The sequence below is a fragment of the Haliotis cracherodii genome, unplaced genomic scaffold (genome assembly GCF_022045235.1).
Source record: "Haliotis cracherodii isolate W230 unplaced genomic scaffold, xgHalCrac1.p SCAF_9, whole genome shotgun sequence".
Lineage (NCBI taxonomy): Eukaryota > Metazoa > Mollusca > Gastropoda > Lepetellida > Haliotidae > Haliotis > Haliotis cracherodii.
In genome coordinates, this window is record NW_027266343.1 from 20,658,801 (window position 1) to 20,725,386 (window position 66,586).

At 41.5% G+C, this 66,586-nt stretch overlaps 1 protein-coding gene across 3 annotated transcripts; it reads left to right on the forward strand.

The window, feature by feature from the left end:
• The first annotated feature begins 4,829 nt into the window (after positions 1-4,829).
• LOC139453381 (glycine N-acyltransferase-like) lies at positions 4,830-57,508 on the forward strand. 3 transcript variants are annotated; one of them, XM_071235061.1, is made up of 5 exons: positions 4,830-5,245; positions 32,460-32,688; positions 34,453-34,576; positions 34,786-35,335; positions 57,016-57,508. In XM_071235061.1, exons 1-5 carry the CDS (start codon positions 5,048-5,050, stop codon positions 57,136-57,138), a joined length of 1,224 nt encoding a protein of 407 aa, XP_071091162.1. In that variant the 5' UTR covers positions 4,830-5,047; the 3' UTR covers positions 57,139-57,508. The 3 variants fall into 3 exon arrangements, with proteins under 3 accessions (XP_071091162.1, XP_071091164.1, XP_071091163.1); XM_071235063.1 differs by lacking the exon at positions 57,016-57,508 and adding an exon at positions 41,000-41,543; XM_071235062.1 differs by lacking the exon at positions 57,016-57,508 and having other exon boundaries at positions 34,786-36,363.
• Positions 57,509-66,586: the final 9,078 nt, after the last annotated feature.

Here is a 66,586-nt window from a genome sequence, read left to right on the forward strand (position 1 = left end):
CCATGCTTGCAATGTTCAAACTTGCTGCAACCCATGGCTTGGATCATCCATCGATATTGGGGTCAAAAGTTGAGCGACGGGAATTTAACGCGTCACGTGAGTATCACGTGAACCGTCTGTGCACGCATCTCAGTTCGACAAAGAGAGGTATTTCACAACTTATATTAAACGACTTACAGTATAAACAATTAACTAATTGTAAATCACACTTTGGAACCTTTATTCATAATTGTGGCATTAAGTAAACCATGGCGAAAGGATGGCGATGAAGTAAGGGACATATACAGTTCGGCCCGAATGTCCCGAATAACGCGGGTTTCGTTTCCCACCTAATAAGTCTCACATCTAACATTAACACCGAATCCACAACCTCTAAAGTGTGTGGTCACTGAGCCGCGACGACTGACAGGAGCAGGCTAAGCAGAAGACACACAATTGAACCCCTGTACGTTTTACTGATTTTTTCCCTCACATAGTCCTCACATTGTAGGAGAGAAAATAATGTGTCTTTTCTTCGGTACAAGTATCAAAAGAATACAGCTCGATATTTTTATTTATTTAAAAATAATATGATTGTGCACCAGTTTATTTTCGAAAACATATTTCAGCCCCAAAACATTAAAAAAGCAGATCATATACCGATATGGTCTCTGAAAAAACAGATCGCAGGTCTGGAACCAAAATACCCTTCTATGGTTTATAATTACTACGTTTATAATTAAAAGGGTTTATTAACCGCAATTAACAACAAAGTAGGTCCACAACAACTTGCATTGCTCGATATCTGAGATGTTTGAACAATGTAAATCGAGACTATGACATTGCTAAACGGACGGATCCGGACGAACACCCATGCTCACTAACCACGCACGTGAGCAATCGCCTGAATATACTACTCCTTCCATACATTAGTTACGTCCCCTGGTAAGGTTTGCTGAAGATACCCCCGCCTAACTTATACAGGTCAGCTGTGTTGAGTTTGGTCACGTGGGGTTGGTATGCATACATTACCTCAGTTTTTTTTCGGGGAGCAGTCATTTTGGGAAAGCGCTACACCCACAAGCTAGAATATTCGCGAAGGATTTTGTGTATGTTTCAATATCAATTCATCATATGGAAGCTTTCAGAAAAAAATACAAATAACGATTCAACTGCTATGTCTATATTAAGTGTTTAGTTTGGGGTTTATGGGGAAGACAGGAATAGATGGGCAGATCAATATGGTGAAGAGTCCATACCAGGAACTCGAGTACTGTACTTGTTTCCATAGAAATAGTGTTACATCTACATTGCCCCAGTCTGTAGTAATACCCAGTTTGATTGGGTCCGTAGTAGACTAACATCTAGTCTCTGAAATGAACATATCGTGCACTATTATAGACTTGCATGAGTTGTATTGGACATATATGTTTCACGGTCTGAATAACAGACAATACCTCGGCGGTGATAAGGGCACACATAATACACATCGGATACTACATCTATGTGATATCGAACTCGAGTCTTCGGCGTGACGAGCGATTGCTTTATCCGCTGATCGACCTACCACTCTGTATACTCATTGAGAATGACGACCATTGTTCTATATTTTTCTGTGCCATCATATGGTCATCATTATTATCATAGTTATAAGGCAAAGTTATGTAGAGTTTTAAAACTGACCAAACGTTATCATAAACCCACCATTTATGTCTGTCGAGACGACATGTCGTGACATCCAGGACAGAATTCTACCTCTGTCTGAACGTGCGCCGCAACAGGGGCTTACGTAAACTTTGTAAGGCAGACCGGCCTCGTTCCCTGGATATGTCAAGTCTTGTCAACATTGTACTTGGGCGTTATTGTACAACACTTTCTCGTGTCACGTGCTCGGCTTCGTGGCGTTTCTCCATATCATGGTATTACATTAATAAAAACTATAGCATCGTCCATCACTACAGATACAACCCAACCTCGTCCATCACAACAGATACAACGCAACATCGTCCATCACTACAGATACAACACAACATCTTCTATCATTATACAGATGCAACACAACCTCGTCCATCACTACAGATACAACACAACATCTCCCATCATTATACAGATGCAACACAACCTCGTCCATCACTACAGATACAACACAACCTCGTCCATCACTACAGATACAACACAACCTCGTCCATCACTACAGATACAACACAACCTCGTCCATCACTACAGATACAACACAACATCGTCCATCACTACAGATACAACACAACATCTTCTATCATTATACAGATGCAACACAACCTCGTCCATCACTACAGATACAACACAACATCTCCCATCATTATACAGATGCAACACAACCTCGTCCATCACTACAGATACAACACAACCTCGTCCATCACTACAGATACAACACAACCTCGTCCATCACTACAGATACAACACAACCTCGTCCATCACTACAGATACAACACAACATCGTCCATCACTACAGATACAACACAACATCGTCCATCACTACAGATACAACACAATATCGTCCATCACTACAGATACAACACAACATCTTCTATCATTATACAGATGCAACACAACCTCGTCCATCACTACAGATACAACACAACATCGTCCATCACTACAGATACAACACAACATCGTCCATCACTACAGATACAACACAACATCTCCCATCATGATACAGATGCAACACAACCTCGTCCATCACTACAGATACAACACAACCTCGTCCATCACTACAGATACAACACAACATCGTCCATCACTACAGATACAACACAACATCGTCCATCACTGCAGATACAACACAATATCGTCCATCACTACAGATACAACACAAGATCGCCCATCACAACAAATACAACACAACCTCTTCCATCACTACAGATACAACGCTACCTCGTCCATCACTACAGATACAACACAATATCGCCCATCACAACAAATACAACACAACCTCTTCCATCACTACAGATACAACGCAACATCGCCCATCACTACAGACACAACACAATGTCGTCCATCACAACAGATACAACGCAACATCGTCCATCACTACACATACAACACAATATCGTCCATCACTACAGATACAACACAACATCGTCCATCACTACAGATACAACACAATATCGTCCATCACTACAGATCCAACACAACATCGTCCATCACTACAGATACAACACAATATCGTCCATCACTACAGATACAACACAACATCGTCCATCACTACAGATACAACACAACATCGTCCATCACAACAGATGCAACACAACCTCGTCCATCACTACAGATACAACACAATATCGTCCATCACTACAGATCCAACACAACATCGTCCATCACTACAGATACAACACAATATCGTCCATCACTACAGATACAACCCAACCTCGTCCATCACAACAGATGCAACACAACCTCGTCCATCACTACAGATACAACACAATGTCGTCCATCACAAACAGATAAAACAAAACATCTTCCATCACTACAGATACAACACAACATCGCCCATCACTACAGATACAACACAATATCGCCCATCACAACAGATACAACACAATATCGTCCATCATTTCAGATACAACACAACATCTTCCATCATCATACAGATGCAATACGGATACAACACATCAAAATGACATTGCAAATCCCCCACCCCCACCCTCATCCCCACCCCCACCCCCACCCCCACCCCCCGACTGACTTCTGTCACGACACCTCGCCAGGGACGAGTACTACAACTTCGACGTGTTAAAGTTCGTTCAAACAGTCACGTAAGTTGAAACTTGAAACGCGATGTTATGTCATTGTCAAGTTGTGTACAATTTGAGATATTTCCTGTCCCAAAGGTCCTGGTTTAGAAAAAGGCGCGGCTGTCCCTCGGGATCCGCTCGTAAGATATACTGGCTACACTCGATTCTGCTATTCTGCACATGTCTACAATGTCTTCATTAAACCGTAGTATTACTTCAGCATGTCTTTAATTACTTACAAATTTCACTTTGTCAGGATAATATGTATAATCGAAACAAGGTGTCACTGACAATTAAGCATGTGAACTACATGCATATGTACCTATGTATTACTATTACAACGTGATAGAATGATGTAAAGGGTGCAAGTGTACCCTTATAAGCTGCGATGAAGCTGCATATCTCCCTTTTTTTATCACAAAAACAAACAAACCGGATATATGAATATATAGCAGTGGTTTCTTAACAGGATATATATGTATATATATTGACACAACATACACATTTATCCTATTTTTTGTGTCTCTCCTGTTTTTACTTTATCCATTTCCTATAAATACCCTTCAATGACATCGTAGACCTTTCAATCACTGTCTTGTCGCCGATATATATATATATATAAAATACTGATACAAAGGACGTCATATACGGGGTATACGTGGACACAAAATACCATGTTGTCTGTTCTTATCAATAGCAAAGTAGAAATGCACTCACTCCACAATATTACCATAAACCATTCTTCTCGTCTGAAAATAAAAAATTAAACTGAGTTCGTCCACAACACATTCAATAACTGAATGTATATCTGAAGAGAAATTTATGTAAATCAGATTAAAAATATATAATTATGCATAATGTATTCATCTCATTTCATTGAGTATGATTGTACATGAGTAGTGTAAGATCCCTAGATAGATTATGTATAAATATATTGTACTCTGGGCCACGAGGCCTCCAATACTGCATTATTTTCTTGAATCTTGACAAGAGCAACGCGCACAGACTTCACCGTTCAGCTACAATGATACCTCCCCGTGTGATATGACCTCTAACCTTGTGACGTCACTCATGACATTCACATCGGGGTCACGACTTCGCCTGTCCACGTGATGGCTCCAAGTTCCTTGAATGATCTCGTAGTAAGGTGACAGTCGGCAGTGAATGGCATGTGTTGTAATAAACACAACGGACTGGAAGCTGCCGAGATCTCTCTGACTTAGTCAGCCGACAGCAGAATACAGATTCGTGCATATCATCAGTGTGCTGACGAAATGCCTTCTGCCCAATAGTGAATGGTATTTTGTTTGTACTACAAACGCCAAGCCGAGGAACCCCGACAACATAGATTTTTCGGTTTACACACAGAAAACTTTAACCCAGAGGAGTTACACTGGGGCAAATCCCTTACCATGATTTATCAGGTTTTACTAAAAGAAGAAGTGATTGCTCTAAAAGATGAACTAGAGAAAGGGCTGCCTGGAACAGCGAAGGTAAGTTTCAAATGTTATCGTTTCGAGCGAGTCGTAAGTGAATGAGGCTCTCAACCAAAGGGAGTCTACTGTTTATCAACACTATGTTACAGAGATGTCGATGTAAAATGTGATCTCTCCTCATTCTCCCCACTCCTCCCCAATTACAAAACAAAACAAAACACAACCCCCCCAAACACACCCTCCTCCCGATTATTTTTTTCAAAAACTATCAAACTTAATTGACTCAAACCAACAAGGTGCATGATCACTGTTACCAACCACTGTGGTAACTTGAAAACCAGTGTAAATAACCAGTGACTGGTCTCATGCATGTGTTGCAATGCTGCTATCACAATATGATAATAAAATTAAGCCGGTGTTTGGTCAATAGCAGGTATCATGTTTGATTGATTGTGCGACAGGCAGTTTCAGTTAATTACATCATGTACACATGGCACAGTTTCAACACTGAATAAATGACTACTGCCCAACGTCACGCCAACGATGTGGTAATCGACGTTTGAAAAACATATATTAATTAGGACCTGTATTCATTTGCCAATGATAGAACATTGCAAGAAATGACTTTATCTTCCATCCTACATCCATGTAATTAAAATTACGATAAAGCTGATTATAAATTTCAAAATTTTTGAATAATGTTCTTATACATCACAAACACAATACAAAGTAGGGCGGTAGGGTAGCCCAGTGGTTAAAGCGTTGGCTCGTCATGCCGAAGACCCGGGTTCGATTCCGCACATGGGTACAATGTGTACAACCCATTTCTGTTGTCCCCCGTCGTGATATTGCTGGAATATTGCTAGAAGCGGTGTAAAACCATACTCATTCACTCACTCTCAAGGCAAAGTCAGTCAGGATGAGCAGGTTTTTACTAAGTTTCTATGTTACTTTTGAGCTGGTGTTTTTGCATGCTACTTTATAATGTTACAGACCAGACTGAGGCAATGTGAAAAATAAAATGCCAAGATTTGCCAAATAATAAGCAAAGCCACATAGAGGAAAAAATCGAAAGGGGTTTACAAGATCCGGTCCATAGAAATGTATTGTGTACGTATTTATGACGGACCAAGAACGTACTCCAGGCCATGTATTACCTGTGTGGGAATCGAACCCGGTCGTTTTTTAATTTTACCACCATCCATCGCCTTTATACATATTGATAGATTTTCCGGTATGACTGAGAGCAGTTTCCATATAAGGAAAATATCAACCAGAGTGCATGTTCCGTCTACTCAGAAATTGCTTTAGATTAATGTCCTCTACCGTATTCTTAGAACTAGCAGGAGACACGTGATGATAATGTGATGTCGGAAGTACAGAGGAGGAAATAACGCATCCCGTACCGCGTAGATCGTGATGTTTGTATTTACTGTTTACCTACAGAGTGAAAACTGTTTAAACAAACATGCCCTCGTCATTGATAAACCAGGAAAACAAACATATGTTAGGTATAACGATGTTGACTCTATTTGTTATTAGTTTGTTCGAAAACACAAAACAAAATGATGAGTTTTCGGCTTTCACATTTGTCATCCTAGATCTGCATATGTCCGCCCGACTAGGTTGATGCATGTCATCGACCCCAATTGCCTGGATCGATGCTCATGGTACTAATCACTGGATTGTCTAGTTCAGACTCGATTATTTACAGACCGCCTTCGAAAAGCTGGAATATTGCTGAGTGCGGCGTTAAACAACAAACCAAAACCAAATCTAATCGGGACGTACATCTACATACATGGTAGTGAAGTGGTTCCTTTTACAATTTAAGTAAACTGTCAAAATATAGCGTTTTAACTGTTCACGGAAACAAACAATCGTATTATGAATATGCTACCTCAAAATACATAGATCTCATCATAAAACATTGCATATGTCGGAGAATGCCATCCCCCGCCGACTCATGTGGGCCTTGAAAACCGAACGTAGTATGTTGTAGGCAGAGACGATTTTGATATCTTGGACCCCTCACTTTTACAAAGGCTGGAACCGCCCTTGAATGACACTTTGTTATTTCTCTGAAAAGTTTGTGGTGTTGCTGACGGAATCGTCTTCAGGGCTGTCCCAGCCATGCTTCAACTCTACTGCCCACCTTTTAAAGGGGCGTCACCCTTCCCTTGTCTTGTACTCATATCTTCATGGATGGCGTCAGATGTTAAGCCGTCTTTCAGCAAGTATTTGGTCAATGCACTTTCCTCAAGTTTGTCGGGGTCACGTGTGGCCCTGTCGTCTAAGGCGCCGCGAGTTGCGGCCCTTGGGCACGCCAGAAACCTATGATTGTGGATTCGAATCCCGGTTCGCCCCCATTATGTTTCTAGGTTTGTCAGCACCATACCCGTGCTTGTGGGTTTCATCGAAGTGGTAAACGTCTGCGATCTGCATCACTTCGGGCTTTCCTCCCACATTAAGCTGAAACGCCGTGATATAACTGTAATACTGTTAAAAGTGGTGTTACACCCAACTCACTCACTCCTCAAGTTTGTCCATTTTCCCATGGTCAAAGACTCCTGCCTATTTTACTAACCTGTCAACTGTTTTGTGGAGATACCTCCCATGTAATGTCCACAACAAAATAGTTCAATATTACGCAATTCTTTCTGTGTGAGGCTCAGAGGTTATCGTTTAACCAACGTTCAACCCAACTACAATTCATACATAGCATGATACACTGTACAAAGTCCATCCCAGTGAAACGCGTTAAACGTCAATCGAAGAGTTTACAAGTTCACTCAAAATATTAGGGACATGTCTAACAATCACTGTTATAATTTCAGTGAAAGATCCGTCACGCCTTAAATGGCGGTTGGTGAAAAAACAACAGAAATAAGAACCAGATGTCGCCACCTGGATTTTTTTTTTTTATCTGTTAGTGTATTGATTGAATTGATGAACTTGACAATTATATTTTCAAGCATTGACCGGAGTTAAAATGAAGGCCCATTATATACCTAATGAGTCTATATATAGCACTGTGCCCCGACGCGGCGCCGAGCGTACCTGTACTTTATGTGAAGAAGTTATACAAACTTAAAGGGGCACTGATCTAACGCAATTCCCCGGGACTGGTTGTTGCCTTTGTTATTGTTTTTTCTCAGTGAGTACCCGGATGTATAGCAGAAATCTAGACTAGTTCGCGACCTCTGCTGCGCCATTCGTAAGCGCATTAGTCGCTTTTATGGGTAGTAATAAGGGCGTATGGTCACATTGATGAACAAAATGAAATACAGTTTTCGAGATAATAAGGAAATGTAGGTATCGTTGTGGGTAGCATCGGTAATGGTGACGAAGTTTTGATAAGTCACTTGCTTGGTAATTTTGCGATTTTCGTTTAGACTATTTTGACTTGCAACACAAAGTACATATTTCACCTGCGCATTGCTTTTTTTATAGTGTGTATTTTTTGTTACTGTCAAATGTGTAACAAATTTATTAAACGTCTAAATATTCAGTTATTTTACAAAGTGACTGAAAAACATTTCCCTCTGTATTATTATGATAACGAATTCCAAACATTTTGATGTTTAATGTCATCACCAAGAGACTGAAAATGTTACGTTGAGAAAAGTACATTTCTATGTTGTTTGGCTTCTAATCCTACATAATAATCTGTTGTGATGTTTGTAGGCCCTTTTGATCGTCTTAATCAATCTGGACAGATTTTTTAGTCAAAATGACTGAAATATTTACACATTTTATAAATTGCCTGAGAGAATTTTACAAATTGACGGTAATATATACACGCTTACAAAGGAAACGACCTGTGAAAACAACGTCTATCGCGCATTGAAGAATTTCCCAACCAAGACGTAGAGAAACAAGAACGAATCGGTTCAAATGAAGGAAAACAAAATGCAAATATCATAATTACAACCTACCAAATTTATGTGTATACATTTTAGGCAGCGTCCTTGTTCGAGGAATGTATCCGTGAATATCCACACAAAGGAACAATATCCCACTCGTCTGCAGATGTACAAAGAAACTTATTCGATGTCACGTGTCTCAGTAACAATCAAATATTTTAAAAGATATATGTCGTTTCGGGATATTATAACCCGTGTTCGTTTCTCAACTGATCACTTGGATTGTTTCAGGTGTTTTACATAGGTGTCAGGTCTCAATGGTCGGCTGAGAAAGCCCACGTGACAACTATTTTCATAACGTTCACGGTTCCTAAAAAATCCATTGAGTGGTAGATAACAATGATCAATCAATCAACGTATTATAAGTTAACCCTTTGAACAAAGTATGTTGTTTTTACATCGGCATCGGCACTTCACGCCATGGTATGAATGTATTCCCTTTGTTTTAGTAAACCTAGACATGTAAACACTCACTCTTGACATATCCACTGTGCAAGATAACAGTGATTAATCAATCAACGTATTTTCTGTTAATCCTTTGATGACTAGGAACGTTCCGTTGATTTACAAAAAAATAAATCAACTGATCATTCATCTCTTGCTGGGCTGCCACGTGCATATTACATAACACACATTTCACCTCACTTCAAACCTGGATTTAGATTGAATAATTACCCCAGACACAATAAATGCCAAATGGGAACCTTTGTCAGGTAATCTAAGTGGTGCTACCACTAATTGTTCCTGTAATAAATTCATTAACTGAGCATCAAGTGAATGACGACAAATACACAAGTGAAGGGTTATACGAGAAAACGTGGATGTCAACAAGGGAGTAGTAATCGTATTATCGACGCAAGCCGAAATCCGAAAATGCTTTCACTGCATGGATACTTTTTTTAGTATAAAACTATAACCATCTGGGGTATTTCCAAATGACGACATCCGATGAGCTCCGCTGCTTGTTTAGGCTGAAGAAATTAATTAACATGCGCCCTTTGTCGAAATCTGTATAGATCACAGTTAACCAATCAGTGTTTATGCAAAAATGCGTAAAACAAATATTGCCTCCAGCCTCCAAGTTTATTTAGCTGTCCTTGCAGACGGTAGCCCAGTCTCTGGTCACGCTCAGTTGCGTTGCGTATCATCCGGGTACTCACGGGCGGAAAAACAATAACAAAGGCAACAACCAGTCCGGGGAATTGCGTTAGATCAGTGCCCCTTTAAACACAACTTCATTGTCATAAATTGTTGGTATATATTGGATAGCTGTTTTATGTATTGAATATATCTACAAACGACCTTGAATTTCTTCATGCCGAGTAGTCATATTTGGCATTTATCAATATCCCGTGAAATATCGATCAGAAGTCGGAATATATATATATATATATATATATATATATATATATATATATATATATATATATATATATATATATATATGTGACAAACTGAACAAATGTACGCGAGTGTACCCCGCGTGGGGCCACTCATGCGCACTTCACACTCCAGTAATACTTTATGTGAGATAGAGGCTAAGGTGTGTCATCTTGATGCTTGGCTGTTTTTGTGTGGCCAATTTTTCAGAAATTGACCCTGCCTGTCCATGCGGTCGCCAGCTGATCAACGCGTGCATGTTTATTAGCTTACAAGCCATAAAGCGACCCCTCGGTATAACGAGTAACCCGTTGCGAACCAATCAGCAATCTTCACTATAGTGCGGACATCCATACGAATTGACCTGGCTTGTTTGGGAGTTCATATATGTTATTACAATAGTTACTTGTAATCCATCAGATAAATATCGTCATAGTGTCATACATCGTAAGTGATTTTATTATTTACTTCGTTTTAATTGAGTGAAGAATTAGTCGGAAAGCAATGAAGGAGTGAAATTAGTTGTGGAACTGATGAATAAGTAAAATTAGTTGAGGAACAATTGATCATGAGTAAAATGAGTTGAGAAACTCAATACATGAATGAAAAAGGCAACCGTTGAACCTATAAGTGTTTCTTGCCTAGATCTGAAAATGTGACCGAATTTTCGATTTGCGGAGTGTACAATGTTTCAGCTACACAGGGGAGATACAGGGATAGAAATTTGTTTCACTGATGGCGAAATGAAGGTAACCACGTCCCTTGTTTACACGCCGGCAAGAAACGGAACGGGTGCACTATATAAACGCGTGATAATATTGCTTTGGTGCATGTGCTTATATTTTTATAAGTTTCCGTTTAAGTAAGACATATCCACATATTAACGCGCCTGGATTTGACGAAAGTGGTGCCCTGCATCTCTCTACAGGATTTCCTTGTACATGCATCAGGATAACACGTCGTCATGTATAATATTTAAAGCGGCAAAAACCCACAACTGATTCACGCACAACATATAAATTAGTACAGTACACCTTGTTGACATTAACATGTGCATATTGAGTTAAACATGCCATGACCATACATACTTTATTCTATTGGCATAGGAGTATATTCATTCACAGTAAATATCAAGGCTGGAAAGGTTTTCAAAGATACATGCTACCCGTGAAGATCCGGGGTAGAAAAGGTCTCCAGCAACCCATGCTTGCCGTAGAAGACAACTATGCTTGTCGTAAGAGGCGACCGGGATCGGGTGGTCAGGATCGCTGACATGGTTGATGCATGTCATCGATCCCAATTGTGTGGATCGATGCTCATGATATCAATCACTGGATTGTCTGGTCCAGCCTCGTTTATTTACAGACCGCCGTCATATAGCTGGAATATTGCTGAGTGTGGTTAAACAACAACAACAAACCAACCAACCAACCAACCAAACATACACGCAGGCGCCTACTGTAGCCATTTCTTCAAAGCGCCAACTGAAGTCCATGGGAATCGGGTGGCTACAAGGGATGACCTGCACGGTGATTATGTGCCATCGCATCTCTATGAGGCGAATCGTCACTCGTTCTTTCAGTCACTGGTTTAATGTGCACTCTCGATTATCGACGGGTTGTCATGATATAGCTGCAGTATTGCTGACTGCTGCGTTAATCAACATTCATGCACTCGGACTGACCAGAAGTCATGGATATTTGTTCTCGCAATCAGCCACTGGTTTTATGCTATTACAGATAACTGTGATGTGACTGTAGTATGTACTATGTCTTGTTGCGCTCCCAGGTGTAACATTCAGTAGCCAGCAGGACGTCGACATCTGGAACATTTTGATGTGCAGGTTTATATACGGCTAATGTCAGATACCCAGACCAGGAAGTTGCAACCCGTCACATTCGTTATAGCGCGGATGGACAAAGGCGTCTTGCAGAATTCATGAGATATGCAGCATTCGTTTAATTGTTGATCGATCTGTTGACCTGGCGCCAGTGTGTAGCATTAGATATGAAAGGCTGCGTGCTGGAGTCCGATGTACACTACGTCAACAAGCGCTTCATTTGACTTGGATTACTGTGGCTGTAAGACCTGTCAAACTGATCTGATCTGAGACGACAAAAAGACCGCTTCTCCATATCTCCACTAATATTTCACTAGCGACCCAGTCTGTATTGAGCGACCTGCCGCACAGAGCGTATAAGGTCGTTGTTTCTTCTTTCTGTAACTGTGTCGTCCAGTCTCGATTATTGACTGGTCTCCGTGAAGTAGACGGTTTATTTCTGACTGGTGCCTTCAACATCACTGACTCAGTCACTCGCCTACGGGATGCCTGGATGGGGGCAAGATGGTGCTGCCCTTCCATTCATCAAAACGTTAATACTTCACGTTTCCCTTTGCTACACAACATTCTTATTAGTGAAAAAAGAGATTTAAAAACGGGATCGGGTGGACAGGCTCGCTGACTGTTGACGCATGTCATCGTATCCAAGTTGCGTAGATCGTTGCTCGTAATGTCAACCCGACTCGATTAATTATAGACCGGCGTTAAACCACAAAGGTTAGATGAAAAAAATAGAAATTAATCATATATGATTGGTTACAACAGATCGGTCTTGTTTTTGCGATCGACCTTTTACTAAAGCCTGGTCACTTCATACAGATGTATGTCGTTGATTCGCGCACCCGAGCAAATACGCCCCGTTTAAACGCAATACCGACTCGATCGACCGTCTTACGATAAGGACATCAGTAGCTTTCTACACATACGTATGAATAAGAATATGTAAGTATATTTTAAATAATCAGATTTTGTGTGAAACAGATTGTGCTCAACGCCATATGATAATACAAAACACGGAAATGGCACTCTCGCAGTGATAGGTAAATATATCTTTTGTATCTACATGACACTGGTACATATATTTATGTTCCGTGATGTTTACTGAACCCACATGCCACCGGTGAACACAGAGAGAGAAGTACCCTCACAAACACTATCTATACTATACTGTAACTTGGAAGTAATGAGACTTCAGGCTAGTTGAATATATATTTCACAATGCATAGTTAACATCAGTGCATGGGCCTTATCTACGTGTAACACATACATGAATAACCGTGTGACTATGAACACGAGGTTATAGGAAGTAAAATTGTCAGACATCCTATGCTCTAACATGAGGCCTGGATTAAATGTGTAACACAGATGGTAGTATGGGACCGATCACGTGACGTCGTTCTTCTGATACACTCGTAACTCCTGGTAAATATGTTGTTATTATTGATAAAAACTGATACGTAACTACATATGATACTTTTTATCCACTCCTAATTTGTGTCATGCACAACTGTTACTGGCGCGTCATCTTGTTGAGATTGTTTCCCCGACGGAATGGGGGCGTTGCTCAACCACTAGTAACGTTTGTCTGGCTCAGAATCTATTGTTTATAGCCTGCCGTGATATAGGTTGAATAACGCGGGCTGTTGAGTATCATACACAAACAAGATAAAGTTTGTTTGTTGTTTAACGCTATGCTCAGCAATATTCCAGCTATATATGACGGTGGTCTGTAATAATCGAGTCCGGCCCAGACATTCCAGTGATTGATGTCAAGAGCGTCGATCTACGCACTTGGGTTACGATGCAATGCATCAACCAAGTTATCGAGCCTGACCTCCCGATCCGGTTAGTCGTCTCTTATGACAAGCATAGTCGCCTCTTGCAACTTGCATTGGTTGCTGAAAACCATTTTTAGTCTAACCCGGATCTTCACGGGTCAACAAGACAAGGCGAACAGTTGTAGACATATATGCAAGCATGCGATTTCGAGGGGATGGGTTCTCGCATGTATGGAATAGTTTTTAGGTTTTAGCCACAATAAATTGCTGTTTCATCTTCGAAATATCATCTTTTTTTAATGCTGATTTTCCTATCATTTATAGCTTGCCATATTTAGGGACTTCATAACTCATACTCCCCCCATACTTGGAGGGCTCAGGAAAAAGAAACGTATGTTAGTTTATTTTGTTATTAAAATTTGTCAACTGAAAATATAAATAGCTTTAGGTCTTTAAAACATTTAGTCGTCTTTTGAATAAAAAAACTCCATCATCATCCATATCATCAATTCAGGAAAACATCCTATTACCAATACTCGATATGGTATTGTCATATTATTAATACTTTCTTCAAAATGTAAGCCTTGTTGGGAAGAAACTGTAATGGTATACAAATGGTCTCATGATATCAATGGATTCCACCGTGCATTGGTAAGAAGTCCCGAGGTTGACAGTGCCGTTTTTTTAAAAATTAAGATATTCTTTTACTGAATTATCTCTGATGCGACGCTTCCCGATAACAAGAGAGATCTGTGAGTATTTTTTAGTATCCCCCGGCATATAATGCGGGGAGATATAGCGATCAGTCAGTCTGTCCGTCCGTAATCATTTCCTTTTCCGGGGCAGAACTCGAAAATAATTCAGTGTATTTGATCAAAACTTTGCATGTCTACCAGGCACATACTGAACTGGTGGCTTTTGCTATTTAGGAATATTAGAAATATTTATTTTTTATGTTTTCATGGCAACAATTAAGTGGGACTTAGGTTCTATAAGCATGGTGTTCGTTTCCGGAGCGTTACTCAAAAACTGTAAAATACTTACAAAACTTTGCATGTCTACCAGGCACATATTGAACTGGTGCCTGTTGCTATTTAGGAATCCTTTCTTCTTCTTTTTTTTTTTTACGTTTCCATGGTAACAAGTTGGACTTAGGTTCAATAAGGGCGGTGTTCGTTTCTGGAGCGTAACTCAAAAACGGTTAAATACTTTCTTACAAAACTTTACATGTCTACCAGGCACATACTGAACTGGTGCCTTTTTTATTTTTTACGTTTCAATGGCAACAAGTTGGATTTAAGTTTTCATATAGGGTAGGTTCACTTATGGAGTATAACAAATAAATTGTTAAATATTTCCTTGCCAAACATTGCATGTCCATATATAAAGTACATACTGAACAGGTGCCATTTGATATTAAGGAGTTTTAGAAATGCTTATTTTAGAATGTCCATTGCAGTTATTTTGACATGGGCTAAGAGAAATGTTGGGTCAGTTACCTGGTTTGGGACTATAACGTGTTAAAATGGGTGGGGGATATAGATGACTTCGTTGACTATACGCTTGTTTCTTGTAATTTGTCATTTGTTTGCAAACCCATAGAAACACCCGTTTTACTTTCCATTTCATATGGATGCGACCATGGTGGATCTTTTGATGGTAAACAATGTATGTTTCTTAAAGAACATTCAACTGTTGACTCATTACATACAGAATTGCACATTTACTAGTGGTTACTTTACAGGCAGCTGCCGGGGGGATACGTCATCTTTCTGATGACTCTTGTTCTTATTTGTTTGTATTCTTAAAATACGACAATGCACAAACGTACATTCGGATATTTATCATAGTTTATAATGGTTTCTAACTGTCTAAGTGTTGGTAAACATGTGTTCCTACTTAAATAATTATTTTATGTTTCTTTCATAAATCTCTCACAGCGAGCAAAACATAAATGGAATTATTTATTTTCATCTATAGTATATCGAACATTTATCGTGATAGGTTATTCGTGTCATTTTGACGTAATCTGAGAAAAAAATGGAAAAGGTATACTACTTGTTTGAGAAGAATTTGTGGATTAACTGTAGACTGCAGCGTTAAAGGCAGACATTGCGCGGTTATTCATTGGGTTTGCATCATGTTCGTGTGCACCTTCTTCAATTTATGTTTAAATTGCGCCATTTACACGGCGCGCCGCAAAACAGAATGTCAGGCGTACCATTTTTTTAATAACTCTGAAACGTTCGTCTCCTTCAAGATGAAATTGCAAAACATTTAACAACTCTTTGAGGTTGTCCATTATTATGATTAATTTCGTCATTTTCACGACGTTTTGTCGTCTATGTCCTTGTAGACAACGGTTGCTAGGGAGTTGAGAGAGGACGAGTGTGGACCTTATGTACTCTTAAGTGCACAAATTTTGGTGTTTCCACGTGGTAGATGTGAAACATGAGATGGTCAGAGGTCAGTAAAATGTGACAGAGGTATCAGACACCCGTGGTGACGGTTTGACTAGTCCGTATAAGGGATGGACTCGTCAGTCAGGAATGTCAATGGTGTACGTGTGGAGATGTCCTCCACCCTGTCGTGCACGTCGTGGTGCATGTCGTGGTGCATGTTGGTGACGTGCAGTCATGTCGGTCTGATCCCAATACTGCAGTAGGTTTGTTGAACGATGTTGCCGAGATTCGCCTGAAACGTGCTCGGATACACGTCCTGGGGAAGTTCGACAGACACTCCTTGCGCCGTAGTGTGTGTAAATAGACACAGTGTTCGTAAGGTGTGGGTACTCAATACGAGGGATTGGAAACACCGAACTTTTTCAAATTGTGCGGCACAAATGGTCCGATTCCGCAAGTACATTTCCACGTTTCTGCACTATCGTCTACAAAACACACGTCCATGTGCTGTCTAAATCAGGAAAAGATGCATATGACAACGAGATTTACAAATTACAGGAGGTCTGTAGGCATTACTGAACACATCAGCACCACCCTTAACGTGATCTGGTAGCCCACAAGCTTTACTAAATATTTGCAAGGTACGACATCATCTCCAGCCAATGGACTGGGGAGAGATTTTAGCATTGCCCACCTCTCCTCATATTTCACTGTGATTGGGTCTTCTGTTTCGAGTATTCTGGCTGCGTATATGCAACTGCTAATATTGTGAGCGATTTCTTGTAAGATATATGCTTTCTGGACAAACAAACTACCAGCTAACGTACAGAAGTGTATTTCAGAACTGTCGCAACATGGATCAATTGCCCAGAAATTACATGGCAAAACGAGCTCAACGACACGCACTGTACCACAGATAGGTATTCAGTCACGTGATCCCATGCGCATGTCGTCATAGCATCCCGCATTCGTGACCAACTCGTGTTATTCCGGATCATGCCGAATAGCGACTCGTGTCCCCTTCATGGACATTTTTGCGACTCGGATCCGTCCAAGCGCAGACGAGCACAGCTTAAAGAATTGTCAACTCGTTGCGTTATGATTCAATATTTCTCCCCACCCCCCACACCGTCCCCCCACCCCGTCCCAACACCCCCACCCCCCATACACACCCTCAGGGATTCTTTGACCGAAGTTACGGAAAGGGCCGAGTGGTGACGAGTGGGCATTCCGAACAGAGACTGGTAACTGTATCATGATCACCGCTGCCGAGACAGGTGCGTCGTGCGGAGAGTGTCGAGTCCAGCATGAACGGTACATGCCATCAGTCTGCAGGTGTGATGCACGCGGGACGCACGATCAGCTGGATGCCTATCATCCATACACTCATGATCAATCATGCGTACAAGCCATGTTTAACACAGATCTTAGGCTTATTATCGCAACAGAACTTTTGTAACCTATTCCGTCCCAATTTGCGACCCAAAGTTAACATAGTTTTGACGAAGACCGCTTTTTTTATATCTCGATTAGTGGTCTCACGGTGCATCAGAACATGTATCAGCCGTCTTCTGTACTTGAGACAAGCTCATACATTTTGCACACGAGTGGATGTTTTTTTGTGTGTAATGAGGCTGAGATCGTGCAGGATCTGGGTCATAAAGCCTGTCCTTGGTTGACGCTTACCAGGATAGGGTATTGTCAAAGGGTATATCTGTTGACTGCGATATGTTCTGTCTACAATCGTGTATTGAAGTTAATCAGTGCGTGATATGCATGCAGAATTTTAGTGATGTAAGTGTGTTTTTGTTGGGAGGAAGAAAGAATGCAGTGTTTGAACCTCTTCACTTGCTGGTTGGTCTGCGTTAACCTGAGCATGAAAACCCCTGCAACCTGTGGAGGATTCCGGTCTGAAGAGGTCCCCCAGCAACTTGTGGAGGATTCCGGACGTAAGAGGCCCCCCTGCAACCTGTGGAGGATTCCGGACGTAAGAGGTCCCCCAGCAACCTGTGGAGGATTCCGGACGTAAGAGGTTCCCCAGCAACTGTGGAGGATTCCGGACGTAAGAGGTCCTTCAGCAACCTGTGGAGGATTCCGGACGTAAGAGGTCCCCCAGCAACCTGTGGAGGATTCCGGACGTAAGAGGTTCCCCAGCAACTGTGGAGGATTCCGGACGTAAGAGGTTCCCCAGCAACTGTGGAGGATTCCGGACGTAAGAGGTCCTTCAGCAACCTGTGGAGGATTCCGGACGTAAGAGGTCCCCCAGCAACCTGTGGAGGATTCCGGACGTAAGAGGTTCTCCAGCAACTGTGGAGGATTCCGGACGTAAGAGGTCCCCCAGCAACCTGTGGAGGATTCCGGACGTAAGAGGTTCCCCAGCAACCTGTGGAGGATTCCGGACGTAAGAGGTTCCCAAGCAACTGTGGAGGATTCCGGACGTAAGAGGTCCCCCAGCAACCTGTGGAGGATTCCGGACGTAAGAGGTTCCCCAGCAACTGTGGAGGATTCCGGACGTAAGAGGTCCTTCAGCAACCTGTGGAGGATTCCGGACGTAAGAGGTCCCCCTGCAACCTGTGGAGGATTCCGGACGTAAGAGGTTCTCCAGCAACTGTGGAGGATTCCGGACGTAAGAGGTCCCCCAGCAACCTGTGGAGGATTCCGGACGTAAGAGGTTCCCCAGCAACTGTGGAGGATTCCGGACGTAAGAGGTCCTTCAGCAACCTGTGGAGGATTCCGGACGTAAGAGGTCCCCCTGCAACCTGTGGAGGATTCCGGACGTAAGAGGTCCCCCAGCACCCCGTGGAGGATTCCAGTCAAAAGAGGTCCCCGGCAACCTGTGCTTGTCGTAAGACCCAACTAAAATGGGAATCCTTGGTTGCGACTGAGCTTGCGGATTGTCACCTGCTTGAATCTTTGCTTACCAACCAGATTTTTCTGGCCCAGAATATGTAGACTTACCGTGATGTGGCTGGAATACTGCCGACTGACATAAAACAACTTGACCTCCCTCTTTTCCAATGGACAATTCTAAAAGATTATAAATGACTGATAGTAAAAACGATGAGAACTGTCTTTTCAGGGAGTATCAGCCTATACGACATCTTAGCCTGCAACGCACACGGGCACGTCTGATTGCAGTATGACCATGTGAAGGAACTAAGTGTGAGCATTGTGCTGGGAACACCCAGAGATAGTATTGATCCCTTATCGTCTAGCACACATGGAACACCAGTACTGGGGAATATTCCACAGCGTAGTGGACCGCGAGCGGCAGCTAGTTGCCTTCCTTTGTCAGATTGTCACATGAAAACAAATTTGACTTCCATAAGCTCACGCACTTCCTGGAACAGTTTGGTTTGTTGGCCGAATGTTGCACTGAGCTGTCACGGCTGCAGTTCTTCATATTGCTCCGGCTAAACGTTGTCTCATCCGAAAAAATAAAAAAAAGTCCACAATGTTAGGAGTTCGTCTGGTTAGTTAGTGCAGTTGGCCGACTACTGACGCATTCTAAACCGGATCCCGCAGGTGTCATCGGACTAGAGGTTTACGTACTCCATAATCTACAGACAAACTATCCAAACGTACAAGTTTATTGATTCATTGCATATAGCGACGTTTCGATGTAGATTCGTACACCGTTATGGTACACTGCTAGCATGTATCAGTCTGCCTATGTGTTCACGGTATGTGAAAGCATGTACCTTACGGTATATGTAATGGCAAACATACGCGTTGGTATAAGTATACGCAATAATACTATATGAAACCCCTACACAAGCCGAAACGGATAACGTATGCCACTCAGAAACATACTTCGTACTTTTCTGGTGTGTGCCAATCTAGGGTTGTTACATGGATGTTCATGGAAACAGTGGGCCTAGTCGTGGCTGTGTAGAGCTGCGACCTGCGACCTGCGACTGGAAGGCTCCCCTGCTCCAGGGTTCGAATCCATTTTGTTCGATGACAAGCACATGTGTAGCTAGCCTACTTGTTGGTACGTGCCTACACCAAGCCTCCTCGTCTCACGAATGTTATCTGTTAGATTAGCCTCTGTATTCGGCCATTAGGACCTCATTCATACTGAGGTTAAAAAGTATGCCGCTTTTTCAACGAATGTCAACTGCAACGGAGAAAATGAAGGAATACACTCGTCCACTGTTTGGAAATAATTGTCGTAGCATATATCAGCGGATGATCAGGTCACGGTCACCACTACCGAGTGTACTCCCTGATGCGGGCGTAATGATCACCTACCCATGCTCGTCGACATTCAACCATTTCGTCCCCTGTTGCAATTCCGGGTTACAATAGGTCACTCCTAATCTATGCTTGTGAGATTTGATTTGTGTGTTTGTCAGGTCTCGACTCGATAATTGACTACTATGTAAGTGACTGGAATATACACGACGGAGTGGGGCGTTAAACAACAACAAAACAACGAAGCAAGCCCCCGGTGTATCTTCTGCTGTAGCCAATGATATGGAAACTGGAACACGGGATGCTGTAAGCCAGAAACGTAACGATGACGCAGTGGCAAGGGTGGCACAGCACATCGTCTAAGACTCCGCAATTCACTGTGCAGATTTCTGCGTCCATTTGGAACGCCTGCACCTGTGGTTGTGGATTCGAATCCCGGTTTGGGTTTTCACCAAAGTAGTAAACGCTTGAGACCTGCATCACTTTTGGCTTTCCTCTCACATTTAGCTGAAACGCTGTGATGTGACTGGAATACTGTTCAAGGAGTTGTTAAGCCGAACTCACTCACTGATAAATTTGTTTCTCTAATGCCGTGCAGAACAAACAGGAAACAATAGTTAATTTGGTTTTGTGATCTTTTGTCCTGTTAGGTAATATAATTTTATTATTTTTTTCAAAATGTACTTCCGTTACTCAGAGTGAGTGTGTGAGTGAGTTTGGTTTTACGCCGCTTTTAGCAATATTCCAGCAATATCACGGCGGGGGACACCAGAAATGGGCTTCACACATTGTACCCATGTCGGGATTCGAACCCGGGTCTTCGGCGTGACGAGCGAACGCTTTAACCACTAGGCTACCCGACCGCCCCTGCGTTACTCAGAAATAATTCAGTTGCATCAAAATATCGACACGGAATTGTTTTCCCTCTACCAGTTAACAAGGGCAGTGCCCAGGACTAGCACGACCGACACATAATTCACGTCAACATCTTAAGGTTATGGGGATGGTCGGGTAGCCTTGTGGTTAAAGCGTTCGAAAACCCGGGATCGATTTCCGACATGGGTACAATGTGTGAAGCCCATTTCCGGTGTCCCCCGCCGTGATATTGGTCGAATATTGCTAATAGCGGCGTAAAACCATAATCACTCACTCACCCGTTATTCACACTGGTGACATTCACAAACATCTGACATACACACAAAAAGATCCTGCGGAAAATGAAACATGTGCTTGATAATAGATGACGGCGTGAACCATATTTTCACTTGGCACTTGTCTGGTAAAATGGCCATTATGGAAACTAATACATAATGTTAAGGAGACGCAATGTTCTGGCAAGTTGGATTCAGTTTATTGTGAAGTTCGTAGTGTATAATTACCCCGAGCATACAGATAGCTGCACACGTGACGCTAATGTAAGCGTCGTCTAGACTGGAAATGACATTGGATCCCACTTTTTAGATTGATTTATTTAAGTGTAATTAGGTACATTGGTTTAACATGTATATGGTGTTTCTAATAATTTACCGCATAGTTTGGAATCAACTCATTTCATTTGATTCCAACAGCTGGTGCAGACCCAACAACCGAGCAGATTGCCGCTATAGACAGCATGTATATAGATTAAGTATGCATCACATGTGTTCATATGCGTGGACACGCACTGTGTTGATCGTTGTTCAGTAGGGCCGAGAGTAACATTTACCTGTGAGTGCATATTTAGTGCAGATATAAATAACAAAACTCCTAACGTACCTGAGCAATATTGATATATTATGTTCAGATAAATTATATATGATATTAAACGTACCCTAGTATATAACGTGTCTACCTATCCCTGACCAGCTGGTCTATCAAGTTTTTTTTAACTATCCCAAATCTTTAAGTTTGAAATCAAGAGTAGACAGGAGTCATGGTAAAGGCGTGACAGCTTTTTGATAAGGCTTCGTATAGACTAGTAGATGCTATGTCAGTGTTTTGACAGACATTTAAGTGAAATCCAGAGTGAAATCTATTGACTGCTGCTGTTCTCTCCCCGGTGATGTCAATACCACCCTAATGTCGCTGCCAGCAAGTGACCATCAGAAAATGACGAATACTCTTCATACATTTATAGTTTGGATGTCGGTCATGTAATGTATTTTGATGTCAAACTAGTGTACGATTCTATAGCACCACTGATCCGAATGACATTCCCTCACGATGGTAGCGTAGATGTGCTCCTGCATGTGTCGAACATGCATGTAATGACTACCTTTTCAGTATTCCTCAAACATCTACTTTTAATAACTCAATTTTACAGAATTTCTCGAACATCTACTTTTAATGACTAACAATACAGTATTGCAAGAACCTCTACTTTTAATGACACAACTTTACAGTATTTCTAAAACTTCTACTTTAAATGACTCACTTTACAGTATTTAAAGAACCTCTACTTTTAATGGCTGACTTTACTGCCCTTAAGGAACCTCTACTTTTAATGGCTGATTTTACTGTCTTTAAGGAACCTCTACTTTTAATGGCTGACTTTACTGTCTTTAAGGAACCTCTACTTTTAATGGCTGACTTTACTGCCCTTAAGGAACCTCTACTTTTAATGGCTGACTTTACTGTCTTTAAGGAACCTCTACGTTTAATGGCTGACTTTACTGTCTTTAAGGAACCTCTACTTTTAATGGCTGACTTTACTGTCTTTAAGGAACCTCTACTTTTAATGGCTGACTTTACTGCCCTTAAGGAACCTCTACGTTTAATGGCTGACTTTACTGCCCTTAAGGAACCTCTACTTTTAATGGCTGACTTTACTGTCTTTAAGGAACCTCTACTTTTAATGGCTGACTTTACTGTCTTTAAGGAACCTCTACGTTTAATGGCTGACTTTACTGTCTTTAAGGAACCTCTACGTTTAATGGCTGACTTTACTGCCCTTAAGGAACCTCTACTTTTAATGGCTGACTTTACTGCCCTTAAGGAACCTCTACGTTTAATGGCTGACTTTACTGTCTTTAAGGAACCTCTACGTTTAATGGCTGACTTTACTGTCTTTAAGGAACCTCTACTTTTAATGGCTGACTTTACTGTCTTTAAGGAACCTCTACGTTTAATGGCTGACTTTACTGCCCTTAAGGAACCTCTACTTTTAATGGCTGACTTTACTGCCCTTAAGGAACCTCTACGTTTAATGGCTGACTTTACTGTCTTTAAGGAACCTCTACGTTTAATGGCTGACTTTACTGTCTTTAAGGAACCTCTACTTTTAATGGCTGACTTTACTGTCTTTAAGGAACCTCTACGTTTAATGGCTGACTTTACTGTCTTTAAGGAACCTCTACTTTTAATGGCTGACTTTACTGTCTTTAAGGAACCTCTACTTTTAATGGCTGACTTTACTGCCCTTAAGGAACCTCTACTTTTAATGGCTGACTTTACTGCCCTTAAGGAACCTCTACGTTTAATGGCTGACTTTACTGTCTTTAAGGAACCTCTACGTTTAATGGCTGACTTTACTGTCTTTAAGGAACCTCTACTTTTAATGGCTGACTTTACTGTCTTTAAGGAACCTCTACGTTTAATGGCTGACTTTACTGCCCTTAAGGAACCTCTACTTTTAATGGCTGACTTTACTGTCTTTAAGGAACCTCTACGTTTAATGGCTGACTTTACTGTCTTTAAGGAACCTCTACTTTTAATGGCTGACTTTACTGTCTTTAAGGAACCTCTACTTTTAATGGCTGACTTTACTGCCCTTAAGGAACCTCTACTTTTAATGGCTGACTTTACTGTCTTTAAGGAACCTCTACGTTTAATGGCTGACTTTACTGTCTTTAAGGAACCTCTACTTTTAATGGCTGACTTTACTGTCTTTAAGGAACCTCTACTTTTAATGGCTGACTTTACTGCCCTTAAGGAACCTCTACGTTTAATGGCTGACTTTACTGTCTTTAAGGAACCTCTACTTTTAATGGCTGACTTTACTGTCTTTAAGGAACCTCTACGTTTAATGGCTGACTTTACTGCCCTTAAGGAACCTCTACGTTTAATGGCTGACTTTACTGTCTTTAAGGAACCTCTACGTTTAATGGCTGACTTTACTGTCTTTAAGGAACCACTACTTTTAACGACTAACTTCACAGTATTTCTCGAACAGCTACTATTAATGACTAACTTTACAGTATTTTCAAAAACCTCTAGTTTCTTGTCAACTCTACAGCGCTTCATTGGCTCCTCGTGGCTCATACTCGTGTTCATTTCATGATTCTTATCTGGGATGTTCCATAATTCTGAGATATAGTCTTCCACTCCATGTAATTAATGATATTTACAGCTATCAGGGACGTTGCATTATTCTAAGAGGGGAGGCAATCATAACCAATGTACCTACAATATTAATACTTTCTGAAGGCACAATGAGTTGCAACCAATTAAACTGCTATTATTCTCAAATTACGCACCCGATCACATGATTCTCTTTCATAATACAAAAATTGTGGCAGTTTTAATAAGCTTGATGTCGACTCAAGGTCATAGCTACAGGTTTATGTTTGCGTCATCGGCTCATAACTTCCTTTCAAATTCGATGATCCGGACAGTCATCGGTTGACAATGAAGTCATGCGCAGAAGGGGGGCGCCGCCTACAGGAGGCTACTTTGGCTGTATTCTGGACGTACCCAGTATATAACAGTATACGTATTGTGTACAATTGAGTAATCGACCCAAATATCACGGGTTGTTTATCACGGGTGTTGTGGTTTTGGCAAGAAACCAGGTTTTGGGTGAAGGTCAGCCCGAAGCAGTCCAGACGCATTCGGAGCTTTGTTTTCCAAACATTGGATTGTTGCATAAGCGGAAGGTCCAAGGGGGAAGCTCGGCTCAAGAATATAAATAGTTCCGGTGGAGCTTTACGTGTAGGCGTCGCTAGGACATCCTCATTTCCACCTGTCTGCATTGAGGAATCCTTTGCCTGTCAATACTACAGTGGGCAGTGGGTATGAAGCAAACACGAGCCCAGAACCGTCTGACATTGCGTTGTGTATTTACTCTGGAGCAGGAGACAATAATAGTATTTTATACACGATTGTAGTTTAGATTCTGCTGCGTTGTCAGCATTGCTATTGGCAAGAGATTGCCCTAGTGGTTACACGCGGGCTCGTCAAATCAAGGAACGGGTTTTACTATTCTCGACGTTCTACAGAACGTGGGTCCCGCGTGCAACGTATGGTACTTGAAGCGTCATTGAGCCTTGCTTAATCGACTGGCTTGCGAATTTTCTAGCCTTTCTCCTGGCTTTACCGCGCGGTTTACAGCGATTATGCCAAAGTACAAAGATAAGAATGGACATGAGTGTCAACAATAAAATCTGACAATATCTCCCCGAAATCAGATGGAAATGAGCTCGCTAACTAAATAACCAATATGTCGTTTGTTTCAAACAGATGATGATTCACGGGTGTCTCACTCGTATAAGACGCAGCAGTTCGCTGGACAGAGTTGCGTCCCTTGTGTGTTCACTGAAGCTGCAATCGTTGGCTTGAATCCAGGATTTAAACTGATTATGTTTCTTGACTTTCTATACACCATATCAGTGCTCGTGGGTTTCACCATCGTGATAAGCGTTTAAGATCTGCATCAATTCTGGCTTTCCTTCAACATCAAACTGACACGCTGTGATTTAAGGCTGTCCGTATTTTTTCTGAGCTTCCTATCTCTCGCTAGCCCTGAAGTTTCATTGCGAATTGAATTAATAAAAAAATATCTTATCTAAATTTATCCCGCCGCTATAGAAAACTATGCTTCGATGTGATAAAAAAAAATACTACTAACATTGCACACTGGTGCCAAGTATTTTCACCCATTGTGTAGCATATATATTTTATGATATTTTAAAGTTTGAAACACTTGGCACCAGTCTTTTAATTGATTTATGACGTAGATCGGGTCTCTTTGCTTCGGAAACTTTTTTTTGATAAACATAGCTGAAGTAAGACGAAGCTGTCCTGGGTAGGTTTTGAGTGTGCAATGGCAGTAGAGAGCGGTCGGGCGAAATAATAGTATAAAAAACTGTTTTCACCAGTTGTATAACTTATATCATGATATTTTAAAGTTTAAAACAGTTGTTTTTTTCTTTTATTTCGCCGTCCGCTTTCTTTCTGACTGGGGTTAGAGGTAGGAAACACATAAAGATCCTGGATGGCTTAAATAACTTTAATAGTCAGGTCTTTGAAAGCATTCAGAAGTGATACACATAAGGAAGAGAATATATGGATGTCAACTTCTTTATTATGAGGATCACAACGTTTCGGAGTATATGCTTACTCCTTCATCAGGTGATGAAGGAGTAAGCATATACCCCGAAATGTTGTGTGTTTTAATAGTGTTCAAAGCGGCGTTAAACCCAACTCGCTCACGCATTCAAGTTGAGGACAATGAAAGACGTTACCTAATACTAAGCAAACACTCAGGGAATGTATAGATAAGTGGCAATTTGGGTTAACTTACCTGACGCCAGATAATCAGGATTTTATTTTAGACTCGTGATTTTATTTAGTGTTTTGTTTTTGTGTAAGCGAAGTTAAACCTCGAGTTCTACGGAGGCGCTTCTATAAAGCACCTTGGACATCGGCCAAGGTATTGGCGGGCATTTTTCTTGACAGATTTTGTATTCCTGCTGGAAGCGATCCGTCAGTTGGGTTAGGAACCACCTGTCGTGTTCTGCAGGGTTACGCTGTATAACGGGGTATATATATTTCTGGAAAGACGTGAGTGTAGTTTTTCCAATGGACCCTGTTTGGGGTTTCATTTAACGCTAATATCGATCATCGTGGTATGGTTTTAACCGTTGTTTCTTGTCAAGATTAGGGATTTTGCGTTTGAACTCCTGGGGAATGCCAGGTGCTCAGTACGGAGTAAACCCGTGAAGATCCCGGTTATAGGTCCTCAGGGACCCATGCTTGTCGAAAGAGGCGATGAAGCAATAGGGTGGACAGGCTCGCTGAATTTAGTTGATGCATATCATCGTATCCGGATTGCGTGGATCGATGCTTATTTAAATCACTGGATTGTCTGGTCCAGATTCAAATATTTACAGACCGCCATCGTTTAGCTTGAATATTGCTGAGTGCTGCATTAAAAAACAAACAAACATCACGGAGCATCATGTTCCGTTTGTTTGTAAATTGTATGAACACCTTGGCAATATATACCTATCACATTTTTTTCCATCCATCAATCGCAACATTTATGATGCCTATGTCTTTTGCAACTGTTCCAGTAATGAGAACTTTAGCTACTTAATGTACCATTAAATGAATGTAAGAAAGTCAAATACATCATATTTTGCAATATTAGACTTAGCGGTCTATGTCTTGTACAATATGTACGGGGCAGATGGAATACAGAAAGTACAGACAGGTATGTCAGGTCTTGTGACGCGTCTCCTTCCGCATGCATTGAAGCAGTACTGACTACCGAGTATGCATGCCTGCTTGCACAGGGTTGGCGAGCAGTGTTTCACTGTTGTCGGTAATCACGGTGTTTCATATGCGATGCAATGCTGATGCATGCTGATCCGTGATCACGAACACCAGCTGCACAACTGTTTTTAGACAAGGTTGTTGCGTTGATGGAGTACAACGTACATGTAGGCTGGTGTCAGGTTTTTGTTACTATCGTTTTGGTCGTTTCAAACATGCCGCTTGAACGAATTATTTTTTGGGTCCATAACTTTTTTATTTTGTCCGGCCTAACATCCAGTTTTAGTGTTAATATTGTCCTGCTTTTGAGGGAACACTGATCACCCCCTGCCTGATCTATGCCGGGATGTTTGATTACGAGTTAGTTGTAGATTTCACACAATCAAATAGAATAACAATTAAGATGTCATTTACATATTTTCTTGTCTTAAGCGGTATATTCGATCCCACAATCATATATTATATGTGATGGCTGTGACTCCCCGTCACACGCAAGGACGTGAAGCACTCAGGTGTGACGTCACAGCAGGTGAGCCAAGGCTTATCTCCCTTGCGTGCCCGTCACCGCAGTCAAGTGGAGTGCACTTAAACCCGTGACCCAGAAGCACATAAACTTATCTGATATCTGCCTACTTTTTCCCAGTCAGGTTAATGTAGATACCACCTTTGTTTTGACTTCACCGCCCGTAACGTCCTGAGGACATTGTCTCTGATGGTATTCAACAAAAAGAAATCAGAGCATAGAGGGGGCACAGGTACGGGTGTCCCAGTCGTCTTAAGGGGCATTCACACGGTACAACTAGTTGTATACAATTTGTTGCATGCAACACATTGCATCGTGTGAGCGGGCAAGTCGGTCCAACTTTTGACGTATGCAACTTGTTGGACGCGAGTTGTACGAAATAGGACATGCTCTATTTTCATGCGACAAGTTGTACGTACGCAGCCAATCAAAACGCGTATGAAAATCACGTGACATTTACACGTCAAATTGTAAACAAAAATGGCGACTCCGATTCACGTCGGTAAGTAGTATACTGCTTTTCGGTATCCTAAGTGTCACCACTCAATAAAGGACCTATGAAAAGTAGGTACCACTGTCCAAAATTATATATTTTGACATTTGCATCGGTCTAATTTTTCAGGTTAAACTGTTTATAGTGTTATTTGAAACGACAGGCTATGTGACTGTATACTGTAGTGTAGACCAAGGTGAGATTTAGGTCCATATACGTTTCTAAAACTTAAAATACATCACACACACACATAAACGTCACAGTTTTAGATCCTGAGGGGAATTATCTATTATGTGATGCCATTAACAACCATGTTAGGCAAAGCATATGTATCACTAACGACATCTGAAAATAGTGTACAGCGAAAATATTGCCATTTTCGCATTTTACCAATTCACTGTTCTAAATGTGATTATTATCCCCCGCCACGAAGTGGAAGGGGGATATAGGAATGGGTGCCGTCCGTCCGCCTTTCCGTCCGGCCGTCCGTCACATTTCGTTTCCGGAGCAGATCTTGAAAACCGTACCATATTTCTTCACCAAACTTGGCACATAGATAGATCTAGTGGTGACCTGGTGCCTTTTGATAGTTTGGGATTTTTTTAAAAGTTATTTTTCGAGTTTCCATGGCAACGACTTTGATTTAGACTGAAAATGGCGGTAGTCCTCGTTTCTGGAGCAGATCTTGAAAAACGTACTATATTTCTTTACAAAAAGGCCAAGTGAACATAGTTCACAGGAGCTAATGCATTGCACACACCCGACATGTCATATTGGCGGGGGATGTGAGTATTTGATGCTTGTTTATTTAAATAAGGTATAGCTACATGAGAATTTCAATTACAAAACCATTAGGTTTCTGCTCTTTGTCAAAACACCAATCATCATTCCAAAAAGACTCCCAATAATCCTATATTCGTTTTCGAAACAAAAACTCTGAGCCGAACCGCCATGTTGATAGCGTTGGGAAATCACGGTTCTTTTCGCGTTTGACGAGATGCCTATCACATCACATGTATTTCACACTCAGCTACATCCCTGAATTCATCATACCATTAAGTATCAAATGACAATTTGTCCCCAATACAAACGGTCCAAATGAAATCAACCGCAATATTCAAGTGTGAAACCAAATCCTGTGCTCTTCTCATTGAAAAAAATGTAAACAAAGCAAACTAGTTTTACTTAACATTTTCTACTATTCCGAGAGATTTAGTCGTCATTTTGTTGCCTACATTAGCTCGGATTATTACGAATATGCAATCCTTGCAAAAATTGAGGAATAAATAATTAGAGTCTAGATACTTTTTTTGAAAAGTCAACAAAAATCGTTCCACGTGACGCCATGATATTGACGCAAAATCACACACACTGACGACGGTATTGGTCTGCCTTTCCACATAGTATCAAGGCGAGAATGGAAACATAAAAACAAACAGAACTTGTTGATTTCAGATTGATTCTGATTACTTAACTTACATGACTCATTTATGTATGTATGTGATCCCAGCATCACGGTAAACCCTGCTCCAAACATTCCGCGTACTGCTATCAGTGAACTGGCTACGTTATGACGGGAGGTTACCGGTAGTGATGTCATATTAGTATACGTCAACATCAACATCGTTGCACATATTTGTTATTTCCTTTGAGGTGCGGGTGAACTAGCACACAACGCATTCAGTTCATGAAGTAGTTTACTGTTTCAATCTTCAATTATAATTTGAATATCGTTCAACATCTTTTCACCCAGTAAAATAATGCACTGCTGCAAAATGGGTACATGTATGTAGTACTGTTACTAATATAATCTAAAATGCCATAGAATTTATGAAACTCATAATAATCAGCTGTTTTTTTTATTACAGAAATTGACATTCATCGTGTTATTCTTCCTATAAGATGCTTTGTGAATGTACCACACTGCAGCATATACATATTTCCTTTGGAGAATTGTGAAATATTCAGTGTGGCAAATTTATATACATAGGTTAAATAAAACATGCCCTTCATTTCTTAAATTAAAGTATATGTACACCTGAAGGAAATTCGTCCCGTTATATTTTTATTAATGTATAACTCATGTGTGGACAACTATTTGTTTTACATTTGGATTTTATCGTCTAATTGGCGGAACATTGACAGCTAAGGCTTTTTGTCAGAGATCTCGCGAGACCCGAGTTGTATGCAACTCGCCGCCGTGTGAATGCCGAGTTGTATACAACTTCAGTTTGTGCAACTAATTGCATACAACTAGTTGTACCGTGTGAATGCCCCTTTAGGAACAGAACCTCACACGCCCAAAACATAGAACATCCTTGGGGTACGGGTAGCCCAGTCGTCTAAAGCGCCGCAATTCTCTGTGCGTCCCTTGGACTCGCCAGAAATCTATGATTGTGGGATCGAATTCCGGTTCGCCCCGATTAAGTTTCTAGATTTGTCAGCATCATACCCGTGCTTGTGAGTTTCACCAAGACGGTAAACGTCTGCGACCTGAATCACGTCGGGCTTTCCTCCCACATTAAGCTGACGCGCCGTGATATAACAGGAATACTTGTAAGTGCGGCTTTAAACCCAACTCACTCATTCACAGAACGGCCATGGTAAAGTTTTATTGACAGTGGTTATATTTTTCACGTATGCAGCGAGGTATATATAGTAACTGCTGAAAAAAACAACGGTGTAACAGAGGAGTACATAGCTGTCAGGTACTTTTGACCCAGGCCTATACATTGCAAAACAGTAACGTGTAGTGTTACATAATTGAAGACTTTCTATAAATTTATAAATGCAAAATTTAGCTGTTTCCGCTTTTTAATCCAACGCTTTAAATAATAGAGTTTAAAGCAACCATATGCCCTGTAGTAGAAAATCCAGATCAGACACCTGCTTGCCTGATATTTTGTCCTTCAGCTCCGTAGGAGTATCTTTTAGGAAGTTAGGTTTTGGTGTATCAAAGTCAGCTAACTTTCGCTTAGGACCACCATACATAAGTATAAAGTCTTACTGTAGGCCCGCCTTGATTTAGCGGGCAGTGGTAGGCATCAACAGTACACTCTCAAATCCCCGTACTAATATATGTTAAGACTGATCTAAAACAAAACGCCTTGCCGTTGTTTCTTCCGGATGAATACCTTGTAGGCAATGGAGCAGATACTTAAGAATATCGCTTTAATCTGGCCATTGGCCTGCCAGTTGAAGTTTTCATACGGCAGATATCAGAAGGCCCTGGTTCTTAAATGCTCGTCATCTGTTGCAGATATTCTACATCTTGCGCAATTTCCTATGTGGCCTTTTGGATGGATTTGAGGTGATCGTGGACAAGTGGCCCGAGTGGACATGCATAATCCTGAGAGCTACAGACACTGACCGTGCACCTGCATACTTCAAGCACTACTACATCTGTCATGCGCGGTCAGTCAGTGCGCTCAAGTTCTTTATGCAGAGGCCAGGGGTGATCGACTGGACGAGTGAGGCAACGTTCACAGGTAGCTTCACTTCCTTACAGTTGTGGTTTGGTGTGTAATGTTAGGTATATACTGTAACATTACAGTTCAGACAGACATGTATTCAGTGAAAAGGACTCCCAAATAGGTTTAATAATCTTAACCTATTTACGTAATAGAGGAAAAAAAGCTTTTTTTAATAATTAAACGTCATGTCGTGAATTTAACATTATTAACAAATGTTGTGAGTGACAACACTACGATTTGTTAATAAACCAATGCACGTCTCTCTAATACATTGTCATTATAATGACATGATATTTATCGTCCACATTAAACATATTTTATTTCGCACAAATGTAAAAAAATATTAATTCTCATTGCACTTTTTCATATCTACCTGTTTCAAAATTATGACATCTAAATTTGGATAAACAGAATCACACATGTGGTGAGTGCACAGATACCTCTCAAACTTTAACAGAGATTTAAATTGTCTGTAGTGAATATATTTTGTTGCATATTAATGCCATTCTTGTTGAACGTTGTCAAGTAGTCTTTGCTTAAACCGGGATACACTTTAAATGTATCTATGTCCCAATATCTTGACTGATCCCATCTTCCCGAGGTAAAATTGTCCCCAAACCTATATTAAAGCCTACTGGTAAACCAGGACAAGTTGAGTTGTGACTTGGCAATTAACCCCGTATGACTATGTATGAGGTCCGCCAACTGGCGCGTACAATTGTGAATGAGAGGGGTAACGGGTGGTCCGCGACAAGTAGTACGATGGATAAGTGCGTGTCTCGGCTAAGAATTCTGGTACCGACATGTCACTGACATCTTATTAGTCTTATGAGCAACAGCTGCGTCCACGGGAGCGTGGTCGGCTCCATTGTACAACCTCTCTACATATAACACATCAATGTTGCCCAACTTCTGTGCACCGCCAACTTGTCTAAAAGGCGTTTTGTGAGTTGGTTCAACTTATCCTGGATGACCAGTCGTTTCCACCCTTGCCATTTCAAACCTACTTTTCTTGGCTCCATCGTGGCACCACCAGACAGTTTAGAAAACGAGTTGTGTCCCTTGTGATGAAAACGCGATATCCAATCAGATCACTGTTCTTATTTCGAATGGCTCCAGAAAGATGGCGGCTACCATAGCAGACCTGATCAATCAGCTAATCAAAACATTCCAGATTTTATCCCTGACGAACAAAATGATTACCACTTTAAAGATGATTATTACTGCGGTATTCCTCTCTTATAAAAACATCGGCATACAGACCACACAGTTTCAAGTAACACTGCACATTGCGATAACATGAAACTCTCAGCACAGGCCGTCTAAAAATAGCACTGGGTCTCAGTCACTGCGATAAGCGATCAGTTGTCTGAGTTAAAAAACAATAAAGTTTGTACTCAAATATATAAAAGTATTTGGAGGAGTTGATTGAAAACTTTGCACCACTTGAAAATATTCTCCTTTGCGTAATTTTAGGAATAATTTCAGCGCAAATTGAACAGGCGATGGCTGTTGCGACAGCAGAGACTACGTTTTCGGAACCGGATGAAGACTTTGTAAAGCTTTTCTGATTGGACTATTATTTGCGATAGTCCCCTTATTATAGAAAAGTACTCTTGAAATGGCATGTGTGAAAACTAGACTTTGATATCGGCAAGTGGACACTCTTGCCTCGGGAAGATAGACAAATCCATAAATTTCAGTTCAAGCGGCTTTTATCATTTTATAAGACGTTTTGTTCTGTAGTCATGAAAGTTGATAATGTATTAACTGCTGTAGGCGTCCCTACTGATCTGGTCCCCTTCCTGAAGGACTACTGCCGGAAACAAAATGGTCAGCTGAAAAATGTCCAGTCGCGGTTCATGTATGCTTGGACCAAGGCCGAGCCGCCACAAGAACCTGAGTAAGTCCCTACATTCACGTCACGTCTTTCCCCTTTAAAAGTGTGTCCTTATTACCCGATACATATGGATATGTTTGAAATAACTAGGAAGTACAAACAGTACACACATGAGACCTAATGGATTTGGGGTACTTGGCTTGCCCGATACTTACCCGAGTACCTTTAGTATATTAGCAATGCCACTGATGAATGAACGTCTGTTATTGCAGTGTTCCCGAGGGTCTGCAGCTGACCACTCTACAAGACCACCATGTCCATATACTACGTCAAGACTGGAAGGACCTGAAGAGCGATTCCGGTCTAGACACCTACTTCAAAAGCGTTGTCCACAATTTTGACAACAGCGCCCTGACTGATAAGAACGGGAAACTTCTAGCCTATATATGCATGCAGTTCAACGGGTCGATGGCCATGTTGAGTGGAAATACGGAGAACCAGGGGAAGGGCTATGGGCAGATTGTTCTCAGTGACCTTACCAGGAAGCTTCTAGAAAAGAAGGAGATAGCCTATGGGTTCATCCCCACCAAAGATTCCAACATCATCAATATCACCCAGATCATGGGCTACACCTGGGTCCCACAGGGAAACATGGCGTGGTTTAGGTTTGAGAAGCTACCCTCTGTCAAATCAGCAACCACAAACGGATCTCGAGTCCTAGAGCATTCCCATTCTCAGGAAGATGGTGTGGGGAACTGCATGTTTATCAATGCTATACCTCTGGTGGTGCGGGAGATGACGGACCATCAGCCTCCCAATAAAGTTAGTATATCGTAATCAGTGATAGGACATTTTAAACTGATGCATTCTTGGAGGAGGTTTTTCTCATCTTTCCGTTTATTGAGGTTCGTGATGACAGAATTCAGAGGTCAATGACCCTATTGGTACCAGAAGTCTTTCAACGCGTTTCTGTTATACCATGCCCACTGTTCCACGTGATCACATTGGGGGAAATACGCGTATGCATATTTTTTGTAATGGAACCACCGAGGGGTATATACTGTGCAGGTAATGACATTCAACTCTAGAAATGTTTTGAAAACCATGGGTCCTCACATGGGCGGCCCCATCTCCTATGCACAATGGGAAGCGTATCAAGCATTTTCAAAAGGGAGGGGCCCATATGTATATGTGTGCCTAGGCCATAATAAGATGATAATTTTTTTCCTGAAAATCATCTAAAAATAATAGCTTTACCGTATCTAGTTTCATATGTTCTTCCCCGGGGGGGATCTGGATTCCCTGTGAAAGTTCTGAGACTTCAGGGAAAATGTATTTACTTTGCAGGTTCCGCCTGCTGGAGCTAGAAGTAAAATATACACACATCAACCTACATAGTTTTTACTTTCATCATACAAACAATATTCGCCCATAAGCCCCTCACATCCAAATTCCAAATAAAACATCACTTTATTGTGGCCTTATCAAGAAGTTGTACATTTAAATAGATTTGTACTTCTTAGCATACTTGGTTTGTCTTTTTCAGTGTAGTTAATATTGGTGCCTTGCGGACGAACCATCGATATAAAGCAAATTAACAGGATTAACTGGATATGTATTGATTACCTTGGTGCCACTAACGACATATTTGTAGAAACGTAGTGTTTAGTTTATTAGCTTACATTACATTGTGTCAGATGAACTACATCTGTGCTGGATCGGCCGTGGATCACTGAGAGAGAACAAATACTTTTTTTACTATTTTTTTAGCCTTTGACTTACGTTGAATCCGTGTATAGATTCATTCCCTACAGTATTAAACAGGAACAGGAAGTAAGACTTGGACTTAAAATCAGTAAATGGATTCCGCACCGTAACTCCAGCCTCGATATAAGGCAATGGCATTCAAGTATTTTTTCCGGTTTTAGCAAAATTGATGCGAAGACCGCCACTTTTTTTCTCAAGTAGCGCTTTATCTTTGGTAGGGAGCACAGAGAGAACATTCTAGTTAACTTTTGGAAAATTTACTCGTGTAAATATGTTTAGAAACTGGCACCGTATAACTCGAGAAAGCTGCTTTCTGATTGGCTTATGTCGACTTCTTTTTTTAGTCATTTCTTTGGTCGGTCAAAGTTCGCGAAAGGTCGTTCTGACGTGATTTATGGGATATTCTCTATTGTTAGCGGTAGCGAGAACTAAGATATGATTTTAAGGAGAGTGATGCGAATCCCGAACATCCTATGGTGTCAATATCTTGTTGACACGACGGATGAACCACGAGGAAGTCTTACTGCCTACTGACTGTTGAATACTTAAGGGGATGTATATTTTACGCACATAGCTCACCTCGTATACCTGGGGACGTGGTTGCCAGTCTGTTGTCTCCAATGCTGGGCATGGTGCTGGTCTACGCAGCGATAGTGTTCTTTGGAAACCACAATTGTTTTTGACAGGAATAAAGTAAAGTCGTTGTAATATTATCATGGCGTACACGTGCGGAACGTCTCTGAAGTGTTGACTGCATCGGAAATCCATCTAAACGAAAAACACTTGTGATGGTGTCAATCTATAATTTTGTCGTTTTGTTTGATTTAGTGAACGGCACCTCGCATATATGTTGGAAAACAACATCAGTTTATTTAAATTCGCTTTCGTTTGAAGGTCTGTTTATAAATAGGAACTGATAACATGATATGAATAAGACAAGTGGGCATCCTGCCCTGTCAGAGAAACCAATTCAGCAAGGAGTACCATCGCTGCGACTATGTGCTATACGGTTCCGTATTATGTGAGAGTGAGTGAGTTGCGTTTAACGCCGCTTTTAACAGTATTCAAGTTATATCGCGGCGTGTCAGATTAATGTGGGAGGAAAGCCCGACGTTTACCACTTCGGTGAAACCCACGGGCACGGGTATTGTGCTGACAAACCTAGAAACATAATGGGGACGAACCGGGATTCGATCCCACAACCATAGGTTTCTGGCGTGCAAAGGGACGCAAGTTTGCTCAGCGAATCTCGGCGCCTTAGGCGACTGGTCCATCCGTGCCCCGTATTAGGTTGAACAGCTGAGAAACGTCCTCCTGGGAACGGGCTTGTAGTGGGAACATCAACTCGTCATTCCTTAGGGTGTGAAATCATGTGGTTGTTAGGAACAAAACCGTGTCTAGATCTTGTGATTGTGTGCTGTGAATAATCAAATGAATTTATTAGTTATCCGTCTACACTTGTTTAATTTGTCTCAATCAAAATATACAACAGATGTTTACTCGACTAGTGTTCCTTGCAGCTGTTGATGTGTATTTCAGTTAAGTCGTTCATTCTCACTAATATCATAATACCCAAGCTAACTCCATCGGGCTGTAATTTTGGTTGCACGCATAACAAGCGTTATAAAGAGGGATATGTAACAGTTACCGACTGGGATTGGTGCCGGCACGGATTTGAACACCTGTGCACTTGCCACCAGTGGCAGCGAGTCCTGCACACGAGTTCAAATTGATGCATACGATAGACAAGATTGGAAACGCTTTCAATTCATCCTATCGTCAGACAAGCTTAATGTAGCAGGGTATCAAGTTGGGCATGGTCACAACGAATTGCTTATTTGTCCAATCGCCGTTACCTATTTTCTAATATGAAAATGTTTTGAGGCGGCTATTTTGAATTGAGGCACAGATTGTTCAATACACCAGACCTCTAAAAAAAGAAGAAGAATTATTGACCTTGTATGTAGTATTTTAATGCGGAATTTGTCATTTGAAAAGAAATATTAAAATAATTTGTTGTGGCCAATCCCAGCACCTTAATTGAGTTGAACTATGAAGGAACAATGACCAACGTTGAAGCCATTAAGTGTATTGTTTTTATTATGATGTCGAGTTTTATTTATGATGTCGAGTTTTGTAGACTTATTATGTTTTAACAGTTTGTTCTGTCGAGATGTTGAATGTTTGAAGTGTAGGAACTAATATCTTTCTCTTTGTGAATGTCTTTGGCCCGAACGCTTCCTTGCACCGCTGGCTCCATCACAATGATGGCTTGCTTAATGGACGTGATTCATGTGTTTTGTTAAGTCTTCATTGCTTGTGATCGTACGAGATAAAAGAACGTACACCCCGAAGAACATACACCCGGTTAACATCTGTTAACACATTTCAACTGTAATCATATGCTCACATCTTTAACCGACTTGCATGAGTTGTTCCGAAGAATCTGATATTCATGTGTTAATTCGTGCAAATTCCAATGGTTGAGCTGTTTTCAAGTATACTATGATCGCTACACAATGAACTACAACCTTGAACACAAACGCAAACACTGGAGTTTCATAAAGCAAAGGGTCCGTTGCATGCACTATTTTTCTGAAGCTAGAATTCGCTTCACTTCCCTTATTTGAAGCAGCCTTAACCGTAAACAAGTTGCCCTCTCATCTAAATGGCTATGGTTCTTGCCTTCTTGGTCTCTTAGCTAAATATCTTTACCTCCTTTGACCGTTTAACTATGACTGGATGTGAAAACTCGCTGTAGATAAACGAGTTGAGATAGGGCCTGCCTGGATGGTTGTATGGCCAACCTTGGGGTGGTGGTATGGCTTGCCCTGGGGTGGTGGTATGGCCTACCTTGGGGTGGTATGGCTTGCCTTGGGGTGGTGGTATGGCCTACCTGGGGGTGGTATGGCTTGCCTTGGGGTGGTGGTATGGCCAACCTAGGGTGGTGGTATGGCCTGCCTTGGGGTGGTGGTATGGCCTGCCTTGGGGTGGTATTGCCAAACTAGGGTGGTGGTATGGCCAACCTAGGGGGTGGTATGGCCAACCTGTGGGTGGTATGGCTTGCCTTGGAGTGGTGGTATGGCCAACCTAGGGTGGTGGTTTGGCCTACCTGGGGGTGGTATGGCTTGCCTTGGGGTGGTGGTATGGCCAACCTAGTGTGGTGGTATGGCCTACCTGGGGTGGTATGGCTTGCCTTGGGGTGGTGGTATGGCCTACCTGGGGGTGGTATGGCTTGCCTTGGGGTGGTGGTATGGCCAACCTAGGGTGGTGGTATGGCCTGCCTTGGGGTGGTGGTATGGCTTGCCTTGGGGTGGTGGTATGGCCTACCTAGGGTGGTGGTATGGCCAACCTAGGGTGGTGGTATGGCCTACCTGGGGGTGGTATGGCTTGCCTTGGGGTGGTGGTATGGCCAACCTAGTGTGGTGGTATGGCCTACCTGGGGTGGTATGGCCTGCCTTGGGGTGGTGGTATGGCCAACCTAGGGTGGTGGTATGGCCTACCTGGGGGTGGTATGGCTTGCCTTGGGTTGGTGGTATGGCCAACCTAGGGTGGTGGTATGGCCTACCTGGGGGTGGTATGGCTTGCCTTGGGGTGGTGGTATGGCCAACCTGGTGTGGTGGTATGGGCTACCATGGGAAGGTATGGCCTGCCTTGGGGTGGTGGTATGGCCTGCCTTGGGGTGGTGGTATGGCCTGCCTTGGGGTGAAACTCGCTATAGATGATAAACGAGTTGACAGAGGGCCTACCTGGATAGTTGTATAGCCAACCTGGGTGTGGTATGGCCTACCTAGCTGATGTTGTGGCCTACCTAGGGTGGTAGTATGACCCAACTGAGGTGGTAGTATGACCTACCTGGGAAGGTGGTATTGATCTACCTAGGTGGGTGGTAGTATAACCTAACTGAGGTGGTAGTATGACCTGCCTTGGAAGGTGGTATGGATCTACCTAGGTGGGTGGTAGTATGACCTACCTTGGAAGGTGGTATGGATCTACCTAGGTGGGTGGTAGTATGACCTACCTTGGAAGGTGGTATGGATCTACCTAGGTGGGTGGTAGTATGACCTACCTGGGAAGGTGGTATGGATCTACCTAGGTGGGTGGTAGTATGACCTAACTGAGGTGGTAGTATGACCTACCTGGGATGGTGGTTTTGCCCTACCTAGGTGGGTGGTAGTATGACCTAACTGAGCTTGTAGTATTACCTACCTGGGATGGTGGTTTGGCAAGTCAAAATGGCATTCCAGCATACTAGATTGTTCCTTATTACACAGTCGTCTACGTATATCAAACTGTTGCACAGTTTTAATAAACATTATTTTAACTACCCGTGTTTTGTTGACCTATATGACAGTAAACTTACAGTGTGGCGATACTGCAGGAATTCATTCGCAACGGTTGTTGTGAAAGTTACTCACTTTTATGTCAAATTGAATTTGTATAATAATATTTATAATACTGACATGGCTACTGTACAAACTATACTAGTAAAAAAATAACTAAAAAAATAACTATGCTTTATATAAGGTGGTGTGTTATGGTATGTTGTTGAAATAGCAACAAAATATTTAGCCATTCGCCTGATCAATGTGTTATAACAAATTCATTGATAATTCCATGGTAACAGCAGACAGTGCAGCACGCCCTAAAAGAGTGGTGGTGTAACAACACAATTGCCAATGTTAATATCTGGCGTGACCACAATTTGCGTCGATACAGGCGGAGCAATGAAGACACCTGATGATTGGAAACAGCCTGGGAGATGATGTTCCATATGTCAACCAAAGATTGGTCCACCTGAGCCAGCGTTACCAGCTGGGTCCGGTCCTGTCGTAGGCGTCAGTCCATCTCATCCCAAACATGTCCAATTGGGGAGAGGTCTGGAGAAAAAGCCGGCCTTGGCAGTACAGCAAGGTTATGCTGGCTCAAAATGTTTGTTATAACACTTGCAACCTACGGCGACCATTATCCCACTGCAACGTCCCTGCATGTGCACAAAGGGTATAGCACGATCGCCTACAATCTCCCGTTAGCCTACGCGCTGTGTTAGAACAATTGGGCATATCGCTGGACGTCGGGGTCTAATGTGCTCTCTCAACCAGTTGTGTACAGTTCTGCCATTGCTTGGTCACAACCCGTGAATTGTCCGAGCTGTTAATGTGGTATTTTGATATTGATTCCGAAGATGAACTAACCGCATATGGACGGCCCGCCCGTGGCGAGTCAAGAGTGTTGCCTTTCTGTAGATGACGTCTCTCATGAGATGGTATTGTGTTTCTATGAACATTAAAATGTCTTGCAAATTCGTTTTGCGTCATTCATGATTGCAAGTCGCGGCATTAGGTAAGCGTTATTTACAGTTAAACTTACGTGGTTTTGATATTTAAACAATCACTGTGTACTGTTCACATACAAAAAACACTAGAGTGTTCCAAACAAACACGCAAACATCCAAATTGTGCGCATACCATGCACGTTCAAACTCTGAATCAAGACCATAAGTCAAGGACATATCTTCATGATTTTGTATTAAAAGGTGCATCGTTAAATTTCAGAATAAATTTAATTTATTGTACTTTATATCAAGCACAGGTACTTGTTTCCTAAGTATATATACCAGAAAAGTACAATTAAGTACATCTATGTGGAACAAATCCGATATGATATGATAACTGATGCAGTAATGTCTGAGGCCTGATGCAAACGAAGTATTGAGTGGTACTTATGCCAGGCTATTCTGCTACATGACATTGTCTTCTCCCCAGTCGTATGTCTATACCTGATCTATTAAGTGTTAAAACGCATGTGCATATCACATTTCACAAAACAAAGGAACTGAGTCCTATGGCGTAATGATTGAAAGCCCGGACAAGACAACACAGCAAGGTAAACTCTTGAATCTTCAATCAGCAAATCCACTTGACCAATCACACGATCGGGGTAAAGTCTTATCTGTTAGGAAACCCTAGGGATTCTGGGTAAGAATTAGACTTGTGGTGGTCGCAAAAGGCGACCGAATGGATCGGGTGGTCAGACGCGGTGACCTGGTTGGTAGTGTGTCAGCGTACCCCGCCGACCTGGATCGTCGCTCATAATACGAATCACTGGTTTGTGTAATCCAGACGGGGCTATTTGTTTACAGGCCACCCTGATACGACTTGACTACTGCTTGCTGCGGCGTTACGACATGCACTCTCACGGTATGCTCTGTGCATGTACGATTAATTACAGGCTGTCATCGCATGGCGGAAATATTGAGTGTGGCTTAAAACAACACGCACGCACGCGCGCGCGCGCACACACACACACACACACACACACACACAAACACACACGCTTCATAACCACAAATAATCCAAAATATAATATGACTCAGTTGCCAAGCTTGCTTAGAATCACTGACGGTAACACTATACAACAAAGATACTCATTTTTAGTATTTATGCATACTAGTATAGTGCATTTTATGAGATATATATGTGGAAGTTGTCACATTGCTTTGTCTGAGGCAAATGGCATCCTGGTGATGTGTATGTATGATGAAACATCGACTGTAGGGACGGATCTAGCATAGTGTACCATATGACAGGTGCTGTGCTGTGCTGTGCTGTGCTGTGCTGTTCCGTACTGTGCTGTGCTGCGCTGGTTCCTAGTACACAACCATATCCTGTATTGCACTACTCCTTGTGCAATGCCGGGCGTTCAGTGAACGAGTCGGCCTGGAAGCAGTCAGTGGGACAAGCTCCATTACATCGCTGAACACATTCGATACGCGCTCACGGAAAACGTGTGTACACAGAAATCGTGATGATCGTTCATCCAAACAATATCTAACTTTATTATGGATAAATTGGGGCTCCAAGATATGTAGTTATTTCAGTTTGAAGGGTGCCCCCGAGCAATACAACACACAGGACAAGAGGGTGTTCCCACACAATATCTGTATCATGACGTCGTTAATCTTGAAGTTGCAATCTGGAGCTCACCTCGTGTCAAGAGTTCCATATTTCAGGAGTGGTTTAGTGATTTTTTATTTTCTCTCTTTGTCATAAAGTAATTTTTTAATCCTACTCTGGAAATAAGTATTCTAATCCGAACTGAAACTTTATGTAGATGATTCTATGGGTAGTGTAAAAAAAGTATGTTCCCAAGTAGATGGTAATATTTTGTGTGTCCATTCTGCGAAATACAAATACAGGTGAGCTACAGAGCCCTTTGTCTTACTGAAAACTTATGACACGCCTGCATTCGTACAATGGTGTTTTAGAAAACACCGAGCACTTTTTGAACACGTTTGAAGGCATGTTGAAGTTCGTTGATTGTGCTGAAATATTGTGTGTTTACCTACCTAATCCTCGATTATTTAGTCTTATGTTCTTTGGTGACAAATACCAAAGAGTTTCGTTTCGCCAGTGACGTGACACCAATCATATTGCCAATTGCATCACTCGTCACCTCTCGCAAAGTGACCAATTCAAGCCATTCAGGGACAAGCCGGACCCGTGCCCCTATCTAACGGAAAGATTCCATATTGTGAGAACTTCAAACCACAACGGTAGCTATTATTGCGCCCAAGTCCTGTAGTATGACGTAGGCGTCCCAGCAGCACTCGCCTATTGCTGTTGAAAGTAGTGAACCTCACTTATATAAACATATTGTGTTGTGTATTTAACATGCAGTTCAATTAATCTATTCTCAGCCGTTCATCTTGTCTTTGCAAATTTTTATTTATAACAGGAATTTCGAATGGCAATGGCAGTAGGAAGGTAGTTTTCAGTTTATGATTCCCACAATGAATTTATTCGATTTATTCAGTTAAAAATCGCAGTTTTGATTTTGTCTTTCCCTTGCTTGAAACGTCAATTTAAAACTAATGTATTTCTTGACTGAGTTTGTCGTTTCATCGACAGCGTCAACACATATGATAAAAAATTAATATCTCCATAGCCACCATGTCTAGACATGTATAGAAGGACTTCTGATTATATAATATTTAAAATATATTTTAATATTCAAAACAGAACTGCTCCCAAATAACCTCTATGAATGGCATAAGATGCGACTAAATGCTCACAATATCAGTCACTGGTTTGTCTGGTCTAGTCTCGACTATTTAGACTCCCGCGACATATACCTGGCATACTCATGTCAAACAACAATCTTCAATATTTAAACCTCGTTGAAATATAAGTTGTTGGGATTTTTTTTTATAAAAAAAAGAATAATTACAATTATATTAACTAATGTGGGAATTAAACTAACAAACTGAAAACTGCCTTAATATTTATTGTCCTTTTCAATAAATTTAAAATCTCGTTATCGTATTATCGTTCCTGTTTGAACTAATCCTGTTCATAAGTCAATATAAAACCCTTAGAGGTGAAATGGGGCTTGACGTCGCGTTGAAGACTATTCCACTATATTACTGTGTTTGCGTAGCTGCTTGGACTTGTCCGGATTTCGGCCTTCAGGAGAAGGTTAGGAAGGCGTGGATCGTTGCAGTGCCAGTGACCAGACGCAGGACATAGCGGTGAGGGCGGCGGGGTAGCCTAGTGGTTAAAACGCCGAAGACCCGGGTTCGATTCCCGACATGGGTGCAATGTGTTAAGCCCATTTCTGGTGTCACCTGACATGATATTGCTGGAAAATTGCTAAAAGCGGCGTTAAACCATACTCACTCACACAACGATGATGTTTCAGCTACAAGTGGTATAAATTACATTCAGCGAACAGGACTGGTTTATATGTAGATGAAAATCTAGGACTATAGCGGGTTGCAGCTGAGGAACATGCTTACAATTAAATCGGTTACAACGCACTTAATGCCTTAGATGCGGTAACTGGAGTGGATGCGTTTCCGCTCATTGTTCACGTTATACTCTCTTCACCGCATGACCATTCGCATTTTACGCTCTGACAACCGCGGCCATGCATAATATGGATTATTTTCTACGATTGTAATTGGTGCTCTTTTACGTGTTTTGGCGTCTTTGATGTAGCGGGCCTTTTTTTGTAGAGAGGAAGCCATCTTTAATTCATGTATCACTTCACATGTGGACCCGTGAAGATCCGGGGTAGAACAGGTCTTCATCAACTACTGTTTGCTGTATAAGGCGTCTATGCTTGTCGTAACGGGATCGGGTTGTCGGGCTCGCTGACTTGGTTGACGCGTATCATCGTATCCCAATTGCGTAGATCGATGCTCATGATATCAATCACTGAATTGTCAGTTCTAGATTAGAATATATATACAGACCGCCGTCATATAGCTGGAATATTGCTGGGTCTGGCACAAAATAACAAACAAACAAACTTGACATGTGGTATGCTAGTGTTGCTGTAGTATATCAGATACAGGGAGAAAATTATATTCGAGCTTTTAAAATTTTGACATTAGTGTATTATGACAGCTTGATTGTGACACAATGTGATAAATGTTTGTCGTAATATCTACAGAAGAGGCTTGAAGACCAGATTCCTGTCATGTTACTGTACCACTCCACTGCTACAGGTGCATACCGCAATAGTAACAGCAACAAAACACTGACCCTGTAGTCTGACTCCAGTCGGACTCCAGCTCAAGTCTAGACTGATTTGGCAAGTCTAGACTGATTCAGCTCTTGTTTAAGGATTGTTTAGGGCTCCATTTGAATGTTTATATTTTTGTAGATCTATATGATTAAATAAAATTTATATAAGTTTATTGCTGGGACCAAATGTCCGTCTGGTGGCCCAGCTGCAATGCACCATACTAAAGTGTGATCTACCTATGATGAAGTATACCTGAACTCCCTGGGAAAAGCACAAATCTTCATAATGTCAAGACTGAGTGGAATGAACCTGACCTCATTATTGGAACAGCGTGTGTCTACACGTTATAACGGAGCACTTACATCTGAGGAACTAGGAGTTAAAACAGTATGTACGTATTCATACATGTCCGGTTAAGTCGATTTGTAACGTAATGTGTCCGTAAGGTGTGCGCTACATGATATACATGGTACAATGAAACGCCTCATGCCGGAAACATCCGCTGATACGTCCGATTTCAAGCTGGCTGGCTATTTCATCTGCCCAGGAGACGAAGCACCCCGTCGTCAAACCTTTACTAACATTATGTTTCGAAAACACGCCCTTTTACTGTGTGTCAACGGACCGGTTCCCCATGCAGTCAGTAGTTCTTGGGCCTCACGTCAGCTACTAGACACCTGTGACCTAATGCTGTACAGTAGTTCGGGAACAGAGAAGCGACACCCAAATGCAACATGGCGCGAGCATCGCACCAGGAAGGTTGGTTGTGTGGATACACGACTCGCGCTGGTTCATGTAACACATCATGTCGCGTTATAGGCATTACAGCAGTAGATAAGCGGCACTGTTAGCAGACAGGGTCACACACGCGGTTAGATGGGTATGAACTGGTTCTCATAGTGCTGTGCATATATATGAAATCAGGGCTTATCAACGTTTGAATCAGTAATTATATGAATACACTATGAGAAAGTTTTAACATTTTGAAAAAATATCTGACGGATTTACTGTAGAATCCTACAATTTTTTTCTGGCTAGATCTGCTTAAATATCTGATATGATCGCTGAACCTAAGTTTCCAAAGAGGAGAATTAACAGTCAAAAGCAGGGTCTAATAGCATGCTTTCCAAAAAGACAAACCAAAGCATCACTTAAACAATTGCGAGACCATTTTCCCTATTAAATGTCTCCTATAAGATAGCATCAGCAACAATAGCAAATAGAATAAAAAAGTTCTGCCCACAATAATTGACGAGGATCAAAGAGGTTTTATGACAAAACGATACATTGGAGAATGCACTAGATTAATTTATGATATTATGGAAATCCAAGGATTGTTGTTACTTGTAGAGTTTGAAAAGGCGTTCGATTCAGTAGAGTGGGTTTTCATCCAAGAAGCTTTGACGTTTTTTTTAATTTTGGACCTTCAGTTAAGCACTGGATAACAACTTTCTATCTCGCTATATAATCAAGTGTTTTAGTTAACGGTTTTGCTTCAGATTTGTTAAAAAAGTAGCAAGTGAAAATAGACAAGGTGACACTTTATCTCCTTATATATATTCTTGTTATGCCCCGAAATGTTGCCAATAATGCTACACACTAACAAAAAAATAAACGGAGTTAGGGTCGATGAGATAAAATTTCCAATTTCCCAATTCGCAGACGACACTTCTCTCATTTTAGATGGAACTGAAAAATGTCTCCAAAACACCATGACAACTCTTCAACCATATGCGTCTTTTTCGGGCCTTAAAATTAACACTAGCAAAACGCAAGTGTTGTGGATAGGCTCTGAACGCTTCTCTGATAAATCTATGTGCAAAGGTTGGAATTTAGATTGGTCAAGAAAATGTTTTACTCTTCTCGGAATTGTTTACTCACAATTTGGCAGAAATGGCAGAAAGAAATTACGAAGACACATTTAAAACTATAAGTATCATCATCAACATCTGGGTTAGCACATGACCTGACCCCATTGGGTAGAATTAATGTACAAAAAAGTCTTATTTTACCCAAACTAACCCACCTTTTCTCAACCCTACAAAATCCAATTGAAAGATTGAAAAAAGAACTCGAAACACTATGTTTTCATTTTATATGGAAAAATAAACAAGACAAATTCAGTAGAAATATTATAATAAACCTCATGAAGAGGGAGGTATAAGAGTGCCTGATATTAAACATACAATCAATGCTCAAAAGATATCTTGGATTAAACGATTGTTCCATTCACATCCACACTCTTAACTTACCGCTCTTTTGATTAATAAATATAGCTCCAACACAAATTAATTTTCTGCAATAACCCTAATTCTATATTTCGGAAAAGGTTATCAATGATAGGAACTATGCATTCTGGAAAGATGTTCTGTGTGCATGGGGAAGCTTAATAGAAAAAAGGAAATTCTATCAAAGAGGAAAAAGATATATTATCACAACCTTTATGGCAAAATACGAATATAAGAATCGGGAACACTCCGGCATATTATAAACATTTCTCGGGAAAAGATATTGATCTGATTTGATAAACGAGAGTGGAAATTTTCTAGATCTTTTAGACCTAAAAGATATACAGGTCTGTAAACCACATTTTCTCGAATATTCTAGTCTGATCCAAGCAATAAAACAATATCTCAAGCGTAGGAATATACCACCTGTTCGTGTAAACCCACTAACTTGCACAATCGAATAAAGATGTCTTAGCATCCTGGCACTGGAATAGTTTTTTGTGAACTACATTCTTTAAACTATTTGTTTGTATACTCCAAAAATATATGAAATCATAAAAAACCTTTTTGAATCAGTAACAAACTTCACATTTAATGCACTTCTTCACATTTGGCACACCAGAAGCTACTTGTCCTGACCTTATATCCTAAAACGAATACATTATTATTATTGTATACAGATTCACGACAATGAAATGAAATAAATGCATAAAAAATAAAAATAAATAAATATAAATTATTTAAAAATAAATAAAATGGTCTTTTATTAATGCGCTGACTCCACCGATGCATGCGTACAGCGCTATAGCATTGTTACCCAGTTCAATGGATCAGTGTGCACTCGACTTTCATTCTAAGCTCCTTAGGGTGTTTTCAACCAAATCTGCCCAATGATGCTTGTAGGGGTACATTACAATCCCTTCCTACCGGGTACCCATTCACTGCTGGGTGAACAGAGGCACATTTCGAACAAATTCACTTGCCAAAGGAGACACCACACGTAACGTGTTTCAATGTGAGGCAGGACCGAAGCATAAGAACCCCTTTTAGTCTACACGATCGCTAACGTTGCTTAACTTCACCTGATTTGCGAACATGGGCACGCGTGCTCCCTTCCCGTGTATTTGTTAAATATTTTGATGAAAGTCCAATAATACATGAATTGTGGCCATCACTGTGTATAGGTAAGTACACATGTTCTCACCCAGCTGACCCAACACTCGCGGCCAAGATAATGACCTCACCTGGCTACACCTGTCCTTGCGCAACCCTGTGATAACGGAAACTGTGACGTCGACTTGGTATGCTGATATAGATAATACCGCCTTGGTCCTCTTTATATGAAGATGTACATGACTCTGTCTCCTTCCACCTGGTTTGATAATATAGACAATACTCCTTCCTTCCTTGTGGTGTGATGATATACACAATACTCTCCCCGTCCTCCTGATGTGATGATATACACAATACCCTCCCCGTCCTCCTGGTGTGATGATATACACAACAACATCCTCCTGGTGTGATGATATACACAATACTCTCCCCGTCCTCCTGGTGTGATGATATACACAACAACATCCTCCTGGTGTGATGATATACACAACAACATCCTCCTGGTGTGATGATATACACAATACTCTCCCCGTCCTCCTGGTGTGATGATATACACAATACTCTCCCCGTCCTCCTGGTGTGATGATATACACAACACTCTCCCCGTCCTCCTGGTGTGATGATATACACAATACTCTCCCCGTCCTCCTGGTGTGATGATATACACAATACCCTCCCCGTCCTCCTGGTGTGATGATATACGCAATACTCTCCCCGTCGGGCAGTACTTAATGCTCCTTTGTGAGTCCAACAGTACTTAATAAACACATGTGGGTCGAGCAGTACTTCATACTCCTGTGTGAGTCGAACGGCACTAAATGCTCCTTTGTGAGTCCAACAGTACTTAATAAACATATGTGGGTCGGGCAATACTTAATACTCCTGTGTGATTCAAACGGCACTAAATGCTCCTTTGTGAGTCCAACAGTACTTAATAAACACATTTAGGTCGGGCAGTACTTAATACTCCTGTGTGAGTCGAACAGTACTTAATACACATGTGGATCGAACAGTACTTAATACTTCTGTGTTGGTCAAACAGTACTTAAAACTCATGTGTGGATCGAACAGTACTTAATACTTCTGTGTTGGTCAAACAGTACTTTATATACATGTGGATCGAACAGTACTAAATACTTCTGTGTTGGTCAAACAGTACTTTATATACATGTGGATCGAACAGTACTTAGTACTACTGTGTGGGTCGAACAACACTTAATACACATGTGGATCGAACAGTACTTATTACTCCTGTGTTGTTCAAACAGTACTTTAAAATACGTGTCGATCGAACAGTACTTAAAACTACTGTGTGGGTCGAACAGCACTTAATACACATGTGGATCGAACAGTACTTAATACTACTGTGTGGGTCGAACAACACTTAATACACATGTGGATCGAACAGTACTTATTACTCCTGTGTTGTTCAAACAGTACTTTAAAATACGTGTCGATTGAACAGTACTTAAAACTACTGTGTTTGTCGAACAGCACTTAATACACATGTGGATCGAACAGTAATTAATACTTCTGTGTTGGTCAAACAGTACTTTAAATACATGTGGATCGAACAATACTTAATACTTCTGTGTTGTTCAAACATTACTTTATATACATGTGGATCGAACAGTACTTAATACTACTGTGTTGGTCGAACAGCACTTAATATGTTTGTGTTGGTCGAACAGTACTTTATATACATGTGGATCGAACAGTGCTTAATACTACTGTGCGAGTCGAACATTACTTAATGCTCCTTTGTAAGTCAAACAGTACTTAATAAACACATGTGGGTCGGGCAGTACTTAATACTCCTGTGTGTATCGAACTGTTGCACACGTGTGAGTGGAACAGAAATAAATATTTCTGTGTTTTGCTCGAACAGTACTTAATGCACTTGTGTGGGTCGAGTAGTGCTTAGTAAGCCTGTATCGGTCATGCAGTACTTACGCGCTTGTGTGAGTCGAGCAGTGCCTCGTATGCCTGTGTGGGTCGAGCAGTACTTCCTATGCCTTTCTGGGTTGAGCATTACTCAGTATGCCTGTGTGGGTTGAGCATCACTTCGTATGCCTGTGTGGGTCGAGCAGTATCTGGTATGCCTGTGTGCGTCAAGCAGTACGTCGTATGCCTGTGTGGGTCGAGCAGTACTTCGTATGCCTGTGTGGGTCGAGCACTATCTGGTATGCCTGTGTGGGTTGAGCAGTACTTTGTATGCCTATGTGGGTCGAGCAGTACTTCGTATGCCTGTGTGGGTCGAGCACTATCTGGTATGCCTGTGTGGGTCGAGCAGTACTTCGTATGCCTGTGTGGGTCAAGCAGTACTGCGTATGCCCGTGTGGGTCAACAGTATCTGGTATGCCTGTGTGGGTCGAGCAGTACTTCCTATGCCTTTCTGGGTTGAACATTACTTAGTATGCCTGTGTGGGTTGAGCAGCACTTCGTATGCCTGTGTGGGTCGAGCAGTACCTGGTATGTCTTTGTGGGTCGAGCAGTACTTAGTATGCCTGTGTGAGTCGAGCAGTACTTCCAATGCCTTTCTGGATCGAGCAGTATCTGGTATGCCTGTGTGGGTCGAACAGTACTTCGAATGCCTGTGTGGGTAGAGCAGTACCTACTATCCCTGTGTAAGTCGAGCAGTATCTGGTGTCCCTGTTTTGGTCGAGCAGTACTTCCTATGCCCCTGTGGGTTGAGCAGTACCTGTATGTCCGTGTGGATCGAGCAGTACTTTGTATGCCTATGTGGGTCGAGCAGTACTTCGTATGCTTGTGTGGGTCGAGCAGTATCTGATATCCCTGTGTGGGTCGAGCAGTACTTCGTATCCCTGTGTGGGTCGAACAGTACCTGGTATCCCTGTTTTGGACGAGCAGTACTTCCTATGCCTTTATGGGCTGAGCAGTACTTCGTATGCCTGTGTGGATCGAGCAGTACTTCGTATGCCTTTATGGGCTGAGCAGTATCTGATATCCCTGTGTGGGTCGAGCAGTACTTCGTATGCCTGTGTGGGTCGAGCAGTATCTGGTAGTACTTCGTATTCCTTTATGGGTCGAGCACTACTTCGAATGCATGTGTGGGTCAAGCAGTACTTTGTGTGTCGAGCAGTACTTCGTATTCCTGTGTGAGTCGAGGAGTATCTGATATGCCTGTATGGGTCGAGCAGTACTTCGAATGTCCGTATGGGCCGAGCAGTATCTGGTATGCCTGTGTGGGTTGAGCAGTACCTGGTATACCTGTGTGGGTTGAGCAGTACCTGGTATGTCTGTGTGGGTCGAGCAGTACTTCGAATGTCCGTATGGGTCGCGCAGTATCTGGTATGCCTGTGTGGGTCGAGTAGTACTTTGTATGCCTGTGTGGGTCGAACAGTATCTGGTATACCTGTATCGGTCGAGCAGTACTTCGTATGCCTGTGTAGGTTGAGCAGTACCTGTATGTCCGTATGGGTCGAGCAGTACTTAGTATGACTGTGTGGGTCGAGCAGTAATTTGTATGCCTGTGTGGGTCGAGCAGTTTCTGGTATGCCTGTGCGGGTCGAGCAGTACTTAGTATGCCTGTTTGGGTCGAGCAGTACCTGGTATCCCTGTGTGGGTCGAGCAGTACTTCGAATGCCTGTGTTGGTCGAGCAGTACTTAGTATGCCTGTGTGGGTTGAGCAGTACTTAGTATTACTGCATAAAAAATGTCTGCAGACAAAATTGGATGATTTTTTTCTTCAAATATTTCCTTGACTGAATTGTCAATTTATTAACAAAATTGCAACTGTACCTGACTTTTACCCGAATGGACTTGATACCCACATGCAAAATATTAGAAATTATTGTAAATGCTCTTTTACTGTACTGTTAGAATGATTTATTGTTGATTTTTTTCAGTTATTTCATAGCATAGTTACTAATAACTTTCAAAGAGAACATGATATCAGATCAATATTACAGGATTCAGTCACATACAGCAATACAATTAACCCACATAGATAACAAACGCATGATGCATAAATTTAAATTTATTTTCAATTTGGGGTTTATTGACATCAGTGTAATAATAATTTGCAGTAGGAATGCACTATATTACTGATAAATAACAATACAATTTTCAGAGGATACGAATTGCAAATATTTCTCAGAGTGTATATTGGGTACATATTTTAGAAAATTTTAAATGTTATCTTAAAAATTAAATTACAAATGTTTTACCCAGGGGAGATAACTTTCATCAGCATATAACTTTTTCACGTTTTTCTCACGTTTTCCCTATCATCCATGATGAAGAAATGGTAAGCAACAAAAGCAAATGTATGGACCCAATTTACCAATGCATTGCAAAACAGAGCAGGACAAACATTCCTGCGTCAACATAATCAATGTTTTGCAATACAAAATATTTGAGGGTCTCTTAGTGTACATATCAGTTATGACTACAGTTCTAGGGTACAACAATCGGAAGTCTTCAGGCATATTTCCTAGAACAACATCAGCAGGAGGCCATATGTTGATGCTACCCAAAACAAAATAGAGATAATTGCACTTGTGGTAGAGACACAACAATTGATCCTGACAGATAAATCTATTTCACTTGAACCCAGCTTAATTCCGACAAGACACATGGATATAACATAACAATTATGCATCAATATTACTTCTTAAGCACAGAAATAACACTAATTATGTCTCTGGCATTACAACTAAGGTGCATGGCATATAGGCTAAACATCACTTGGTATTTTGGATAATATCCAACAAATCTATATATCTAAATGTACTATAGGATATAAAAACCTGTTGTATATTTTGTATTCATTAACATCTACTTAAGAACCATTTCAAATGGCAAAATTAATTTAATATGATTGTCATTCTTTCTGTATCTGAGATGGTGACTGTGGTGGGTTTCTTGTGGGAGATTCCTCAGTTGGTGAAATTAAGTTAATATATGTCCTTCCAGTCATTAAAATATTTTTTTTTATGATAACATGCTAGTTTTAACGATTTATCTGGGATATTCTAGTTATTTTACTGTCCATTGATGACAGTATTTTTATTAATTGATAATATATAATAACTTCTCGTCACGATATGGCTGAAATATTGCCGATGTGACGTAAAATTTAACTCACTCACTCACTTATATTTATCTAAGGCCTAAATGTCTATTAGCTACTGGACCCACCTAGTACGTACACGTACTCTTGGCCTAGCACAGACAGGATGTTTCCACCTACGCAGACAGGCCTACACATTACACAGGCCAGACTACCTTCATATAATCGACAAAACCGGAATTTCTCTACGTATTTCCGTCAACCACTGCCTTATTTCTTACTGGCTTATCCTTGGGAATGCGGGGGAAAGACTGTAAAATCCCCACGCGCATCGCATCTATACAGGCAAACAGCAGTAATCTTTCCTTTTCGAGGTCGCCAGGTGATTGCCTACGTTAGCCTCGGTTTCGATTTAACCTCGAGGTCATGCATATTGGCTAAAAAATAGAGGATATTATATGAGTGTTCATGTCATAGTATGTTTACGACACGGGTGTTCTAAGATGTTCTATTTATTACCGAAGAAGATGCCTACATACAGAGACGAAATTTAGTGTTTACGTTATAGGACACTAAGTCGCAACAGCAGCAGAACCACAATTTGTCGAGTGACTTCAGCTATGACGTCGTTTCTAGTGTGACGTCATTCCGACCTCACGTCACAATAAGTTAAGAAAGACATTAACAATGCCGTCCGGATGACGGACACAATACACTGCTGTCTCGTGACATCATATGACATTTGGGCACATATTGAGAATCTCACCCTAGTGTCTTTTGATATCAAATATATCAACACGAGTTGATAAAAGTTTTTTTCCCACTTTTATCAACGAGTGTTGATATATTTGCTACCAAAATACGCTAGGGTGAGATCATATTTATCTTCCACCATCATTCTTCAACGTCATGGTTACCAATAACGTCACAATGGTCTGCAAACCATTGTGATGCAATTTCATTGCAGCAATATTTTTCAATGTAGATATGTTTGCCTTCGTAGGTAATAATGGTCTATATTTTACTAAGCGTCAAGAGTTTATGCATGATGTTTCACGAGCAGAAATGCAGGTGTATCAACCTCGTGGTTTACTCGTGTTATGACTGTACTGCAGCGTCATGTTTGGGTTATGCATTGGTTCATTGCTGCGTGTTGAGGATTCCAACATTAATTAATTTAGTATCAAATAACATCATTATCATGCTTCACATATGGTTAATGTGATATTGCCTTTCATATGTATTTAGATCTCAGCTATGCGTTTCCTTGTCCTGCAGTAAATGCATCCCTTGATAAGAAATAGCTTGAAGGGTCGATGCCAAACTTATATCTCTCATTTGACTTCACGTCGGGGATAATAACGTATAAATAATGAGTACAGCTTCATGTTTGGGTGCAGGTGGTAGTCATATTGACTCAGACATATTACGAACGTTTCTTTTACTATTCATATGGGAGATAACTCTTACATGACTGTGTGCGTTGCGTCGATTGTGTGGATGTCAACATATCCCATCCTTTGTGCCACGTGTGAGGATTTCGGTTGGGACCAATAGCCCCTGTTCCTCTCCAGAGCCCACTAATGAGGCTCAGGTGGTTACAATGGATGGCTGATGACGTGACATCGTACTTCGATGGCGTTTTGTGATGTCCACGACTGGTTTGCTTGGCAAACGCACAATTATTGACCACTGTTATATAGCTAGAATTGTGCAATGTGGGGTGTGAAACACCATTTAATCACTCTTTTATTTCTTGCATAGTCTCTTTTTACATCTTGAAAACAAATACCAAAACGAATTATTAGAACAAGTCATGTCCAATGGCACTGGTATATCTACATATATACTCCATAATTACGTTTATTTATTCGGAATAGGAAACAAAGGGAAGCGGTTATGATGGTACAAAGCGATTACACGTTTAGAAGCGTCCTGTGAAGGTTCCGGAGAAGAACAGGTCTTCCCCAACCCATGCATCGTAAGAGGCGACTGTCGGGATCGGGTAGTCAGGCTCACTTGGTTGATGCATCGTGCAGTCACCTAGATCGATTCCCATGACGACAATCACAGGATTTGGTGGTCCAAATTCGATCATCTACAAATCGCCGTCACATTGCTGGAATAGTGCAGTGTTAAACAACAAACAAACAAACAAAACGTTCAGAAAGGGAAAGAAATGGCTGAGATTCAAGGAATTATAAGGAGTATAAGAATTCATTTATTTCCCTCGATCTCGCTCGCGAAATACAACAACTCTGACACTCGTTTCGCAAAATCAGTATGACACATATGTTCGTGTAATAATCTCTATATATGGATGGATAAGAGTGTAGTAAACAGATCCTATAAACGTATATCAATGCATGTATATCAATGCTTCTATCAACTTACACTCTATAAAATTGAGTGTATAAAAAATTGGATATATGTTATTGGAAAAAGTTGGTGGCCTGATATTCGACAAACGGTGGGTCAAAACGCAGCCATTGTCGGTTTGCAGTGTTTTAAACGGCTTTGTTTTCACACTTGTTCAAAAATGACAAGGAGGAAAACAGTAAAGCAAAATGCACCTGAAAATTATGGCATTCGTAACTCGTGGTAGTGGCTATAAAAAGGCAAGCATGAGTCAATAATTTGTCATTCAATTGTCAGCATTTTTCAAGTTCGAAAATGCTGAGACTCAGCGCTACCGATCGAAACATGGCCATTGGACGTATCCAAAGAGGGGAATCGCAGTCTTCTGCTGCACGCCACTTTGAACAACGTCCACAACAGCACCAATTGCCGCCCTTGTGACCGATACACACAGTTCAATTCCATTGCAGACTGTCCGAGAACCGGCCAACCAAGAGTTACCACCCCTGCACAGGATCGCTACATTCGACTGTTCCATCTACGTCATAGAAATGCCACAGCTACGGATACTGCAGGACGCATCCCTGATTTGAGGAGGATATCGGACCAGACTGTCAGGAACCATCTTCGCGAGACTGGAAGCGGACGTCTTGCCCTGTCCGTCGAGATCACCAGATCTCAACCCAATCGAACACTTCTGGGATGAACTCGATCGACGTGCACGTCAACGTCAGAACACGCCGCAGACACTCCCACAACTAGCCAAAGCGTTACACGCAGAATGGCGCAGAATTCCGCAGGACAGAATTCATAACTTATCCAGACAGATCCCAGGAGAAGCAGAGCCGTGATTGCTACCCGGGGCGGTCACACGAGATACTGAGATCAGCGCAATCTTGTGACCTTATGTGACATGACAATGAACAGTTGTCAATGCCTTTTGTACAACGACATTATGTGACTATCGAGCTCCAAAATTTCATATTTGTATCTATGAAAATAAATTAAATACATTGACTTAACTAGATACAATCAATTTATAAAAAATCTCCATGTGCGTTTCTTTTTTTGAACAGTGTAAATGGGTTGTACTTAAGACACGGGCTGCCTAGTTAATTTTCTGAGACTCAGTTATCAAGAGGTATATGTACAATTTTCATATGAGTCTAGACGGACATTCCCCTGAGCTACTAACCACTGTCTAACGATGACAGCCACTTATAGCAAACACGCATGACATGATTAAAATCTGAATGTGAAACCAGATATGTTCACAATATTGGTTATTAATCATGTGACAAAAGCTTGACACACATCCTTGTTAAAGCGGAAATTGTACTGAGTGATTTGGAGTCACCGTTACAGGTTTTTGGGTAACAGACGGACGCCTACATTTCGAACGTTGAAAACAACAATAATGCATTTTTTAAAATCTTATAAATCACGCTGAAAGGTCGATTGAATCCTAATTTTATTCCCGAGGGAATTGATAAACGCATCAGCGGATTTAATTTCGCGGTAGTGTGGGTGGTGCGGGGGGTATGGTCCTGTCCGGGTGTTATCTCACCTTACATTAAACTACTTGCTTCTGATTGGTTAAGGTGGGTGCAATTATTATCCATGCAGCTGTGAAATCAATCGGAACACATCCTGGTAACATGCAAATATCGAATAAGTATCTTTGAGTTGAAATGAACCGATGTTTATCTGAATTCATTGGGTAAGGGGAAGTAACTCATTTCGTTTGCGTCGTCTGCTACGAGTTTTTCGAACTCGATTATTCTGCGGACAAAATTATATTCCGGACATGTATGAATAAATGCCGGTGGGATAAATTCGTTGTCAGCGGCTCCCGCGGGGCATGTGGTGTGATGTACCCTGTGTGTGAGCCTGTGTACCTCTCGCCCGACACCACACTATAACTATATGCCCCTCTCGCCCGACACCACACTATAACTATATGCCCCTCGAGATCGCTTGATAGGTTGTGTTACTTTTGGATCCAACACATTTTCTTCAATAAACATTGAATGACAACGTTGTAAGTTCTAGAATACCGTAGAACTTAATAATACAGTTGATGTCAGAGGGGAACATGCACACAAACTCATCCGTGTCTTGCCAGTCCCATTCACCAGTATTGTTTCTGATGTGACTATAACATTGCTGTTGATTCAGATGTGTCAATCCATTCATCCTTGTACGATTGTTACAACCTGCCGGTCAGTCAACAACTTAGCCATTGTGCAGTCTGGCACGTGCATGTATTTTAGGAGATTCGGGGTGCAGCGTGTTCGATGCTTGACAGACATGTTTAGTAAACAACAGGTGTATGTTATGTCTACAGCAGCAAGTGACAACATCTTTACAAGAGGATGTTTTTACCTTTATTGCACCATAATAAACATATTTATTATGAGATTTTTGTACTAATATTTACATGTATCTGTTTATGGCGTATGTGAAATCAATGGTAAAAACAAAATATTTTCTGTGAAATGGACAACCGGTGTTATTACTATATTTTCCAATTCGTTCCTTCCACTCACAACATGTTGTTCCTCACGCGTAAGTAAATCTGACTTCACACAAATATGTTTATTGCCTGTTAAATAGGATATCTAACAAAAATGGTTATTCGGTAATGTTCAAAACCAGCATGGGAAACAGTGGCTTCTTTTCACATGCTGAGATCCTCGATAAACTCAAAGATTGCAATTTATAGTACACAGTATGGGCAACTGCTCGAATGAAGACAACTTGATTTGTTTTTTTCACGGAATCGCATTATCCTTTGTGGAGCGACCAGATATAGATCTAGATTCAGCAGCCATTCAATTAGTTCCGAAAATATGTCGCAAAATATACGTTGTTTGTACGAGCATTGCCGCATCTGAGAAGACACAGAGATCCTACACGTTATTTTTGCCTGATGCTTTCTACGTCAGGAGCGCTTTGTCAGCAGAATGAGCCCAAACATAGCCCTGAATACAAAAGCGAAAAAAAGTCATGTCACCGTTCGTTGACTACGTCACCTGCACACAAAGGCCTATTAGCATAAGAGCATATTTTGTGACGTTTTACTACCGACAGCAAAAGCGTGTGACGTCATGCTGACATCTGTCGCTTGTGATCGATAGCGATTTCAAAGACACGGGAAGGGAGGGAATTCTGTATGTAACCTAAATATCGATCTGGTTCCTCGATACAATGGCAGTGACTCAGTACAAGCACAAGACTTCTTCTGCCCGATAGTCATCATTGGTTAAGGCCGACACGTATAGGGGCTTGTAGTGCTTTGTATGCTCTGTACAATTGGAGGAATTGTTGGAGGCCATATTTGTTTTGATGGAAAAATGAGGTAAACATGGGTGTAGCTTATATTGAAACAGTTGTGAGTATAAAGAGAAGACATCTGGGAATGAGATGTCATAAACTGTAATGTTATGTGTAGTGTGACATCTGAACAATGGACGACGTCACCTACGACGAGGAATGACAGGCGATATCCATACACGAGGTAGTGACGTAATTGACACGTTTATAGAAACCGTGGGTCCATGGCTTGATATTGATGTGATGATATACATGCGCACACCAATATTGCAATATTTCATATCAACATCCAACTACTCATAAATGGGTCAATTTTAACCGAATCAGCCTACTGTAATACGAAGACATACATAGCCGACGTCAATGTTAGTGTTTAGGTATAGGGTAAGAATATGCAAGGGGTAGCTGAAAAGCCTAACTATGATGGTTGGTTGGTTTGTTTGTTGATTAACGCCACACTCAGCATTATTCCAGCTATGTGACGGCGGTCTGTAAGTAATCTAATCTGGACCAGACAATCTAGTGAGTAATATCATGAGCATCGATCCACGCAATTGGGATCGATGACATGCATCATCCAAGTCAGCAAGCCTGACCACCCGATCCCGTTAGTCGCCTCTTACGACAAGCATAGTTGCCTTTTACAGCAAGCATTGGTTGCTGAAGACCTACCACGGATCTTCACGGGTCCCTAACTATGATGGACTCTTTAAACATAAATCCCTCACTTCTGCCAATGATGCTGCGGTGCCTGGTTACCGCTGGTTAAGAAGACTCCTCTTGAGGGTTTAGAAAGTCCTACAGAGCAGAAATCTAGCAGAGACGTATTCATCATTTGCATAATGCTTGCCAGACAGTCCTTTTTGTTTGGGTGAAAAGGTGAATACATAGGATGTTCAATAAATCTTAAGCCACAGTCGTGCACTGCAGCCGTGGTGACAACCTTCTGCCTTGTTCTGGTCCTCTTCTCGAGGCAAGGGAGTTAACTGACTATAAAAGTCCAGTTTCCACCCTTGCCGAACCAGGCTGGAATTGTGGAGTTTTGGCTGGACTAACGTGTCAATGCATAGTCCAATTGCAATCGCGCACCGAAATCGAAATCCGGTTCGTAAACTGTCATGCAGATTTCGGTCGGTTGCAGGATTTGCAAAGCATGTGCACCGCCAACTCGTCAACAGATAGTTTTTCCAAATCTTGACATGTTTATAATCAAGGTCCTCACGTGATTTGATGCACTTCGCGATGTAAGGCCCGTTTTATCACAATGTAGATCTTAAAGATCGATCAGATCGTCTTGACCGGACGCCGCCATTTTGTTTGAAGCAATGCAAGTGGTACGAGAAGTGGAATCTGATTGGTACATAGGAGAGGCATAGAAGGGACATAACTCGTGAAAACCACTGGTGGCGCTACGATCGAGCCCGATGGATCGTCTAATTTACGACGTCATCAAGTTGCGAGTGCATGTTCGATTTTCCAAAACTGACGCCAAACAATGTTTTATTGTGAAATAAAACACGCTTCGTTCTTCATTGTTCTTTGCGATAAAGCTAGTATCTTATATTACTACATTGGGTTAGAAATAACTACCGCCATTATATAACGGGAATATTGCTGGGTCTGGCGTTAAACAACAAACAAACAAAGACATAACTGAGTTGATTAAATCGTATGTTCACCAGTGAAAATATCTTCTCACGAGCATTGTGTGTATTGTCCACGTCACACGGACATCAATGTTTTCGCCATTTGTTATTGTGACGTCAGGATTGCTTCAAGACCTTCTGCCAACCGGCATCATAAGTTCACCCATATCAATCCAGGCAGTTTTGTCTGATTTATCAACACATGGTTTATTGTAAGCCCGACACCAAGGTACTTTTGTACCAAAGAGAACCTTCCTTCCGATGCCGTTGACCTAAGTAGCCTAACAAAGTCAGGGACAAAGTTGGTGTCTGAGAGGTACTTCAGGAGCCTGGCCTCGTGTTGGATCACTTCCCAGATGACGCTCTCATTGATGTAGTCCTTCACCACCAGCTTCCCCTCCCGTCCAGACATCTCCGCCAGGTACACACAGCCGTAGGCACCCCCCCCCCCCCCACACACACACACACAAACAAACATATCATCCTCATCTTTTGAAAACCGCAGGTCTATTTTCTCAACAATTGGCAGGTCGGTGCAACTCAAAGTGTCCGGCATGGAAGGCAGGAGAGGATAGCCATTCACTGTGAAGGGAGAGACTCTCGGATCAAAGCCAAAGACCAAAATCATGACATCGTCGTCATCATCTTCCACGACGTCATCACCATCTTGGGCACCAACAACTCCGGTCGATATGGACATGTTACTGGATGAATCTCCCTGGAGGTCGTTATCTTTACAATGATCTACCTTTGACGCAGTTCCTTCCTTCGCCCCTCATAATCATGTCACGACGTGCACCGGCCTGACGTCCTATTCCAGGTTTTGATGATGTGAATTGTGCAGTGCAGGTTGAGGTCGTTTAGCGCGCGACACTGACCTTGAAAGGCGACACTTCCGTGTATGGAGATGCAAAGGTTGTTGGGGAGACCTGAATGCCGACAGAAACTTTGCGCACGGACACCTGGTTCCCGCGGGGCTTAGTTCTGGGGGGAGAGGGGGAGTCGCGGGAAATGTTTGAAATGGAAGTGACGGCTGTTGTTGGTGTTTTGGTTGGTGACGCCTGGGAGTTAGTGACAGTGAGGCTGTTTCTACACGGCGCATATCTACCCGAGGTGTATTGTATCAGGAGTGGTTTACTCTCATCTGGATCCCCGTCAGTACATGAGCATCCTCCTCGTGGTGCTCCTTGCGACCCTTTATCCCCACACCCGCAGTAGCGAGATCGAGGCAGAAAGTCACGTGGGTGAGGTAACTGGTAACCGAAAGTAACATTCCACCATCATTCCATACTCATTTGAGAATAATACCACAGATATTCAATTTCAAATATTGCTATCTTTTTACATTCGCCGCCAGGCCGCGACAGAATTATAATGTTCCTAGAAACAGACTGATGGAAGTAGTTAAATTAGTTATATTAGAGACAATTTCAATTCATGCGGGCATTTTAGCTCAGTCCCGGATATGAACAACCAGTGCGTGCAGACTTCCTCAGTCTTCGGGGTTCCACGAAGTCCTTAACGTTCCACGAAATTCTTCAACGTTCCACAAAGTTCTTCAAAGGACGGGGCTGTGGTGAACTCCGGTCATGCGAAATCCTTTCGTCATATAAACTAGAAATGTTCGTCTTCTGAATCCTCACTTTTTAATAACTTGTAAGTGTTATTTACGCTGTGTTTAAACATCGTCTCATGTATGATGTTCTTGACTATTATGTCCTCCCAGTACTGGTGGTATTTGTGAGAGTTCCTATTATTTAGGCATGCCAGATCTACTGTTGTATGCAGAAGATAATTAAGCGATACATTGCAGAGAAAGCGAAGAACGAGACGAGTTTTATTTCACTGTAAAACATTGTTGTAACATGACGACATTTCTGGAGATTCGAACATACGCGCGCAACTTGACTACGTCGTAAATTGGACGACGCTATGTTGAGAGGGTAGTGAGTTGTTCCCCTTAGACACAGCTGGTCAACACAGATAAAGGCAATGGTTGACCGATCGCATCAAGGAGATGGTGAGATATGGCAATTTATAACTTGAGAAACGGTACAGATAACCACCCTCGCTTACTTTGCTGTTTGTGAGAATATTTCGGAAATACCAAACTTAACCCCCCTTCTTCATAAAATGGATTTTTCTGACATTACCGAGATCGGATTGTTTTCAGGTATATGAATACGGGTAAATATCTTTAAAAAGGCTGTAAATAATGTTGATATACGAAGTAATCGACCCATTGTCGTTGTATATCGTACAATGATACGACAGACAATCGAGTATAGCACCCAACCTGTGGGATAACAAAAGTGATGCACGTACATCATTTTCATCCAACATCATGTGTGTTTTGACGCCGTGATGTACATAGTTCTGTACTTTTCAAAGCGGCATGGACGCTGGTTCGCCGATGGTAAAAGGGAGCTTAACGTCGCGTCCAATGGCGTACTTAGCGACGTGCATGCACGTGTGTGTGCGTGCTTGTACTAGTCCGGACTAATGCTGATTGGCCGAAAGGCCTTTTTCCAGCTGGCAGTTGCCGTGATACCTATCTGCCCCTGTAATTCCTAAACCTTTTCCATACCTTTTTAATCTCTGTTTATGTATATAGGTATATAGGGTCTACTGAAGTTTAGTTGTCATGTATATATTTATTTGTCTTAGTAACAGTAAAATAGTTTGTTTTAAGGTTACTGTAATTGGTTTTAGTTACAGAGGGTAGGGTAACGATTCACCAGACGCTGGCATAACAGACGAGTACCCATCAACATGGCCTTCGAGCCGACTGTTCCTTGTACTCCCTGGTCTCGCGGCTCTCTGTTCACGATTGGCTTGCACTTGCAGCGTTATGAAGGATTCCATTCAGGCCCTCCGTATGGCGACCAGTAGACCGCGGGCAGTGTTATATTCTGACGAGGATAGGCACACACTATATGCAGCAACACCTTGGGGAGTTCCTTGGCGTATTGAAACATAAGATGGCATTTGCAATCGGTTTCGTAATTCCTCATTCCGAAAAGGAAAATATGAACTGAAATAATGACTTTTGATTTACTTTATTGGTCATTTTAGGACATTCTGGATTGTGTATTGTGATTCTTCTAACTAACTGTTTATTTGAAATTGCTTTACCGAAAAACATTTCAAAGTACATGAAGAAATATCACATGAAAAAAATCCATTCCCTCGACGGAAATGTTGGGTTTGATATGTACCAGCTGATTTCGCCCACGTCACCATGATTCAGTCCCCTACCTTGGTGGCGGGTCACGCACCTCACGACATAGATGCTAGCTTACCACATGAGTTCATTGGTTCCATTGTTGATTCTCCAAACTGATACCATTCGAAGACATTCGCACTATTTTCGCCAGGATTTGACAACCTGGCAGCCTGATTCATTAACCCGACGTGATTCTAGCTGGACTAACAACACGAAAACTTCATTATGTATAATATTAAGTCTCTATGAGGCGATCGTTTACATATTACAAAGACGTATAAAGATCTGTACAACAATACAATAGAAATAGGTGGACTGGAAATTAAAGATAGATATTCATTTCGATAAGTGGGTCTGCACAGTGTTTTTTCAAACAATATAATCGTGATGTATCAAATAGACACTAATTCGATATCAGAATGAATAAATGGATGCAGAATAAATGCATGGAAGAATGCAGTACAGCCAGGTCACCAAAGTCTCCCCGTATTTACATGACGCAATTTCAATAAACAAGCGCGTTCAAACAAAATACAATTCACACAAACAATCTTATCATTTTTAAAGTAATTTGTAGTAATCACATCTCACTGTTAGTCAATATCACGAGTCGGTGGGCTGAAGGGAGAACACGACACCGTCTATGTTCAGTTTACATTAGCCACATGGGTAACTAAACACAATTAAAGATTAAACTGTACCTGTGGATGAACTACAAGAAACCCCTACCTTGTTTGTAAATATATAAAGATCCAAAGCGTAACACCAAATGAATTCGCCACATTCAAGTGAAACGGCCATCGAAAACAACATGGCGGTCATGATTATTGTGTAACCTCCTATTCACTGTGTATATAATTCAAAACTGAATATTGATATTCTGCAGTTGTCAATAATGTCCAAGGACCGTCTTTCAAATTTGTTTTGTTGATTGCACTGACAGTTTTATGAATGACTGGCAGACTTAGGTGCCACAACTCCCTATAGGAAGGACTTTTAAATTTTTCAGTCGTGATTTTTTTGCCGCCTCGCTTGATTTCAATACTTTCGTAAAGAAATATAGAAATGTGGAAGTGTGTGAAGTTAGTGTAGCCCCGAAGGAAGTCGCCACTGACATTGTCGCAAGCCCTGTGGAACTTCTACTTTCCAGTACTTTTTGCATGTTGATGTCCAATTTTTGATATTTGAGGATAGCTTTGATATTCAACGTACAGATTTAATCATATTAAACTATACAAATGCAAGCTGCTTATGTTGAGCTTTATCTCCCTACTTTTCAAATAGTGACGCTGTCTCGTGCGGGCTATATTAGTAGCATGAAACAAATCCTCTCGCTTGGGCCGTAAAAAACGAACGTTTTTCGATTTCCATAAAAAATCTTCGTTCCGGTCTGGGGGCCCAAATACTGATGTCTACTTGCATCAAACAAACATGGCGGAAAGATGACCAGTTAAATGCACGCCATGTGTACCAATAGATGGATATATGAACGACTTCGATTACTCTGTACTCATACATTACCACAATCGTTGTGTTCTCCGCCGCCATGTTTAGGAACGAGCATGTAGATGGTACACGAGCATGTTTGAATATTAAGAATGATTCGTCGCACTTGTGTTCATTATTGCTATGATTTGCAACGTCTCCATACTATGACGTCATAATGGAGACATTTTTACGAAACGAGTTGACTTTCTATGGTATCTAACCGAGCGAAAGTATTTTATTTATTACCCACGTTAAATATATATTTAAGTGTAAATACATAACAACTTTCGTTCATTGACAGTGCAATCTGAAACCGGTTGCAAATTCTGGTTGTGTATGAATATT

What these genes read in the sequence shown, in the direction of transcription:
- LOC139453381 (XM_071235061.1), top strand. Translation starts at nt 5,048, where the DNA reads ATGGTATTTTGTTTGTACTACAAACGCCAAGCCGAGGAACCCCGACAA. An exon ending in GAGTGAGGCAACGTTCACAG is followed by an intron (nt 32,689 to 34,452) that starts GTAGCTTCACTT and finishes TAACTGCTGTAG; the next exon opens with GCGTCCCTACTGATCTGGTC. An exon ending in ACCATCAGCCTCCCAATAAA is followed by an intron (nt 35,336 to 57,015) that starts GTTAGTATATCG and finishes ATTCCATTGCAG; the next exon opens with ACTGTCCGAGAACCGGCCAA.